The sequence below is a fragment of the Rattus norvegicus genome, chromosome 5 (assembly GCF_036323735.1).
Source record: "Rattus norvegicus strain BN/NHsdMcwi chromosome 5, GRCr8, whole genome shotgun sequence".
In the NCBI taxonomy this organism is placed as follows: Eukaryota; Metazoa; Chordata; class Mammalia; order Rodentia; family Muridae; genus Rattus; species Rattus norvegicus.
Genome location: NC_086023.1, coordinates 145,557,870 through 145,629,314, shown reverse-complemented (window position 1 = coordinate 145,629,314; position 71,445 = coordinate 145,557,870). Strand labels below are relative to the sequence as shown.

General features: G+C 49.0%; 2 protein-coding genes across 8 annotated transcripts in view; one reads left to right on the top strand and one right to left on the bottom strand.

Annotated features, from left to right (window-relative positions):
* Csmd2 (CUB and Sushi multiple domains 2) overlaps nucleotides 1-2,492 on the bottom strand; it is a 569,993-nt gene extending 567,501 nt beyond the window's left edge. For 3 of the 7 annotated variants that reach the window (XR_010066640.1, XR_010066641.1, XM_063288624.1), the window contains exon 1: nucleotides 2,070-2,488. Coding sequence is in view for 1 of the 7 variants with exons in the window: in XM_063288624.1 (XP_063144694.1) it covers nucleotides 2,070-2,271 (202 nt within the window). In the remaining 6 variants the exon portion in view is untranslated. Of the gene's footprint in view, nucleotides 1-2,069 lie in introns of all 7 variants that reach the window. The other 4 variants (XR_010066642.1, XR_010066643.1, XR_010066644.1 and 1 more) reach the window with 2 other exon arrangements.
* A 16,528-nt stretch (nucleotides 2,493-19,020) lies between these two features.
* C5h1orf94 (similar to human chromosome 1 open reading frame 94) lies at nucleotides 19,021-62,798 on the top strand. Its single transcript, NM_001134732.1, has 7 exons — nucleotides 19,021-19,481; nucleotides 39,134-39,822; nucleotides 44,126-44,386; nucleotides 45,626-45,798; nucleotides 50,832-50,909; nucleotides 54,981-55,177; nucleotides 62,368-62,798. Exons 1-7 carry the CDS (start codon nucleotides 19,168-19,170, stop codon nucleotides 62,441-62,443), a joined length of 1,788 nt encoding a protein of 595 aa, NP_001128204.1. The 5' UTR covers nucleotides 19,021-19,167; the 3' UTR covers nucleotides 62,444-62,798.
* Nucleotides 62,799-71,445: the final 8,647 nt, after the last annotated feature.

Below are 71,445 nucleotides of genomic sequence, written 5' to 3'. Positions count from 1 at the left end.
CACTAAACTCCATTTCCAAATGTCTGCTGCCTACCTACAAGTCCGGATAATACTCGGAAATGCACAGGAACGCTTTGGAAAGAAACGAGGTCTGAAAGTCAGAGCTGGGCCCTCCAGAGAGCAACTGCCCCTCCTGTAGACACACACACACACACACACACACACACACACACACACACACACACACACACACACACACTCCAGCTTACGTATCTACCCAAAAGACAACGACAAATGGATCTCAAAGAGGCAGCCTTCCAGCACTGCAGAACACTGTGCAGGCCCTGGTGAGTCGGCCTTTTTCTCTCCCCAGGGGCATGGCATACTATACAGGGGGCAGGGACAAACCTAGCAAGGAAAACAAATTTAGCAATCCCAAACAAGTTCCAGTTGGCCAAGGCAGAGGGGGCCTTTGCCCGGGCAAACATCCAATGGGCCCCACAGCAAGTAAGAACGGACCCCATAGCTCATGTGAGAAGTCTCGGTGACCAGAAGCTTTGGTGTGAGCAGAGCCTCCCGGTAGGTGTGGGTGTGCGAGAGGCCAAAGCTGAGAGGCACGCGCACCGCGGGCGCCCCTCTCTGGGTGTCAGTGGCTATGACTCCTTAGGATTACCTGAGAAAGTCCGGTCAAGTAGGGATAAACAGACAAGACTGTCTTGGGGAGCCCTCCCTGACAAGGAACCCCAACACCAAATGGCTATATGGTGAATGACAAGATCCGAGGGAACAGTGCACAAGATGCTGAAAGCTAGAGAGGGCCTGAGAGTTTTTACCACGCACTGGCCAACCACGGGAGGGGCGCACTTTCCAAGAAGCGATAGGGTTTGGGGATGGCCCAGGACAAGGCTTGAGAGGCTCAACCTGTGGTTTTAAAACACCAAGCAAACAAGCAACAAACCCGCTACTCTGTGCTGGGGTGTCCGGGCTCCAGGCCCAGGCATCAGGTGCTTAGGGTTTTCTTCCCCAGCGCGTGTCAGCATCTAGCGAAGTGAAAACCCAGCTTCAGGCATCCCTGTTTGGACCGGTCCCCACAGGAGCACACGGAACTTTCTAGGTTGTGGCTAAGCATCCGAAGGTGCCTTGGGTAGAGTAGGAGACCAGTTGAAACCAGCAACCTTTAGTGTGACTGGGCTCACTAAAATGTCCACATGTCTCTCCTCTCGAACTATAGCTGCAACCATGCATCCATCCTAAAGTCCCGGGACTCTCCACACCCTTCAGGTCTGTCCGGGCAGGCTTAACGAGATCGAGTCCGCCACCCGAGCCACGGATGCCGCAGCCCAGACGTTTGGCTGCAGCAGGGCGCGGGAAAGGGCACTTTGGCGCGGAGTGGGAACGGAGCAGAGGGGATGTGTCGGCGCGGACCCTGGCAGCGACATTCTCCCTCCTCCCTCCCTACCCGACACGACCTCAGCCTCCACCTCCAGTGGTTCAACCTCCTTCCAGCTCCCCACATGAGCCCTTCAAGAAAGATTTCACGGACCCCCGACCTGGGCGCGCGCCCACCTGCATTCCGCCTCCAGCCCAAGCACCGAGGGGGCGGAGGGCGTGTGAGGAGGTGGGTGGCGACCGCAGTCTCAGGGATGTTTGGGCGGGGGCAAAGGCTTTGGTCGGAGAAAATGGGCGGGGGCAGGGAAAGACAGACCCTGCAGACGCGGAGGGGGCGCGCCGAGCTTCTCCAACCCCCAGGACGGGTGTGCCAGGCGGAATAGGAAGAGATGGGGGAGTAGGGCTCTGGGAAAGTTTATCCCGGAAAAGCCTGGCATCTTGGGGGGCTGGGAGACTGGAAAAAACTGAAGCCACAGTCCAGGTGCCCCGCAACCCGCCGAGGGGGATGTCTGTCTCCCAGGCCCCCCATACCGGCCGGATCCGGCTAAGTTGCTACTGGGGTTGGGGACGTCCATGAGGGTAGAGGTGAGGATGTGGTCGAAGATCTGGACAGACAGAGAGAGGATGAGCAGCAGGGTGGGTAATCGGAAGGAGGAAGCCAAGCCGGGGTGGGGGAAGGGACTGGGACCGCGTCGAGGTTGGGTGGGCTCGGGTGGGGCGCGCGGCGCGGCCAGACTCACCCGCGGCAGCCGAGGCACTGAGCAGCCCCCAGCCCAGCAGCAGCAGCAGTGGTGGCGGCGGCGGCGGCGGCGGCGGTGGTGGAGGCGGGCGGCCCCAGCGACTACCGGTGCCCGGCACAAGCGCCCAAATCCCGATTTCGCCGCGAGCCCTCCCTGCCGGGCAGCCGCAACATCCTTGCTCCGGTCCCCGCGAGCGCGGCATAGCGCGGCCGGCAGCCCGAGGGAGAGGCTTCGCTCGCCGCGGAGGAGAAAGGAGGTCAGGAGAGCTCTGTAGCTTTTTTTTTTCTTCCTGCTCCGGGAGGGGGAAAAAAAATCCCGGTACGCGGGAGCCCTGAGCTTCTGCGGCTGGAATGAACCAAGTGTCCGCCCGGCCGGGGAGAGGCGCGCTGCGCTCTCGGAAATGACTCGCTCCAATCCCGCTTCGCGGGGTTCGCGCCGGGGGGCGGGGGGGTGAATTATCCCCGGATTAATCACTCCGGAGCCGCTTCTCCGCCGCTCCAAATGCTGGGGGTGGAGGCGCAGTTAAGGGAAGAAAAAAAAAGGGTGGGGGGGGTGTTCTTCAGCGCCACCTGCACCTCCTAATAAAACACAAATTACATCTAAAGGGTTGTTTATTTCTATTTGTTTTATAATTGACCAGTTTCTTTTAAGTTCAGTCGTCCGGCTTTCATTTATAAGATCACCATTAGTACACCCCCTCCCGTACACACACACACACACACACACACACACACACACACACACGCATAGAAACACACTCTCTTGCATACACAGGCACATACACGCCTCCTCCACGTTTGGAAATGGGAATACTGTCTGGGGAAAGGTAACCAAAGAAGATTGCAGTTCCCCGAGTCGTGGCTCTTAAGAGAAAATCTTGGGTACTGGCTTTGAACTTGTAGTCTTGGGTCTGGGGAGGACACTCTGGAGCTCAATTCACAGTAGCTCATCCCAAGAGATGGGTGCGCGGACATAGAAGAAGACAGGGTTAAGAATTGAAGGGTGAGTGAAACAGGGGGTGAATGGTCCCCTTCATTCAGTCCAGGGTATTCCTACCACTAGCCTAAGAAAAAACTGCAGGGATGTATACCGAGATTGGGGGCGGGAGGGGTATGGGATTGGTGAAAGGCTGTGTAAGAGTTCCTTGCACAATTTACCCTCTAATTTAAATGACTGGGCCCTGCTTGTCCCCCACACCGATCCAACCAGGGCCCAAAGCCAGACGAGTTTCTCCTAAGGAAGTGAGACCTTATCTTCCACAGTGGATAGCGGCTGCCTTCAGACCTACAAGGACTCAGCGTAGGTCCCACCCCCTACTCCGTCTCAGCAGCGGTCTCAGGCTGGTCTACCCTAGGCTGCTCTTCCAGTCACGAGGGCCCCTTCGTTGTCTACGCCAAACTCCTGCCTAGGGCTAAGAGACGCCTAGGGAGATGAGGGAGGCCGGAGGGGACCACGGGCGACAAGGCAGGAGGAGGAGGCTCCGCCTGGCGAGCGCAGCGTAAAAGCACCTGCCGGTATATATCCCACCCCCCTCTGCCAGAGTCACCCAGAGAGGCAGATCTTGCGTTTAGGCAGTCTGGCAATCAAGTGATTTGGCCAAGCTGGCGTCCTGACATCCTAGAGACTCAGAAGCCCGGGAACACTGATGGCGGGCGGCGAGACCCGGACATTTCCTGGGAAGGGCTAAGACCTAAGGGTTGGCAACTTGGGTTAGGGGGTTTCTGCAACCCAAGCTGTGGGCGAGCCTGGGAACTTTCCAGGAAAGGCATGCGACAAGGCTTCGGGGTTAGGTGTGGGGTTGGAGGGGAGAGGGATATGCCGGAGGAGGAGTGGACGCTAGTTCTTACTCCCACCCAAAACTTGCTCCACAGAACCACACTTTCTCAGAGCGCTTGGTACGAGTCTTTCTCTTCCCCCCACCCCAACCCTGGTGGTTCCGGTTTCCCTGCATGAGCTCATCCCACAGCTGGGGAACCAGCCTAGTGGCCCCCGGAGTGGGTATGGAGAATTCTGTGAATCGCGGGTCCCATTCCCCACCCCCATCACACTGGCCCATCCCGACACAGCCTCTCTGAGTGCCAAGAACCAACTGAAGCAGCCAGAAAGCCTCAGTGAAAGGCTTGCTTTATAAGCCTAGGGCAGCGAGGAGGGGGCTGTTCGTTTCTCATTGTCCAGACCCAGGCCCCGAAAGAGCTCAGCTAGCTGAGGTTGGCTGTGCCTTTCTACCAGTCTTGCAGAGTGGGGGAGGGTATGATGCTGTGGCCTTCGGGGAGGTTGCTGGTTGCCTGTGTCATGCCAAGGATTCACACTAGGCCCTTCCCTCCTAGGCAGAGTTCTCTTCCAGGGAAAAGGCACGCGATGGTGGCGAGACCTCTGCGGCCTCACAGCTGGGTCGTTCCATAATTCTGGGGCTCAAAGCCAATGGATTTTTCTCCTACCGAAGAAACCAGCTCTGACTGGAACTGACAGCTGAGGTTCACCCTTTATTCCTCCGGGAAAAGAAATGTTTGTCTCACCACTCTTCCTAGGGGCTGTGGAAGGCAGGGGCACACTTTTAATCCCTGAAAACGACCCACTTACGTCTTCCAGCTCTGGGGCTTACTCTGATCTATTTGGGTCTACACAAATTTACACAGCGCCTCCTGTGTTCAGGGGCCCTGCACTAGGCTGTACGGTGAGCCCTGTGGAGATGCTCAGTGTGTAGTCCTGGTTAGGGAGGAAACAGAGGTGGAAACCCACAGGTAACTGATACAGTCAGACAGCTATAATCACCACGGTTGGAGAAGGGGCATACTTCATAGAGTCACATGAGCACACTAAGTGGGCTTTGAACTTGATATATCAGAAGGCTAATTCAAGGAGGATCTGGGCTGGACCTTGAGGCAGGATAAAGACTTGAAGAGGATGAAGATCCATTTACTCTACAAATATTTATTGAGCAGTACGATGTGTCTGGGTGCCGTGAGAGATGGCTCAGTGGTTAAGAGCACTGACTGCTCTTCCAGAGGTCTTGGGTTCAAATCCCAGCAACCACATGGTGGCTCACAACCATCTGTAATGAGATCTGACGCCCTCTTCTGGTGGGTCTGAAGACAGCTATAGTGCACTTATATATAATAAATAAGTAAATCTTTAAAAGAAAGAGAGAGAGAAATATACAGGATGGTGCACGGCTCTTGACTCAGTGGAGCCATTTAAGCAACCATGTCTAAGGTTCCTGATGAAGGAAACATGAGCGAATATGGAGTAAGTGTCACAGGGTGTGTCTGAGAAGCCCTCTCTGACGTGGCCCTGAAAATGGCCCTAAAATTAATCAAGTTGCAAAGGGGTTTCTATAGAGAGGGAACAGGCAAGACCTTCCTTGTGGAAGCTCCAAGTGACAGAGGGTGTCTTAGTTACAGTTTCCATTGGAGTGCCCAAGGCAGCTCTTATAAAGAACAACATTTTAATGGGGGCTGGCTTATAGGTTCAGAGGTTCAGTCCTCTACCATCATGGTGGGGAGCATGGCAGAGTCCTGGCAGACATTGTCACAGGAGGAGCTGAGAGTTCTGCAGCTTAACAGGACTGCGGCCAGGAAAAACTCACTTCCATACAGCTAGGAACAGGGTCTCAAAGCCCACCCCCACGGTGGGCTTCCTCCAACAAGGCCTCACCTCCTCCAAAAGGGCCACACCTCCTCCAAAAGGGCCACACCTCCTCCAACAAGGCCACACCTCCTCCAACAAGGCCACACCTCCTCCAAAAGGGCCACACCTCCTAATAGTGCCACTCTTTGGGCCAAGCATATTCAGACCACTACAGAGGGTAAGGCTAAATTGAGATGAACAGAGATGCAGGATACCCGCCCCCCTCTCCCAAAAGCCAGGAGGCAGGTCACATAGATCTCCATGGCTGGTGAGGATTTGGACTTTATCCTTATGCAGTAGGAACGAGGTATATCTGTTTGCTTGGGCTGAGATAGCTGCTCATTGTGTGGTTTAATGATTTCCTCACAGCTATGGAGTCTCAAGATGCCCGGGGCTTGGTTTCTGGCTTGCTTCCTCTTGAGGTCTCCCTGGCTTGTTGGTACAAATGACTTCTCCCATCTTCCCTTGTTCCCCCATCTCCTCACACAGGAATCCAGACTTCCTCTTGTTTAGAAGGAGAGTTATCATTTGGGGTCAGTATCCCACCCTAACATCTCCTTTTTACTCCGATTACCCCCTTTAAAGACTAACTCCAAATCAGGTCACATAATAGAAATGGGAGAGCAGGGCATCAAGTTATGTTTGTTGTGAAGTGGGAGCACAGCTCAGTCCCTAAGACGTGGGAAGGACTTTTCTGGTGCAGGAGGAGCAGATGGATGGATGACAAAGGGTGTTTGGTAGGGATAAGGGTGGAGCTCGGTAGGGATAAGGGTGGAGCTCGGTGGTGGACTGTGGGTTGGCAGCGTGATCCCCAGCATGGAGGTGGGTGAAGGAGCAAAAGAGAGGGGGGTTTTGTTGTTCTTTGGGGTTGCTTTTTGCTTGTTTGTTTTTGGTTTTGTTTATTTGTTTGCTAGTATGTGAACATCACGGGGGGCTGTAGCAGGGTCTACTATAGAAGGTGGGTGAAGTACCGATTTAAGAGTATACTTTTATTTCTATGGGAACCAAGTGATACAACCCTTCATGTACTCTGGCTTCTCTTTGAGAAATGAAAACGAGAGGAAGACAGCAAAGGTTTGAGCCCTCCGGAGACCAGTGCAATGGTCTGAGCCTCAGATCTGACTATATGGGCAAAGGCAGGACAGGAGGAATGGGGGAATGGTGATAACTTTCAGAGGGGCTGAGAAGTAGGAATCAGAGCCCTTCCAAGCCCTCTTGCCTCAAGCCTGGGATAGTGTGGCTGTCAGCCCACCTCTTCCATTCCACAGAAAAGCAATAGGCAGCCCTAGGTCGAGGTCTCTTCATAATATCACATTTCAGGGAGAGAGAGAGAGAGAGAGAGAGAGAGAGAGAGAGAGAGAGAGAGAGAGAGAGAGAGAGAGAAGAGAGTCCAATGCGGTGTAGTGACTTGCCAAGATAAGCCTAATATCTAGATAAGATCGGAGTTTGTTTTAGAAGGAAAACAAAGCCTGATGCTTTGGAGAGCTCAGCATGATTCAAGTAAGGACTGTAGTCTGGGTGCTCTGAAATGTTCATTCTGACCCAAAGAGCCCTCTAAAGCTCAGGGAGAGGGAATGAGAAAGGGGAAGTTGGGAGGATGGGGGGCAGGTAGTGGGTGCTCCAGCCCTGTGAGGGCTAGGGTGGATATAGATGTCCAGCAATGAGGAGGGAATCTGCAGGGGGAGTTTAGAGCCAGGGCTGTGTATAGAAGGGAGGCTGGGGTCTGGCTGAGGATGGGGTTCTAATCCTCAGTATGATTAAAAAGATGGGAGGGTTTCTCAAGGGTGAGGCTGGTGCTGTGGTACCATTAGGACAGGTGACAGAGTCATGGGATGAATACCAGCCCAGGAAGAGCCACACCAAGCTTCCCAACACAGAGGGAGGAGTGAGCAGAGCTGGAGTCCATGCTACCCTCTGTGCTGCTGAGTACTGGGGCCACCAAACTTTCCTATTCTTCTGGGAAAATCTCTAATCCTGGAAGAAGGAAAGAAGCGAGGCTCATGTCAGGGGCAAGACAGATCACCTTTTCCCTTTGTGTATCAAATCATAATCCATAGAAACGGGAGACCTGCCCTAGGTTATCATAGCTACTTCACAATCCCCTTAACAGCAGTTTCTCTTCTTCACTCCACGTCCCCTGCCTGCAACATCATTTCCTCTCCTAACGACTGCTCAGCTCAAGTGCCACCTCCCCCAGGTAATCTCTTATGAGACAGGGTTTCTTTGTATGACAGCCTCGGCTGTACTGAAACTTGATATGCAGACCAGGCTGGCCTTGAACTCACAGAGATCCATCTGCCTCTGCCTCAGGAGTGTTGGGTTTAAAGAGGGCGGGCCATCACATCCAGCTTCCAAAATATTCTTAGCAGGGGGTAACTTCTTCCCCCAGGGGACATCCGACCATGTGTGCAGAAATTTTTTGTTATCACACTGACAGGTGCTGCTGGCACCTAGGAGACAGAGGCCAAGGCTGTGGCTAACTATCCTACCATGCCTGGAGAGACTCCTTCCAAACTCACTAAGGCTGAGTTGTCAGTGAAAAGTGAATGCTCAGGCAGGACTACATCTCCCAGCCACCTTTGCAGTTGGGTGTAATGTGAGACAAGGTTCTAGCCAAAGGAATGTAAGCAAGAGTGGGCTGGGTGTAGAATATTTGGGGGATGGCTAAACTACAGACAGATGAAGCCTGACTCTCTAAGTCACCTCGGGAAGGAAAATCACCTGCCCACCAGAAACAGCCATCTTGGGCCACCTTGTGTAAAATACTCTTTAACAGCAATAAGCCATTGAGTGACTGGGGGCTGTTATAGCTAGTGGAGCCCTGGAATAGCTTTCTTTGTTTTCTCTGTTTTCCTAGGCAGTCCATTCATTTACTCATCCATTCATTCACTCGTCCATTCATGTCACAAGTATTCCTTTATGCGCTGGGGTCTGTGCTAGGGCCCAAGGAAGCACTCATAAAGAAAGAGACATCCCCCACGGTTCCTGCCCTTACTTAGGTGATGGTTAATTAAGAAGAGTTAAACAATAAAGCACAGTTAATTATGCTAGTAGAGGGATGGGATGTTGTGGAAACAAGAAGAGCTCCACATTCAGCCAAGTTGGGTTCCCTGGGCAAGAAGTAGCATTTTCTAGAAAAAGAGCCCAGAGTGGCTAGTGCAGGGAGGCAAAATACAATAGAAAGACCCCTCACTAGGCTGTAGCTGGAGAAAAGTCAGTCACTCTGTGACTCCAGGCTCTGTCACGGTTAGCTTCCCATCTGTATCGCTCATGCTGACTGGAAGTCAAGGATGGCACAAACTTCATCTTGGCTCCTGAGTTCTCAGTGCTTGTGCTGTGCCTGAAATTCTTTCCTCTTCCAATGACCCAGGAGACTTTCCCGACCAGCCTGCTCAGACGGAACTCATTTCTAATTTCTCTTCAGTCGTGCTTTTCAGGAAACATTGTCCACACACCCATAGACCTTGCAGAACCAGAAGCCTGGAGGGTCACCGTGGACCCTCTCAGCTGGCGCGCATGTCTTCTAAAGTCAGCCTCCTTCACACCTCGAGGATCCCAACCAAGACTCCATTATCTGCCCTTTGGTTTATGCCCAACCATGAAGTCACAGGCGCCCGGCCTCTGCTCTTGCCCTAGCCAATCTTACACTTTGCTGCTGTCAGTTACTTTTTTTCAAATGCCCTCCCTGCACGTTCTGTGAGCCTTCAGGGTGAAGTCCAACTTTCTGCTAAGCCCCCCCCTGCAAGACAAACACCGGTTTCCAGTTTCTGTGTTCTTGAACACCCTGCTCCCTCTCACTCCTACTGGGAACCTTCCTTCAGGGTCCTGCTGTGTGCATTTACCTGGGATGCCCCTCTCATGTCCTGCATATCTCTCTCTCTCTCTCTCTCTCTCTCTCTCTCTCTCTCTCTCTCCCTCCCTCCCTCCCTCTTTCTTTTTCTCTCTCTCCTCCCCCCCCCGCGCCCCCATAAAAATGGAGCTGTCTTCAGACACACTAGAAGAGAGGATTGGTTCCCATTACAGATGGCTGTGAGCCAACCATCCTGTGGTTGCTGGGAATTGAACTCAGGACCTCTGGAAGAGCAGTGAGTGCTCTTAACCGCTGAGCCATCTCCCCAGCCCCCACCTGGCTTTCTCTTACTCACCCTTCAAAACTTAGTGCAGACTTGAGAGCTTACAAGCAACCTTCACCAGTGCCTATCAGGGGCCTTGGTGGGGCTTGAAAGTGAAATATCTCACACAGGTTCACATGCTGGAACTCCTGGTCTCGGGCTAAGAAGGCCGTGGAAGCATTAGGAAGTGGCTCCTTGCCAGAGGAAGTGTGTCACTTGGGGCAGGCATTGGGGTTTTATAGCATGACCTAACTTCCTTTTTAGGCTCTTCCTGAGCCTGGATAATCCTTCCTCCTTAAGTTGCCGTCACTGGGGTATTTTAGCACAGGAACAAAAACCTAACTTAGACAGTGGGCATTCAGTGTAGGCCAGTTGACAGAGGTTAGATAGATGGACTCCTGGCTGGATAGGGAGATGGGCCACTAACTGGGTGCATGAATGAACAGGGGCAGATTCTTAAGAAGGTTCTCGGTAGGTAGTATTTGTGAAATTGACTCACTGCACTCTCCTAGACTTCATTGACCGGATTTCTTAAAGAAATGCCTTCCCTGAATTATGATTTCATGCTACACTCTGTCTTCAGAGAACCCTGACATGAGAAACTGACCAGCTTAACAGCATTTCTGTCCTCTATGAAAGCAGAATTGAATATATTGCCCACTATGTCACTCAGTGTCCTTTATACAAGGACTCATGATAAATTCATGCTTGGGGTTATTTCCAGGAAAGACTTTGTCTCTGCAGATGAAGATGTGTGCTTTTCTGCTGTCGGGAAATGAAATAAATAAATAAATAAAATGAAAAATCTGTTTCTCTTCTTGGGCTCACAAGCAGGGGTACCTAGTTTTGTCTCATTACCTCCACACAGGCAGACAGTTCAGGGGCTCAAAAGCAGCAGCCTTCCTACCTTCTTCCAAAGGAGGAAGTTTGGGCTTTACTCTGCAGTACCAAAGTTGGTAGTGTAAATCTGAAAGCTGCCTTAGAGCAGCTCAGCGGTAGAGGTTTGGAAGGAATGCCTATTGGTGACCGATGTCCCTGTGCAGATGTTGAGAAAGGAGAATTAAAGCACGAAGTTCCTAGCTGATGTCTTTTGTAGCGTTTCTACTGCTGATAAAACACCGTGACCCAAAACAACTTGTGAAGATAGCGGTTTTATTTCATCCAACACTTCCGGTCACTCCCCAGTACTAAGGGAAGTCAGGACAGGAATTCTAACACAGGAAGAGCTGATGCAGAGATCTTGGAAGAGTGTTTCTTCCTGGCCCACTCCCCAGGGCTTGCTCAGACTGCTTTCTTCTAACACCCTGGACCAGCAGCCAAGGAGTAGCACCACCCGCAATGAACTGGGCCCTCCCCCATCAATCATCGATCAAAAATACGCCTCATGGGCCAATCCGGTGGGTGTGGGCGTTTTCTTAACTGAGGATTCCTCTTCCCTCACAAACTAGTCACAACCCAGCCAACTCAGCAGGGGTCTTGTCTAGAGTAACCCTAGAACTGGCCTGGTGCTTAGTATAACTGGGGGAGTGGAGGTGCAGAGCTAGCTTGATTCTGGCTTTGTTGTCTCATTGAGCCACTTGCAGTCACTTCTGCCAACTGTTAGGTTTCAAACCCAGGCCAAACTGCTAAGGTGCCTATTAACATATCAAAGGGATGCTGGCCACCTGGCTCTCCCATATCCTGCAGCCCCTACTTGTTAAACAGCCCTCCTGGCAAGCATACCCTAAACTTCTCTAGTCCAGGGGCTGAGCTACTTTCCCCAGCTGTCCAACATTCTCCCCTATAAAATCCAACCATTTTGGTTACCTGATCTTTTCATTTACTCCCTTTGGGTCCCCAGGCTGCTGCAACCTGCTTCCTCTCCCTCTCTTCGCCCCTGTCCTCACATGACTCAAGGGTCATGTGCACTCTATACTCTCCCAGATATCTGCAACTGACCATGCTCTCCCACATACCTATAATAAACTTTCACCTCCACCATACCCAAGAGAAGTCATGTCCTTCCCTTTTTATCTATTTGTTCCATTCACCAACCATGACCTCTCTTTATCCCAACTTTAAGTGCAGTTCTCATAGACTGCCATTTTTACAAAATGGTTCATAAAATTTGCTGATAATAATGATTGATTTAATTGTACTAGGAGGCAGATCTCATACTGGGAATAGCATATGCATCTTGCACCAGTTCTTTTTTGTTTGTTGGTTGTTGTCAGTTGGCCAGTTAGTTGTTTTTAGTGCTGAGAATCAAACCTAGGGCCTCACTCATGCAAGGCAAGAGCTCTACCACTGAGCTAAAATATCCCCAGCCTGTATTTCTCTATTCCAAAGCCCCTTAACTGCTTGTAGATTTGTGTCCCTTTGCAATCCCAAAAGCACAGAGCAAATAGCAGAGCAGGCATTTTAGCTCAAAGGCTTCAGTTGCTACCTTCCAAGCTCCTACCTACCTCCTCACCTGTGGGCAAAAGGGAGGCAGTTAGGAGAAACAATCCCCCACCACAGGACCAGTAGTAAAGAATTACCAGTGATGTTGCCTAGAGACAGATGACGCCGAGTCATCCAGCCTTGCTTCCCAAACACTGTGTGTTCTTTTCCAGAGCCCTGGAAATGGCCGGCTATTCTACGGCCTTCTTCCTCCCGTAGCTGAGACAACATGGCATCAACTTCCTTCTTCTCATTCTTTGTACCTCAAGAAATTCGAAGTCCTCAGATGTCCCAGACCCACCTCTGGGCAGTTTGACTCTTTTAGATACGAAGGAAATAGCAATGGGGGAGGGGGGGGCGCAGGGTGTGTGGTCTTCATAGGTTTGTAAGGACTGCCAAAAGAATTTGAGGCTTGGAAATTTTATTAGCCTCACAATAAAAAGGAGAAAATGGCAACATGGGAATCAGTAAATATTTAATTAAATGCAAAGTGTAACATTATGTCAACTTCATTAACTGTCGAATTTGGTAGGCATAAAGATTTAATTACATTTGATAAGGATTTATAGGTTAGAGTTTTTCCTCTCTGCGCAAGATTTCCTGAGTAGGCACCAAGATTGGGGAGAAACTGCAGTTGACCATAAATTAAATAAATTACCCCTGGCCAAAAAAAAATTTCAAAAGCAAAGAGGCAAAAGAGCTTTGCAATGTTCTTTTATACTTGAAGAGTATGTGAGGAGGAGGTAGGCTTAGTAGCATGCCAGAGGAGGAAAAGGGTGGGTGTGGCTTGGCTTTCTGGTTGTTTATTTTTATTGATTTTGTTCGTTCGTTTGTTTGTTTGTTTGAGCTAGGGTTACTAGTAACTCTGGCTGGCCTGGAACTCACTTTGTAAACTAAGTTGTCTTCGAACTTGGAGAGATCCTTCTGCCTCAGCCTCCTGGCAGCTGCCTCTCTGGATTTCTTTTTTCCCTTTATGTGTGCTAGGGTAAGCATTTTGAGCTGTCGACTGCACGGTCCGTTAAGGTTTTAAAAGAGGCCACACCCACTTTTCTGAGTTTTGTAACCTAGTCATACTTGTGTCCGACATGGAAGGGGCTTTGACTGGAGGGTGTTAGAAATGATGCCTTCCTCTGGGAGTTTTCTGATTCCAAATCAAAAACGTGGGGCTGGAGAGAGTTGGTACATTTGGCAGGGGTGCTTGCCCACCAATCACCGAACCTTGGATTCTGTTTCCAGCATCTCGGAAGCCAGGTATGGCACTGCATGCCTGTAAACCCAGAAAATCTTTGGGAAGTCGGGCCCAAAGGATCAGAAGCTTGTCCTTGGGCTACACAGGACCATGTTTTTTGCTTTTGTTTTGCTAGAAGTAGGAGATGGGTGGGAAGGGGGAAGAAAACAGAAACCCTCCCCAATGACTGTGAACAGTCCCCGGGAATGCTGTGTTCACCCTGCTAACTTCTGAGCTCTATATGTTGTCTCACCTGGCACCGAACACGTCTCTTAGGCCGGTGTTTTTATTACATCAGTTTGTAGAGAAGCCAACCGAAGCACAGAGGGGTGAAATCAAACTGCCTAGAGTCATAGTCAAAGTAGCAGAGAACTGAAGAACCTTTTCAAGTTAAAATAATTCATAAATGCAATGGTGTCTATGACGATTAATGCCAGGTTTCAAGTCCTAAAAAAAAAAAAGCATCAGAAGCCAAGCCTGTCTTGTTCAGCACACTGTCTTCCATGCTTCCACCAGCCCTGGGTTCTGAAGGCACAGAACGCTGGGATTAGCCTAGGTTGTGCCATCACGCTCTATGTCACCATGCACTGATAAAATGCTTTGCTCCTTCCTGAGGCCAAAATCTGTCCAGGGTATAGGATTTCCCTAATCCTTGGGCCTTGCCCTATGGGGGCTCATGACTGGTGTTCGGAAGTGCAGCCAGCGGGGGAGGTGGTACAGTGCATAAAATGCTTGCTGCACAAGCAAGGAGAAAGAGTTCATCTACCCGGCATTCACATAACAAACCAAGTGGCTGCGGTAACCTTCTCATAGTCCCAGCATTTGGGAGGTAGAGAGAGATTTCCCTAGGCAAGATAGCTAGCTAAACTAAACCACGAGAAATGCTCTTGGTTGGGAGAGAGACCATGCCCCAGTAAACAAGGTGGAGAGGTCGCAAGGAAGACACCTGAAGTCAATCTCTGGCCTCCACAGGAACACACACATACAGCACTCTCTCTCTCTCTCTCTCTCTCTCTCTCTCTCTCTCTCTCTCTCTCTCTCACACACACACACACACACACACACACACACGGAGGTGTCCATACATATGCAACATGCACACACACACAGAGGTATCCATACATATGCACCATGCACAGACAGACAGACAGACAGACACACACACACACACAGAGGTGTTCATACATATGCAACACGCATACATACACACACACACACCAAACACACACACATACCAAACACACACACACACACCAAACACACACACATACCAAACACACACACACACACACCCCAAACACACTCACACACACGCATGTGCAAAAATAATTACAGCCTGGAGAGGTTCATATGATGATTTCCCCAGTACAGTTAAAATTCTCCCTCACTACACTTAGCCCAGAAGCTGTGGCTCGGAAACTTCAATATCGTACGTTTCAATGTAATCAAAAAGCAAACCAGCGTACGTTGCTTTGGTAGGACTCTTCTGTGCCGCGTGCTGTTCTAGCAATGACTGTGTGTTAGGCAATCACTTCGCAATAGAGCATCTAGACCACTGCCGTGCTATCCAGCCTCAAAGAGTCGATTCTCTCCGCCTCCCCAACACTGAGATTACAGGCTAGCTAGAACCCCTGTGTCCAGCTTTCTCGCTTGGAGGCTGAGGGTCAAAGCCAGTCCCAGTGCGTGCATGACTCTTTACCAGTTGAGCCATCTCCCCAGCCCCTTAGAGGGAGTTTGAGACAGTCATGCACAGAGAGCACAAGACAAGGGAGAAGATGCCTCTAAATTTAGGGGTGAGAGATCCTGTGTTAGTTTCTTAACAGTTGCTGGGATAAAACACACAGACAAAAGCCACTTAAGGGAGATAGAATGTATTTTGCTCACAACTGCAGGTGATAATCCATTACCTAGGGGTTATGGATGCCAAGGAAGCAGCAACCGGAAGCAGCTAGTCGCATTACATCCAAGGTCAAGAGTTGGAAGCAGTGACTTCCTTCACACAGCTAACAGTCTCCACTCTTATTCTATTCAGGATCCCATAGAGGGAATGGCCCCGCCCACAGTGGGTGGATCTTCCCACCTCAATTAACGTAATCTACATTGATTATCTTATCCCTCACAGTCTTGCCCACAAGACTCCCTTCCCAAGTGGTTCTAGATTATGTCAAGTTGGTAATTAACATTGATTCTCAAACTTCCCACAGCCACTGATGCCTCTATCGTGAACTTCTAGCCTGCAGAACTATCGGGAGGCAAAGTTCTATGTTATAGGCATAGAGTGTGAGGACCTTAACAAACCAACAGGCCAAAGGACATAGCAGTTGAGCTGAGTTTCTGGTGATGGACAACTCAAAGCCTAATGGAACCTTCATGTGAACCCAAGTAATTTGACTCTAGAGTCCATGTGTCTTGTAGGATGTTCTGTGTCATCCAACATGGTAACCCCAGACACAGGTGGCTCATGAGCACCGGAGAGGTGCCTAGAGCAGGTAAAGAACCATTTTTTCTAATTTTATTTTATTTAAATAGGTGTGTGCATGCACGTGTGCATGGATGCTCCTATGTGTGTATATGCATGTGTGGAGGACAAAGGTCAACACGTTGGGTTCCTTCCTCTACTCTTCTGTAGTTTTCAGACAGGGTCTTTTGTGGACCCTGGAGCTTACTGATTCCAGACTGGCTGGCCAGCTGCCCCCAGTGTCTCAAGGTTTCTATTGCTGGGACAAAAACGCCATAACTAAAAGCAAGAAAGGTTTATTTCAGTTTAGCGGTCCATATCACAGTCTATTATCAAAGGAAGTCAGGGCACGAACTCAAGGCAGGAGTTTGGAGACAGGAGCTGATGTAGAGGGGTAGTGCTGCTTCCTGGCTCATTCCTGCTGGCTTGCTCAGTTTGGTTTCTGATATACTCCAGGACCTACAGTGGGATGGACCCTCCACACCAACCACTAATTAAGAAAATGCCCCACAGATTTATACACGGGCCTATACGGAGGTACTTTCTCCATTATGATTCCCTCTTCTCAGACAACTCTAACTTATATGGAGCTAAGAGCAAACTATCCAGGGCATCCTCCTGTCTCCACCCCCCCCCCCCCCCCAGTGCTGGGGATGCAGGTGTGCGGGGCTGCTTGGCTTCTTTTGCACTTTTGGGGGTATCTAAACCCAGGACCTCCTGCTTATAGGGCAAGTCCTTTATCTATTGAGCCATCTTCTTTCCAGCCCAAGAACTGAATTTTTAAACGTATGTTAAAATACAATTAAAATTTCAATAACCCCGTGCGGCTGGTGGCGTTCAGATCCGTTGTAGCTTTATGCAGTTTTAAAGACAGCACTTAAGGGTCTTCAGCATCTTTTCCAAAGCCTGTGTGCTCTGAGAAAGCCACCTCTCTTTGTTCACTATACCTGCTTGGCGACCCTCTTTTCCATCCTTTCTGATTTAGTCCCCCTAGTGCCTGCCTGGTCCCCTGTTCAGGGGAAGAGAAAGCAGAGGAGAGGGTGAGCCAGCTGGCTTTCCTGAATCCTGTGGCCTGGGCAGTGCAAGGTCTTGGCACTCTGCTCTAAGCATGGGTGTTAGCCAACCAAATGCCAAGCGGCACAAACACTGAGTGACATTTTCAGAACTATTAATATTTCATCAGAAGTGATCACTTCTCCTTTAAATACACTATCTTAAAAGGTTTTCTACATTCTTAACTATAATTTTATTCAGTCTAGGTCCTCGGAATTTTCCCCAAAGGAGCACATCTTCAATTTCATAAATGAAAACCAAAAAGGAATGAAGCTCGGCTTGCAAAACTCAGAGTCAACATTTCCAGGAACTGGGCCCCTCAGTAAAGAGCAAAGCTACATAGTGGGCACCTACAGCATGCTAGGCGCTTTATATACAGCGTACCGTTCGTTTTTCCAACGTGAGTTTCACCGGTGCCTACCGTGTGTCAGGAATGTGCTGTGCTGGAACTCACTATGTAGCTCAGGCTAGCCTGGAACTTGAGATCCTCCTGCCTCAGCCTCCTGAGTGCTGAGTGCCACCACACCCAGCTCAGAAATTCGAGCTGCCTAATCAGTATGAGCAGTGTACCTGGTACAGGAGGAGAGTCCATGGATTCTGGAGGAATGGAAAGAAGCTCCAGTCACACAACAAAGAAATACAGTGATGATCAGATCACTGTGACTGGCTTCTCCAGGCCAAGGCTATCTGCCTCAACTGTTTCTTCCTCCACCTCCTACTGGTTCTTCCCTGGGTGGACCCTTGGAGGAGTAACCACTGTTTTCGGGGACCAGGGAATGCTCGTCAAGTTCACGCTTTTTCAAAGGTGAAGCTTCTATGTGGAGGGGCTTAGGGGCGACGATCGCAGTCCGCACCGATATCAAAGGGTGCGACTTTTTCTCCCACCTCCGCCTGCCTCCCTGTCTCAGTGTTGGGGTTAGCTTGGGAGCCAAGGGCATTAGATCATGTCGAGTCCGAGCTTTGAATTCTAGCCTTGCTTCTTGAACTCAGGACACAACCATTTGCAACTTAGAGATTCAGCTTCCTTCCATCGTGTCCGCCGAATAAAAAGTAGTACAAACTAATGAGGGTGAACAGGATCAGGTTTAAAGTTAGCTCTTGGCATTCGGTGCTCCTGTGGGATGGCAGTTAGGATTAAAGCCAGTGGGGAAAGGGGACAGGTCCCCCACCTCTAGGCAACCTCTGAAGTTTGTATGTAGTGGTGGGATGGGAACAGTGTTTCACTTTGACTTACTTCTAAGAGGAAGCTCCCTGGGGTCTTTCCAGTCCCACCCCGCCCCCATTCCACCTGCGAGTCTCAGGGACGAACGCCCGGCCCGTGCCCCACCCCCGCGCACCCAGCCGTTGCGCTTGAACCCACTGAAAGAATCCCAGCTCTCGACGGCAGGGGTGTGGGAGCTACTGACACGCAAATCCGCTGACCCCGCCCGGGCCTGCCCTGCCCAATCGGCGGCCTTTTAAGGGTTGGGATCCTCTGCGGTGCGGGTCGCAGCTCTGCGCGGGGGACGCGACAAGTGTCCGCTGAGGACCTGGGCCAGGCCGACTACCGGCACAATACCGCATTGGACATTTCTTTTTTAGGGAGGCAGAGCAGCTGCAGCAGAGAGAGAAGGGGAAGCAGAAGGGGGCGACCGGGAGAGCTAAAGCCAGGACCTGCAGTAGGCGGGTGGGGGGCCCTCTGTGTACGCGGGATCCTTTGGGAAGGTGGGAGGAGACAGTCCCATGGCCGGCACCCACCCAGTCTAGTACAGTGCTCGGCCTTTACCCTGCCCTTCTGGTGACTTGGCAGGAGAGAATGGGCTGAGTCCCAGACCCTGAAAAGTCTCACAGGGGTGTCGTAACGGGGGAGTGCCGGGTCCTGTGGGGAGAGCCAGTCCTCCCCTCTAGTCGTTCCCAGATGTCATTCTGCCCGCCCAGGCGCTTGGTTCCTGAGTTCCGGGGCATTCCACGGTTACTAAGTTACTGGTTTTTGTTGACTTTTAAATATTTTCTTCTACGGGAGAGGGGGAGGGGGGCAAAAGCCAGGAAAGAGCAAATAAAAAGAAGTCAACATAAGCCCCCCCTCCCCAAAAGAAAGTTGCCCTCTACTCCTCATCCTCACCCAAACCGAAGGCCTCTGAAACCCATCCCTTGGCTGGAGCAACAGCCAGCCAGAACTGACTACTTCCCAGGTCCAGTCTTCAGCTCCCTTTCTGGTGAATGAGGGCTGGTGGAGGACAGTCCCTTTGTCTCCCAGCCCTGGGCGGACAAAGGGGCTTCCGAAAAGAGAGAAAGAGGATGGCCAGTGGAAATGGGCTCCCTCCATCCTCAGCCCTGGTGGCCAAGCGTCCCTCCGCCCTGGGGCCATTCCCCAGATATGTCTGGATCCACCAGGACACACCCCAGGATAGCCTAGACAAGATTTGCCATGACATCTGGAAGAGAGTTCAGGGCTTGCCTGAGTCCCTGCAGCCCAGGACCTCTCTGGAGAAGCTCTCTGCCCCGGTGACAGCCGCTGTCAGCTTCCAAGACGAGTGAGTAATCCCCTATTTGGTTGATTATCAAAGGCGGGGGGAATGAAGTCTGACTTTAGGTCGAAATGCTCTGGGCCAGTGTTAAGTCCTACACACATCTCTCCCCCAAGCCTCAACCCTCAACCCCGTTTCTGTAATCTGAAAAATCTTTCGGTTGGAGGAGCTGGCCAAGGTCCTGAAGTCCCAGATGCAAGGAAAGAAGCCATTTCTGGCAGCTTCTTTTCCAGTGACTAAGGAGAAGTTTCTTATTTTAAAGACATAGGTGGCTATGATGTAGATCTGGGGTCCCTGAAGATCTAAGGGTTAGGTGACTCATGACTGTCCCCAGAAGCAACTAGATGATCTTTTCCCCTATCCCAAGAAAAGTCCAGGCATTGGCACAGATGATTCTGGTGGTTGGAAACCACATCTGGAATCCCCTAATACAGAGAGCAGCTGTCCCATTCAGCATCCACAGAGCTACTGCAAGAGCGCACATCAAAATATTTACTGGGAAGGCATTGACATATTCAGAGGACATAATAGAAAATTAAAGTGTGGGAAGATGGCTGTAAATAGCCGGTTTCCCGGATGGGAAATCCCCTGTCGGGGAAGCACAGAGCTAAGTGTTTCAGTGCTAGGGAAAAGTTGAGGGGATAGCGTTGGGGCTGGCTATTGGAAAGAAGAGGAAGGAGCAGAGAGGAAGACAGGGATCTCATTAGGAAAAGGACTGCATCAGCTGTGGTGATTAATGCCACTGCAGAGTACTCTTTCAGGGTTCTGCATCTCCAAAGTGGGCTGCTCGCATTAATTAATCCTCCCGGCATCCCTATGAAACAGGTATTAGTGTCCCCATTTTACAGATGGATTAAGTGTTAATAATTAAGTGCTAATTAAAGCCTAAGTGATAATTAAATGTTGTCTGCCCCCAACACATGCTCCAACTCAGTTCATAGATGCTCCGGAGTGTGTGTGTAGGGGGCGGGGTGCATCCCGGCATTCATCAGCCGCCTCTGGTTTCAGGGCTCTCTAAGCATAGCTGAGGTGAAAAGCAATGTAGTGCTGCAGTCCCTATGCAAGCTCCTTTGCTTGCTGGAGATGAAGGCGGGAGGCATGCTGGCTGCTTCTACCTCCCCTGCCCTGTGCTCAGCAGGACCAGGCTCCGATGCAAACGGCCTTGCTCCATCCAGAATCCTGTGGCGAGTCCGTTCAGTGGCTCTGAGCTCCTTTGCCTCACCCATTGCCATCTGCTCCAGGACAAGCACCTTGGCACGGGGAACCTTGGGGCTGCACTCAGCTCTCTCAGTGGCCAAGTAGCTGATTGTCCACTTTCGGGATCAAAGGTCAGCAGCAATTTCCAGTAGATAGCCCCTTCCCTGCCAGGTCACACTGAATTCGTGGAGACAGACTCTACTTCCAGTCTGCAGTTGGCCGGAAATTGAACCGGCCTACCTTTGGCTCATTACTTCACTCCATTTGGCCTTGATTTCCTCATCTGCAAATTAAGGACGACGTGCCCTGCCTTGTCCACCTCAGAGTCGATAACGAGGGTCCAATGTGATGGGAAACTAAGAAAATGAAAGATGCATTATACAAACAAGGCCGCCTTAATATGTAGCTCGTCGAGTTTGGGGGAGGGGAGGCTTCACAGCTCCATGATCCAAGGAGCCTTCAGACAGCCATCCTGGAGTCAAGTGGGCTCCTACACACACACTCTACACACATACACACACCACACACACACTACCCACACACACTACACACACATACACACTACACACACATACACACTACACACACATACACACTACACACACATACACACTACACACACACTACACACACATACACACACTACACACACACCACACACACACACTTCAGCCTGAGCTCTTCAGGTGTTGGTCCGCTTTACTCACTGGAGTTCTGAGTACAGTTGCGATTGAAGGAGTTCTGAGGCTGAGAGGAGACCTGGGAATCTGCTGACTTAGATGAATAAGCCTCATCCTAACTGTATAGCTGTCCGCCCAGCAGAACACAATGAGCGAGGCAGCGAGCGCCGGAGTTGGATAACCAGGTTCGGCAGTGTGTGTGCCTCTGTAGAACCTGTGACTGCGAGGCTGATCTGAGCTTTGGTTTCCTCACTGCCATGGGGGAGTGACGGTAGGGGTCGCTGGAGGTGACAAATCAGGACTATTCAATGGTCCTGCTGGTAATTAGGATTGATAAACTCGTTCTAAGGACAGCAGTTATAATTTCTGTAAACCCTGCAGTCTTTGCATGAGGCAGTGAAGGTCCAAGTGTGTGTAGATGTAAATTTCCATAATTATCAAACTGTGCTGTTCTGGTTTAAATTGCTCCTCTCCCCCCCCACCCCTTTAAATGAAATCCAATCTCGTTTGTTTGTTTGTTTTCTTGAGACAGGGTCTCACAATGCAGCCCAGACTGTCCTGGAACTCATTAGACATCCCAGGATGAGCTCAAACTCCCAGCCTCCCAGATGTTAAAATACTTTATCAGAGAGGAATAGGCTGAGGCTTGAAGAAGTTCCACAGCCTAGGGTCTGGGCTTCTATTCTTAAGATAGGGTAGAGTTTCAGAACTGTAGTACTGGACCGTCTTGCTGTGATCAGTGTGGCCATTTTCCCCTAAAACGTGAGGCATCTCTGTGCAGTAGTTTGTCTAGGAACCCCATGTTCTGATTGATCCCAGAGAGACTTTAAAACCAGAGGGCACACCACAATGGCCTGTGTGTTCAGGCCATGAGACACCTGTCTACCGTCTTCTGTCTTTTCTGTAGAGCAGGGTTCAGTGACCTCTGTCTTCAGGATAGCTAAGCAAGTTCTTGCATCTTGTTACTCACGAATTTTAAAGATTTTAAGAACATTTATGTGTCTCTCTGTGCACCACATGTGTGCCTAGTGCCCACAGAGGCCAGAAGGGGGCATAGGATCTTCTCAATCTGGAGTTACATCCAGTTAGGAGCTGTCCCGTGGGTACTGGGAATTGAAGCCAGGTCCTCTGAAAGAGCACCCAGTACTCTTAGCCACTTCTTCCCCAGTCCCCAGAAAAGTTTTTCTTGACCCTGTCTCTGTATGTCACAGAAACCTGGATGTTAGGTCTTGGAGGCCATCCTGTATCACCTCAGTCACTCCCTTGTTCTCTTTGCCAAGTGGCCATTCCCATCCTCTCCCGGATGAAGAAATGCATATCTGAGGCCGTGGACTCTCTCAAAGGGGCTCGCTTTCCCTACAGCTGAAGTCTTTTCCAATCATCAATGATCTGCATTATTTCCTTGAGGCTCCAGAATTAGTGTTTCCCTTTCTGTGGTGCTTTAGACGGCAAAAGACAGCAGCAGATCTTTCTCAGGATATTTTTTTTTTTGGTCTTGCACTCTTTTCTTTTATGCTTCAACTGTCTCATTTGCTGGATTCCTCTTTATATTTCTGGTGCTCGTTCATGGAAGTGGGGTCCCCCAGAACCAAGTACAGATATACGGGTGGGACCGGTGCCTGCTGAGCGGGCTCCTCTCTGCATTATACATTCCTGTTAGTGATGCTCGACACCACAGTCACGCTCCCTTTCATGCCGAGTCGGCTCTACGGGCACAAAGGAGTTCATTTATCCAATCAAAAAGTATTGATCAAGAAGTGACTTTGTGCCTGGCTCAGTGCTCAGCGATGGGAGATAACTTTTTTTTTTAACCAAATAAAATAACAGAGAGAAGTTAAACTTTTTTATTTTTATTTATTTATTTATTTTTTAACAAATCTATAGTAACTGCAGAAGGTGAGAGCATCCGCACTGGAGGAGACCAATGGTGTGCACAGGCCGTAGGGTCATTTCAGATCGCAACAAGTGGGGCGACAGAAACAACGTCCAACGAAGTAACAGCAGGAGACCTGTTAGGTTCAAGTGTAGGGTCCTTTGAGCTGAGTCTCAGATGCCAGCAAGCAGCTGACAATCCTAGAAACCCCATCTAGGTGGAGGACAGGGAGTCACAAAGCGCAAAGACCCCGAGAGTTTGATATGAGTTTTGGGAAAGATGGTGTGGCTAGAGGGCCTCAATAAATGGGGACATAGCACCAGTGGACACCCAAATCAGGCCGGTGAGGTCTTACGAGATCTCAAAGTGTTGCTGGATAGAGTCTAGATGTACTGCGTGCGTGCCAGCTCACTTTGGGAGCATTTCAGAGATCCCTTTAGTTTCTGCACGGGGATGGCTTACGGTGGGAGACAAGTCAGACATCTCTGCTACAGTAGGCGAGATGAGGCCCACATGGGATACTATCCGAACCACAGAGACTGTATTACGGGTGGAAGGAATGGAATCCGGGACTCCGTATGCAGCCTGAGGGAGCCAGGGACTCTGCTGACAGCTTGGGTACACAGAGACACAGTGGTGGAATGCGGGGTTTCTAGCTTGGGTTGAGCAATGGTGCCATTTAAAGGAGTGGGGAAGAGGTGGGGAGAAATGGGCTTTGGCAAGAAATCAATAGCTGTGCCTAGAGTCAGTTAAACTTCAGAATCTTGCTCCGTTATCTTTTAATTAGTCTTAAATGTGGGCTTAGAGGAGGGTGGCAAGCCACTTACTGACTCATATTTGAGAACTACATCTTCATTCATTCTCCTCAGTATCACTAATAAAATCCCTCGGCCTCGGAATGGGGGCTTTGGGTTTTCTGCCTACTCCATTGCTCTGACTGCCAAACACTACTCATCCGTTGGTTTTTGTTTCGATTCTTCCAATGAATACTTTCCATGGTTTCACGCAGGACCGGCGCAGTGCTCAGGGGCACAGGGCTAAGAAGGGCAAACCTCCTTCCCTCGAATGGCTGCCAGTCCAGTGAGCAGGATGGAATACAGACTCATCCCACAGCAGCAACACTTAGAAACACTTCATGTGCACTTACTGCGTTTCAAGATCAATTTGTTTTGGTAAAAATATTATCTTGTGATGGAAAGAGGAGACAGGGCCTGACATCTTTCACTGAACCTTGGTGTCTTGCAAAGAACAAAGAGTGACATATGACAATAAGCATGCTAATGAAGAGGGACCTGACGGAGACTTGGGGAAGGTTTTCAGGATAGATTGGGTGCCCTTGCAGTATGAGTGTAGCAGGAGATGTGGGCACCGTTCCCTGGCTGGAGATGGTGCCACCATTAACAGTAGCTTCACTGTCAAGGTTTTCCAAATTAAATGTGTTCCCTGGTCTTGAGGAGGAGAGGGTAGAGCTTGTGGAAAGAGTCCAGCAAGTCTGGGGAAGGATAGAAACTTCCTAAGGTTGGAATGCACCATGAGAGATGAAGGGGGTGGGAAGGTCATCCTGGGCTGGCTTGCCATGCTCAGGTTCCCAAGCATCTTCCAGGCCCTTCCTAGGCACCTGAGCTCATCAAATCAGGTAGAAACTGGTTTGCAGAGTTCAAAGACTTTGGCCGAGTCGTGCCAGAGTCCACCAGGAAGATTAAGTCTGCAGGGGTGTCCTGTATTAATAAGGTCTGTATGGGATAAGGTGTGTATTAAATGTTCAAAATCCAAACAAAACAGAAAGCAAAGTCAGGAATGAGCCCATCAGCCTGGGGCTTCGCACAGATGCTCACTCGCTCCAGTAGGACCCTCGCTCGAGCACAGGGCAAGCCGGAGAGACTCTGAAAGCCAATGCACTGCCTTGTTTGAACGACTCTCCCAACAGGGCAATTCTTTCTACTATTGTTATTAAGCAATTGAGTGGATTTACTTTGCTAGAAAAATCGCTTCAGACATACACTGTCTTTTACTATTATCTTGAAAGCTTGGAGCCTGGCAATGAGATTGGAAGTAACCAGAGCCACACATGGAGAGCCAGCCTGATGCTCCATTCCAGGGGCCAGTTCTGGGTATCTTTGTGGTCTAAAGTGATGGTCTATGCTTTCTATGAACTATGATCTATGACCTGCGGGAGTCAAAACCTCCTCGAGAGGCCATAGAAGGTAGTTGCGCACCCTGCAGCTGCTCAGACATATTTCCACATCTCTCAGAAGTTACAAAATGATGGTAGAAACCCTATGGGTGCAGGCTGGGACCCATAAACATGCGTGTCTCTCTCCTGAGCTTCCCAGTCTGGGTCTTAGCATCTGTCCTGTTGACGCTGTTATACCCCATCCTCGCTTGTCCCATGAGCTAGTATGAACTAGTATATGACATTTATAATTCAAAGAAAACAAAATCAGGAATGAGCCCGGCAGGCCCAGTGCTTTGTGACGGAGTTCACTTGTTCCCTTAGATACTTAACTTATTCCAATCTTCCACACAGGGAATGACAGAGAGACGTGGGAAACCAAGGTGCTGTCTGGTTTGAAGGACTCTTCCAGCAGGGCAATTCTTGATATTGAGTGGTTAAGTGAACAGAGGAAACAGAGGCCCAGGAGCTCTTGGCCTTTCTCCTTTGGTTCCTCCCATCATGGCCTTTAAGACATCAGGTCCTCGTTTGTGTTGTTTCTGCCTCATTCTTTCATGCTCTGGTGCATTTGGTCCCTCTCCCTGCAGGAGGTCCTCTGCCCATCACCAATGGCATCCTCTCTTGCCAACAGCTCTGCACAAACATCTCCCACAGGCCACTGCTCTTTTGGCTATGCCTTCAGCATCTCTAGACATACATCTGGCTGTTTTCCTCCAGCCTTCTGTGATCTAAGGTGAGCAGCATCAGGCATACATGGCCTTGCGTCCACTGAGGGGCTCAACTCTCAGGAGAGCCTTTCTCCTGTTTATCTGTTGAATTCATGCCTGCTCTTCAAAGCAGGGCCTACGTATGCTGTCTTCTGTTCCACCTCACCCGCGCTCTCTCTCCGATAGTGAGGATTGAACTGGGGACCTGGCTTCCTCCCCTGAGGTTTTCTCCTTACTTCAGCAACTTAAACAAACATTGTCTTCCACTTCTTTCTTAAGTGTTTCCTGTAAGTCCACATAACAGAAAGTAGACAGGAGGGTCAGAATCATTGCCCTAAACTGAAACCAAGTTACTTAGGATGTGTCCGTTGTTATCCTCATCGGAAAAATAGAGAAATGTTAGAGCAATCATCCTGTAGGGTTGCGTTGGTGGAGTAGTGATGAATGTGATGCCTCCATGTTGCCTGGAATAAGATGAGAGCTCTGTTCCTCATTGCTGTCACTATTACTGCCATCACCATTGTCACAACACCATCACCATCACTGCCGTCCTCATCACCAATCATTCATCACCAATCATTCATCATCATTCACCATTCACCACCATCATCATCCTCATCATCACTATCACCACCAGCATCACCATCATAATCACACTGCCATCATCATCACCATCATCATCCACCACCATCATCACCACCATCATCACCATCATCATCACCACCATCACCATCATCATCACCACCACCACCATCATCATCACTATCACCACCAGCATCACCATCATAATCACACTGTCATCATCACCACCATCATCATCACCACCATCATCACCACCACCACCATCATCATCATCATCACTATCACCACCAGCATCACCATCACTAATCACACTGTCATCATTATCACCATCATCATCACCATCATCATCACCACCATCACCATCATCATCCTCATCATCACTATCACCACCAGCATCACCATCATAATCACACTGTCATCATCACCACCATCATCATCACCACCATCATCATCACCACCACCACCATCATCATCATCATCACCACCAGCATCACCATCACTAATCACACTGTCATCATTATCACCATCATCATCACCACCATCACCATCATCATCCTCATCATCACTATCACCACCAGCATCACCATCACTAATCACACTGTCATCATTGTCACCATCATCATCACCACCATCACCATCATCATCATCATCACCACCATCATCACCACCACCACCATCATCATCACTATCACCACCACCATCATCATCATCATCACTATCACCACTACCATCACCATCATAATCACACCGCCATCATCATCACCGTCATCATCACCACCATCATCATCACCACCATCATCATCACCACCACCATCATCATCATCACTATCACCACCACCATCACCATCATAATCACACTGCCATCATCATCACCATCATCATCACCACCATCACCATCATCATCAACACCACCATCATCATCACTATCACCACCAGCATCACCATCACTAATCACACTGTCATCATTATCACCATCAACATCACCACCACCATCACCACCACTATCATCATCATCATCACTATCACCATCACCATCATCATCCTCATCACTATCACCACCACCATCACCATCATAATCACACTGTCATCATCATCACCATCATCATCACCACCATCACCATCATCATCACCACCATCATCATCATTATCACTATCACCATCACCATCACCATCACTAATCACGCTGTCATCATCATCACCATCATCACAGTTATTGTTGACATCTTCACGACGATCACAATCGTCACACCCTCATCACTGTTGCTGTGGCAACCAACCGTCGTCATCACCATTGCCGTCACTATCCACGTCCCCTTCATCTCTATCATCACCTTCACCATGAGAGAGGAAAGGACAGAGAAGGATGCAGTGGTGGAGAGGAGGGTTTACGTCTCATGGATCAAGTAAAGGAAACCAACTCAAGCAAGGAAAAGAGATTCTAGGGAGCCATGGCAAAACAAACAAACAAACACCCAAAGCCAGTGTTCTCATTGCCTGTTAGCCAGAGGCAGGCCTATCCGCTCCTCCCTAGTGTGGGCGTCTTGGTGTTCTGATGAGGTGACAGTCACCTGATGCGTATTGTACCCTGGCTTGTGGCAGCAGCCCCCCTCCAGCACTGCACTGCAGGGTTCCTTAAGGACAGGGATTGTGTCTTACTCATCTTTTGTCTCTCCAGTGTCCAGCCAAGTTCCTGGCTCTCTGTGATGATGCAGTATGTATGGGTGAGGGAGGGAATGATTGATGGATGAGCCATTAAAAGGCCACCTTGAGGAGAGTGAGGCCGAGAGGTGGCTAGGATCCAAGCGGAGGGTCACAGCCATCAGAGGGAGCACTGAGGCATATAGGGAGAGAGGACCAGGCGAGCCAAGATGCAGTGGGTTGTGTCCTTTCGTCTAAGGCTGCATGAAAGGGAGCTAGCACATTTGCAGCCGCTTGTCTGTGTGAGGCTCCGTACATCAATTTCCTATCTCCTTTCCCCAGCAACTTTCTTCCCATGGAGATGGTCACTATTACTCTCATTTTGTGAATGGGGCCAATGAGGCCCAGAGAGGTTAGGCAACTCGACCAGCAGGCAGGGAGCTGGGGAAAGATAGAAATCCATCCAGAGGAGCTTTAATGCCTGAGCTCTCCGGACAGCAGGCGCCCTTCCGGGCAGCCTTCCATGCCTGCTTAGCACCCGGAGCCATGAGTAGGGAAGGAGGACGGATCATGATTAACGTCCCGCTTCCCGTGTCCCCCTTTGTAATTTAATTTTATGGTTTCAGGAGCTGTGTCGCAGGTTGTGGGAGCCTGCAGAGATGGGCCACCAGTGGTTTGGTTTAATCCCCTTTTTAATATCTTTGTTGCAACGTTCTTTCCAATTCAGCTCCCAAGTCACATTAAAAAAAATACCTCTTCCTTGGGGTAAGCCTTCCCTTATTAAACAGATTCAAATGAAAAGTTTTAAAGATAATTTGAACAATAAGAATCACTCGGTAGCTCCCAGCCGAAGCTCCTTTATTGCTGTATTTATTCCCAGTATTTCCTGCCTCACTCCCCAGCTCAGTGAGTCTTTCATCGCTCACACCCAGCTCTCCCAGGCCTTGCCCACCCCCACCCCCAGCCCGCTCAACATTGGCTCTCCTCAGGGAGATTCAAGGAAGGGGCGTGGTGTGGAGGGGGCGTGCCCCACCTCCACTTGCCAATGACTGATAGTCCCAGGCTGCTGTATGGAATCCAGAGGGAGAGTTACACATCCAGGGCGTCTCTAAGGACAGCATACAAGAAAACCAGAAGGGGAGCTGGGCAAGGAGGACCCACTCGAAGTGTTCGTACTCACGACCAATTCCACACACCCCAGTGCTCCGGAACCCACAACAGAAACCAAGTACTCCATCTCTCTTAGACTCTTAGACTCTGGCTTACTCTAGGGGTCAAAGGTGAAAAATCCCAGGCTGAATGTCGAGAAGGAAGAGTTTCAGAGAAAAGCGCGTCAGGCAGGAAGGAGACTGCTCTTTACGGAGGTCCTTCGTGAATTGTTGGGACGTTTAAAGAAATGGACTCCACTGTGCGTGAAGACCTTTGCTGAGAAATGTGATAAACAAGCTCAGCGTCGTGGGAGCAGAACGATTTGACAGTGTTGCTAACTTTGACCCGGAATGGTTTCACCGTCCTGTCCCCACTTAGCTTCTGAAGAAAGGAGGTCTCCATGATTTTACACCTTGGTCAGCACTGGTGGCGTGGGGCTCAGGCTACGTATGGCCCTGCCCTGGGGTACTCCAGAGCACACCACAGCACCAGGTCTGGCTCTCCCGCTCACCTTGTTGCCTCCCAGTCAGAACCGCTAACATTTGCATAGTGCTCCTTACAATTTACTGAGCGATTTCACATTCATCATCTTACTTAATCCTGCTGAGGCCAGAGAGGAGAGGAGGGCTGGGGGGCAGGGAGGCCAAAGCTTTTCCAAGACTCTCCTTATACCCTCTACTCCCTACCAGAAAAGTAATAGCAGGCAGATTGGCAGGGTTCCAGGTACCTTTGGGACATTGGGGGCTGTCAAGACTCCTGAACCCCACCTCTAAACTGTGAGACGTGGTCAGGGCCTCTAGGTGACCAGAGAGGTGGACTCAACCTTCACTTGTAAGCTAGAAGGCAATGGTGTATGTGCAGTTATGTTGTATATGTGGCTTTAAATGTATGTGTACATGGCTGTTGTGTGTGCATATGTGTAGGTGCATGGCTGTAGTGTGTGTATGTGTCAGTGGTGTATTGTATGGTTTTCACTATGGTGTGTATACATACATGGTTGTGTGTGTGTACATGTCTCTGAGGTATACATCTATGAACATGGGTATGTGTGTAACTGATGTGTGGGCAGACATGGCTGTAGGATGTATGAAGAGAGGAGACCGGGTGAGTACTGGACCTGAGCAGAGGGAAGATAGAGGAAGACAGGCAGCTTTGATGAGCTAGCTGTCCCCCTTCCCTCCACACTGGTCCCAGGCCACCCCGAGTGGTGTGATGTATGTCATTGGAATAGCATGTTGGCTCTGAACCTATGTAAGTTACAGACCAGAAACACCAGCATCCTTGACCCTAGGCAGAATGGGTCTCCCTTGGGGAAAATTCAGGCTGGGGAAAGATTCTCTGTCTCCCCAGGGAAGACCCTCCTTGTCTGGAGACCTTGGGTACTGAGGTCTACGTTGGCTCTTTAAAACTTGTAGTACATTGCTCCAGGCTCCTCCAGATTTTAAGGTTTCCATTAAGAAATCAGATGTTATTCTGATGGGTTGTCCTTTATATGACGTGTGTGTGTGTGTGTGTGTGTGTGTGTGTGTGTGTGTTTTCTTTTGCGTCTTTCAGTATCCATAATTTGTTGTGAATATTTAGTGTTTTAACTGTGAGATGACATGAGTTTTTTGCTTTTCTGGTCTTATCTGGTGTTGTGCATTCCTTGTATCTATATGGGTGTAGCTTTCTTTAATGTGGGAATGTTGTCCTCTATGGACCTGTTCTAGGTCTAGGTCAGTGACCAGCATCTAGATGATTTTGGTCTTTTTAGGCTGTCCCACAATCCCTGCATACTTTTTAAAATTTCTTCATCTTTGTCTTCCTCCCCTCCTCTCCCTTCTCTTCCTCTTGTTTTTCTTCTTTTTCTCTTCCTCCTCCTCCTCCCCTTCCTCCTCCCCCTCCTCTTTCTCCTCCTCCTCCCCTTTCTCCCCCTCCTCCCCTCCCCTCCCTCCCCCTCCCCCTCCTCTCCCTCCTCTTTCTCCTCCTCCTCCCTCTCCTCTTTCTCCTCCTCCTCCCCCCCTCCACCCTCCTCTTTCTCCTCCTCCTCCTCCCTCTCCTCTTCCCCCTCCCCCTCCTCCTCCCCCTCCTCCCCCTCCCCTCCCTCCCCCTCCCCCTCCCCCTCTTCCTCCTCCCCCTCCCCCTCCTCCCCCTCCCTCTCCCCCTCATTTGCTTGTGTGGTCTAACGCTACTTTAACCTCAAGCCTGATATTCCATCTTCTACTTGACTTCTGGCTCTGTTCTACTTGTAAGGAATGAAGGAGTGGGGTTCTCTATGTAGTTTGAGAAAGTCAGAGACATGGAGGCAGAACCTAGAGTTTTGGCTTGGTTGAACAATGATGACATTTAAGGAGGCAGGCAAGAAGTAGGCAGATTTTTTTTTTTTTTGCAAGAAAATAATCATTTTGTCTGGAGTCAGTTGAACTCCACAATCTTGTCATATAATTCACCTTAAATTTGGACTTCGAGAATGGTGACTTACTGACTTATATGAGGGGATTATATCTCAATTCACCTGCCACATCACTAAAATTTCTCCATCTCAGAACAGGGGGCTTTGGGTTTTCTGTTGACTCCATTGACCTGATATTCATTCCTTTTTTTCTTTATTTCTTCAACAAATGCTCTCCATGGCTACCGGCAGGCCAAACCCTGAGGTTTTAAAATCGGGCCATTGAGTTTTTCAATTCCTCTTCATTTCAGCTTGAGTTTTGCTCTCGACTGGATTCAGTTCCCCCATCTTGAATCCTCTTTGACATTTCTCTCTGCCATATGTTTGTGTTTTCTTGGATCTTGCTCAAGCGTTTACTGCTTGCTCTCCTCATTAAGCTCATCGAGCTGGTTTGTTGCCTCTTCTTTAAACTCCTTGGATCCTTTGATGAGGTCTATAGATTGCTCTTTTAAGTTCTGTGTCCTTCTTATTGGAGAACACCTTTATAGGACGAGTGGACTTCATGGCCTTGCATATTGTTTTTCTTTGTGATGAGACCTGAGTGTGCCGATTTCTTTATTTCATTGGTCGTGTGTCTGTGAGTCTGAGGCTAGACCTGAGGGTTGGCGCTAGTATGGGCAAGCAAGGTTTCCAGGACATACCAAGTTGACCTGGGTCCCACACGAGCATCTCAGTCTGTAGATTAGGGTAGACTTACCAGGCTGGGATGGTACACAGGATATGTATCTAGGACCAAGCCTGGAGGTTGGGATCAGTTTACTCAGGACTCACCAGACTGAACCTGGACGTATATGTACAACTCAAGATAGGTCTAGAGATTGGGGGAGGTGCCAATAGATAGGGTCAGATGGAATTACCTGGCCAGACCACACAGGATAGGTAGGCTTGGTGATTCGATCTCAATTAGCTTATCAAAGTCAGCCAACCACCCAAAGCTCGGTGGTTTGCAACTACCACCATATACCTAGCCCCCACTTCCCTGGCTAAACAATGTGTGCTGAGCTCAGCTGGTTCTTCGGCAAGGACTGGACTTCACTGAACTTAGCCACTTCCATGGCTGGCACATGTGCCTTCATCAGGGCCCAACTGACTGTGGGCTGAGGCTCCTTGGAGGTTTCCTCCATTGGATGTGTCATCCTGTAGCAGGTTAGTCTGGGCTCGTCTGCAGCAGCAGGGTGTGGTGGGGTTACCAGTCTCAAGAGAATCAACAGGCTAAGACCAAACCCTAAGCACATTTTAAGCCTTCGCTTCTCACCTAATCCCGAAGTGAAGCAGCTATCAAAGGAGTCAATAAAAGCATGGCGAGGAAGAAATGTCTCACTGGATGGTCGCCCTACCTCACTGGGGCTGTGGTGGACAGTGCTGAGAGACGCGTCACAGACTAAATGCTAACACTCGTTGTCAGTTTTCATAAATAGGACCTGTGGCTTCCATATGAGGCCATTGTAAAAGATCTGGCCTCTGCTAAACAGTAGGCAGTTTTGTCTAGTTTCTGCCTCCCTCCCTAAACTCACCTCTTAACAATTCTACCATGCTGTCCCGCACCATGTAGACCCAGAACCTTGAGGTCAGGGGTCAGTTTGCCGATGGACCATAGTTCAAGCCTGAGTCTGTGTGTGACGCCAAAGCCTTCACCTTGCTTCTCTTTCTAGTCAGCCATATGGCCAGGGCATCTGGCCTGGGTGATGTTTGCCTTCGGCCTAAGATGCTACGGCTGGAAGAAAATATTTGTCTCGGTGTCCTCCTTTGGCGCTTACAACTTCCTGCTTGCATTTTTCTGTTTTTTGGCTCAGCCGAGTAGCAGTTTTCATCTTTGCTCTGTGTTATCATGTACACAGAGCTGCTGCTGGGGGAGCTAAGAACATGCTTGCTTAGTCATTATGCTGGGAAGGGGTGCCAGCCAGTCAGTAGCCCTTATTTTCACACGATTCTGTACATTGCAAATGCAGAGATAACACAGATCTTGAGTCGCGGGCACACAATCGCCATTTTCATGGGTCACCGAAGCAGAGGGGCAAGCATGGACCTCGGGTCCCAGAGCCTTGGCATGGGTTCTGACTTGATTCCTTTATCTGAAGCCCAGGAATTAGGTTGCCTTCCTGGAATGAGTCACTAGATAGAGTCTAGTAGATTTTATGATGTTTATCAACCCAGAGGAAAAAGCAAACATCACTGGGGCGGGCGGGGGGGGGGGATGCCAGGTTTAGCAAAGCTCAGGGAAAGGGCTTAGGGGGTGGTGAGATAGCTCAGTGGATAGTGCTCTCTGGAAGCATGAGGACCTCCCAAGTTCAAATTCCTGGCACTCAAATAAATGCTGGCAGTGCACAGCTGTAATCGCAGTGCTCGGGAATGGGGTGGGGACGGACAGATTTCTCCAAGCTCACTGGCCAGTCAGTCTAACCCAGTTGACGAGCTCCGGGTTCAGTGAAAGACCCTGCCTCAAAAAATAAAGTGGAACGTGTCAGGGAAACTCTCTGACACAGACCTCTGCAGGCATCGATGATGAGCACAGAGGTGCACGTGCCTACATAGCCGAAAGAATACCACGTGCCTCTTCCTGGATACCAGGAAACACTTGCTCACCTTTGAACTTAGTAAACTTAGGTGCTGCTTGGGAAATGTTCCATGAAGCTCCAGGTGATTGCAGAGAGTCATCGCAAGCTCTCTGAGGGTCTGCACATCCCAGTGTGGTCGTCCGATGACAGACCTCCCCACCTGTGTCTAACAGGAAGTTCTTGGGATCTAGACTAAGCAAGAGGGTTGAGGGGCTGGGCTTCTGACCAGCCCGAGGGGATGTCAGACAGATTGCAACAAGTCAGAGAAGCTGGTGTGGTTTTTGGCCAGGAGAGGGGAAGGAATCGTTCCTCCATTCATTTAGCCAACGAATCCTTTCTGAGCTGGAGCTTTGTGACGGGTGCTGTTTTAGGTTCCACCGGCTCTGGGATGACCGAGATAGAGCCCCTGCCTCCATGGAGTGCATACACTGGGGAAGTGACATCTTTTAAATAAAAACCCACTATGATAGAGGCAACATGAAGGAGAGAGACTGATTGAGATCCCCACAGAGCGGGCCTAGCAAGCGAAGGAGGGAGCAATTCTTTAAAAATCAGATAGGAAAGGCCACTTGGGGACTATGGCATCTGAATAGAAACCTGAGTGTTCCAGAGATGCCAGGTAAGGGGCGATCCAGCAGGTACACAGAGCATTCATCCCACAGGAAACGCAAGGGCCTTTGGTGGCAGGGATGAGCTTGGCATTTTAAGTCATAGATAAAAGATCAACGTGCTGGAAGGAGCGGGAGATGGGCCAATTTGTGTAGTGTCCCGGGGATCATCAAGGAGTTTGGATTTTATCCTATGAGTAATGAGATTCCACAAGATGGTTTTAAGCAAGGCAATTGCTTGATCTGGGTTCTGAGAATGTCCCTGCTCTGTGGCCATGCGGGTTTTCTAAAACAAACAAGAACAAGCCAATCTTATTTTCCTGGGGATAGAGGGGGCTGAGCAGGCAGGGAAGACATAGGATTAAGGACTTCTGGGTATGTGACGAATCCTGATCACAGCCGGGTGTTTGATAAAGGATCTCATGGAGGCATGGAGATGGGATGATGAGGGGTTGCTTCATTTTCCCCCGTGAGCCGATACCGGGTTACTGTGGAGCTGCAAGTGGGGTCTTTGTCTGTGTCCACAAGGCCCTGCCCTGGACTCCTCTCTAGTTAGACATTTCTAACTGGAAGTTGGCAGAAGACTCAGAGGACAAGCTCAGGAGACACGCAGCAGTCATGTAGCTGTCAGGGAGAGCTGGGGCTGTGGATGACAGGCTCAAGATCCACTTCGATGACCCTCCAAGGGTTGGCATTATGGAATGAAAGTGACAATATCTCTGATTGCGTTTAGATTGGGGAACAAAGCCCAGGCAACAGCTGGGGCACTGTGAGGGAGGAACGCTCCAGAAAGGAGGCTGGCTGAGACTGGATGAGTACAGGAAGTGGATCAGCTGTGTTCCCCCACCTCAAGTCTCCACCCTTACATGGTGCCGAGGTCCTTGGTCTTTCAGGGCTCCTGTCTGTGAAGTGCAAATGACACTGTCAGATGTCCAGGGATGTGGAGGGGTATCACATGTGTGCACCAATGTCAAGACCTGCCTTGTGGTAATTTATTGGAAATGAGGCCTCTGGTGGTCTTGGTAGGAGGTACCTGGAGAGTTCACCAGCCAGGCCGTGCATTTCTATTTTGGACACAATGCTTACCTCTAGCCTTCAAACAACCCCATTGACCTTGGCAGAGTATCCAGAGGGGAATGAGAGGAATGAGTCAGGTTTGAATTGTTTCAGGCAACCACAGCAGTCTGGTGGTGGCGGCGGCAGGCTGTGCAGAAGGGGTTGGGGTGCCTTTTATGGACAAAACCATTAATATGAATGCTGGTTCTCTGGCTTGCTATACACCAGAATTGTGTTAAGTCTTTGCCTAACTTACCTATCTCAAAAACATCTCTACAGTCTAACCTTGAGAAGAGCTTGCTTGCTTGACAGATGGAGAAAACTAGGGTTAGACAGGAACTGAGGGGCACAATAATTCTCATCCAGCACCCGCCGCGCACTATTGCTTGGTCCCCCATGCTGTGAGTGATGGGAGTGTCAGTTTCCTGTCAAGTGGAAACCAAGCCTGGGGTGTTTTGAAACAGGGACCTCAAGGTCTTTTAAAAGGTGGGGCTTTTTTGTTTTTTGTTTTGTTTTGGTTTTTGGTTTTTGGTTTTGGTTTTTGGTTTTGGGGGAGGGCTTAGTGGATGGCTCAGTCATTCAAGTACTAGCCGTGCAAGATCAAGGATCTAAATTCAATTTCCAGAAGCCACATTAAAAATGGTGTGTTGGTATGTACTTCTAAGACCATCCCTAGGGAGGTTGAGACAGGGGGATTCTAGAGGCTTACTGGTCAACCAATCTGAACTGACTAACGAACTCTAGGCCAATGAGAGACTCAGCTCCCAAGAAAGACACCTGAAGTTGACCTCAGGTTTCAACATGTACATAAGCATACGGTAAATCCCCACCCCCGGCACCCGTTCACACATAGGAGCACACACTCGTGCGCATGCACACAAGCACACAAAGAGACACTGCTTCCCTGCCACTTGGTTCTTTTGAAGATTCCGTGGTGACTCTTGCGAGTGAATGTGTAACCCAGAAACCAAATATAGATGCCGGTAGACTGACTAACGTGATGGCCCCAGGTGTCTGCCTCCAGCTTTCCTCGTGATTGACAGCCTAGGCAGGATCTTATCTGTTGTGCCCTCTTCCTCCCTCAGCTGGATTAGTCTTAAAGGAAACCCCAGACATAATTGATCTATACATATTTAACGTGTAGCTCTGAGAGATAAAGGCTGCTTTTGTTGTTTAAGTGTGACCACAATGCCATGCTCACCTTGTTAGAAAATAAGTATCCTTGGGTGAGGCTAATTCAGAGAAGCGATTGGCAGGCAGCTGACTTTGCAAGGCAGTGGAGTGGGGGTGGAGTGGGGGTAGAGGGCGGAGGTAGGGAAAAACAAAATCTGGTCCTGCAAGTGACTGGTTCCTGGGACTTGAGACTCACCTGATCCTTGGAAGGGAGGAGAAGGATCTGAAACTTGGGGCATCAGTCCTCCTTACTCTGATTATTCTTGGGGCACAGCAGTGAGAGTAGAGCCTATTTATAGCCCTAAGTCTAGACATGGGAAGGAGGCAAAAGCAAGGGAATATTCAAGAGGGCCAGGGAGAGGGAAAGAAGAGTATGAGGGAAAGAGAAATTGAGGGTAGGAAGCAGGCCTACCTCTGTGGACTGTTAAGGGCAGGCTCTACTCCTCTCTGAGTGAGCTGTGTGTCTGCCTGTTTCCTCACAGATCTGTGTGCACCAAGAAATGTGAGCGCATGGGTGTGTCTGCGTGCATGCATGCATGTGTGTGTGTGCGTCCTCAGAAGCAAACAACATCAGGAGGAAAGTAGGGGCTCGCTATGCACACTGGTTCTGGGTATTTCTTCTGCCTCCTTAGCTGCTAGGAGATCGTCAAACAGACCATGTCTTGGTTTAGCCACAGTGAAGCTGCAGCCACTGAGCCCCCATGGTATTCCTTTTATTTTATTTTGTCCCTTCTGCCTCTTAACCGTCTTCCCTCTTTGTGGTCCCTGAGTGTCAGCAGAGCATGTTTCCATTTTCCAGCCATTGGTAACTGTATTCGCCCTTCCTTGGAACCCTTTAAGTATGCATCGCCAATGCTTCTAAGCTGAGGCATTTTGGTTGCCCTGGGAATGCAGTGAAGGGAGGGGTTCCTCAGCAGGGTTGCTGGTGAGTAGCCAAGATGTCTGGCTCACCATCTTCTCCCTCACCCGAGGAGAACCAATAACCAGGAGCTGGGAGTTCATTGGCCCATCAAGGGCCATCAGATTGTTGGAATCCAGATCTAAGATGGAGAGGAGGGACAGGAGCACAGGGAGAGCCTTGTGAACTGGTTCAGGGTTCGGGCAAGGGGTACTGTTATCCACAACTGAAACAAAAACAAGAAACAATTCAGATGTCATTTCCCTGTCAGAGGCCATGCCAGCAAGGGTGTATATAGGAATCCAGATAGTCACACTGTGGAACTCAGGATTCAGGGTCTGCTCAGACTGTGAACCTGAACCGAGCAGATATGATAGTTGACAGGCACATGAACCTTGTGGTAGAATGTCTGCACTGTTCAAGCACCCCTCCGTGACATTGCTGGGAATCACACAGATATCAGAGTAACGTAGCTGAGATGCTGAAGAACTTGCTAGGACCACCCACATGAGACGTGATAGAGCCAGATGAGGGACTTTCTGGACACTTCACCATCCTGCAAGAGGAAGGGGACTTCTCCTTCAGGCTCCACATCTCAGTCTGGGAAATGCTTACTCACAGTTAGCCCTTTTGCTGCTGGGAAAATTTCTCCCAGTGAACTACCTCTCTGGTGTTTGTTCCTGAAGAAGGAGGGACAGATATTCTCAGCACAATGGTGGCCTAGTGGGTGATGTTGAGCCCTACTCGGGGTTGACTTTGTGACCCCTCACCCCCCACCCATTTTCCTTCTGGAGAAAGCAACAGGTTTTCTCACTGGGAAACTTGTTCCCAACAGGTTGTGAGTCCACCTTCCTCCCCTGAGCACCTCCCCTGCCCCCAGCCCTACTGCTGACAGAGGCGTTCACACCAATTCTACTGTGTCTCTGATCCTTTTGCAGAGCTTTGGAACTGAGCGGTGGCAAGGATGAGATCTCCCTGCTGGTGGAGCAAGAGTTCTTGAGCCTCACTAAAGAACATCTCATCTTGGTCCAAGAGGGCTCTGGGGAGCTGGCAACACCTATTGTTACTCCCCAGGGGACCCGGGAGCTGGCTCCCTGCTTTCTTGTGCCTCCTCTTGGGGCAGACAGCACCGAGTATGCAGGATCCTCCATAATGGCTGGTGACAAACTTCGGGAGCAGAAGCTGTCCATGCCCATCATCGGCAGCAGGCAGGACTCTGATTCTGCCATGTCTACAGTCACCGGCATCCTGCGAGCGGCCAAGGTCAAGAGTGTGAAGGGGACTAAAGACAAAAGTCATAGCCTGGGTGCCTCTAATTCAGAGATCAGCAAGCTCCTGGCTCAGTTCCCACTGAAGTCAACTGAAATGTCCAAGGCCCCAGACAACAAGATGGTGCTGGAAGAGACCAAGGTCATTAAGGACTTCCTGCAGAATAGCATGTTCAATGGCTCCGGACCCCGGGAGTCCATGGGGCTGGGCCCATTCCTGCTGCTGCCACCCCCACCTCCTCCCGCAGTCCCCGACAAACTCCCCGAGTTCTCTCCTCCGAAGAGGCAGCTCCCAGTGTTTGCCAAGATCTGCTCCAAGACTGAGGCTGACCCAGCTCTTGAGGGCCACCACTGGATTGGTGAGTGGGGCTGAGAACAGGAAAGTGAGGGGGTTTTCAAGGAAGAGAGCCTTGATCAGGAAGCTGATCAAGGCCATGGTGTGTCTTTGTGCAAAGCAAAAACAATGCAGCCTCTCTGGTTGTGTGTGTATGTGTGTGCGCCTAAGTGGTATATGGATGTTCATGTGTGGATAGATACACACACGTATATGTCTAGAGGCCAGAAGTAATGTCAGGTGACTTCCTCTGCACCTCTCCATATTCTTCACACACACACACACACACACACACACACACACATTTCTGTCTTCAGACATATCAGAAGAGGAAGTCAAATCCCATTACAGATAGTTGAGCCACCATGTGGTTGCTGGGAATTGAACTCAGGACCTCTGGAAGAGCAGTCAGTGCTCTTAACCACTGAGCCATTTCTCCAGCCCCCCTCCGTCTTATTTCTTAAGATAGGTAGGGTCTTATACTCACCAAACATGAAGCCCACCAATTCAGCCAGAGTGGCTGGCTCGGCAACTCCAGGGATGCTGACTCTGTCCCCAGCACTAGGATTACACACATGTGTTTCCGCACCCAGCTTTGTATACAGATGTGGGAAATCCAAACTCAGGTTCTCAGGCTGGTGTGAGAAGCATTTCACTAAGTCAGCCATCTTTCCACACCCTGCAAGACACATAATTTCTGATTTCATTAGGTACCCAGAGCATACTGGAGGATTTATTTACCTTATCAGGAAAGAGCCCAGCCTTGAGTCTAGGCTTGGAGAGAAAATTGATTGGCATATGGGGGTCACTTACCTTTTTATGGAGACACCCATCCTGGTCATCAGGACTGCTCCACCCTCCGTAGGGCATAAGTTCAAACTGTTGGTCCTGGGATTTGTTCTCTGAAGCTCTAGAACCTTAGAGAAGCATATTTTTAGCTCTTGAATAGGAACTCTGGTCATCCCAAGGAACTCATCCCCCTCTGGTGCTCCCTGCCCATCTCTGGGACTCCACATTGTGCATGTTCAGACTGGATTGCAGAGCCATCTGCCCACAGTCGCCAGTCTCTAGAAGAATAGATTATACTTGCGCCAACCAAGAGAAAGGTCACCCCCAGGCTGTAGTGTGATGCTTAACTGACAGTGCCTGTCTAGGGAGGGCTCACAGCCCTGAGAAACAGGAACAAGGTCACCTTCCCAAGTATTCTATATTCTGGAGCAGTGGAGGGACCCCGGGAAATCAGAGCTGAGGTGACAAGCTGGACATAGTACTCAGCAAACCTGGAGGAGTCACAAGGCTTTGGGATGATGGCAAAGGATGGAGGAGGCTTGAGCCCTCCCCGAGAGGGAGAGAAACACTTGCCCTCTCCTTCCAGAGGGGAACCTTCATGTTCCTCGATGAAGGGACTGCAGAACAGAGGTATCTTCTCCACTTGCCCTCCCCACACTCAGAGAGTGCCTTGTGTACAAACCCGCGGGCTAGGTGTGCCAGAGAAATCTTTGTTCAGGGTGAGCATACTCATTAGAGAAAGCACAGGGTGTAGAGCTGAGGGTGCCTGTGTGTGTGTGTGTGTGTGTGTGTGTGTGTGTGTGTGTGTGTGTGTGTGTGTTGGTAAGTGTGCTTGTCCTGAGTATGTCTGTATAGTTATGAGGCAAAGGGAAGACAGACAAATGAGGAGAGAGAGAGGTGGGGATGGGAGAGGGGGAAGAGAGGGGAGAGGGGGAGGAGAGAGAGGGGGAGAAAGAGAGAAAGGGGAGAGAGAGGGGAGAGGGGGGAGAGAGGAGAGAGGGGAGAGAGGGGAAATAGAGGGGAGAGAGGGGAGAGAGGGGGGAGAAAGAGAGAAAGGAGAGAGAGAAAGGGGAGAGAGAGGGGAGAGAGGGGAGAGAGGGGGAGAAAGAGAGAAAGGGGAGAGAGAGAGGGGAGAGAGGGGAGAGAGGGGAGAGAGAGAGGAGAGAGGGGAGAGAGGGGGGAGAGAAAGAGGGGAGAGAAGAGAGGGGGGAGAGAAAGAGGAGAGAAAGGGGAGGGGGGGACAGGGAGGCCGAGAGGCCAAGAGGCTGAGAGAGAGGCAGAGGCAGAGGTAGACAGAAAGACAGAGGGAGAGGGAAAGGGACAGAGAGTTCCCAGATGCCAGAGGGGTCTTGCAGATGTTGTAGCTGTGTGAGTGGCTGCAAATATGCTGGTCTCTGGGGAAAATGACTATTATTAGTGGCTATATTACTTCAGCGCTCTAGCTGGGGGCTAAACTCAGCAACCAGAGGAACTGCTGGAAGAGACTCTGGGGACATGCTCTGCTAAAAATGTCCCTGGCTGGAGCAGTGCTTCCCCTTTTTTGGGGGGGGGCAGGGAAGGTAGGGCCCAGGCCCATGCAGAGGCCCCGAGGGCTTGCTGGGTTGGGCTGGGCTATAGAGGAATTCATGATATGGTGGAATCACGTCCATTACCATCGGTAACGCTGAAGCACAGGCCCTCCCGATCTGACTGTTACTAGAGTTCCCAGGTGCTTCCACTGTGTCCAGAGCAGCTCATAGCCATCCACCTGCAGGCAGACTTCTCAGCCAAGCTCTGTCGAGGTGTTCAGAGACAGCCAGTCTGAGGAAGGAGTGAGGGGGTAGAGAGGCCAAAGTCCACTTTCTGCTTCTAACAGATAAATGCCTTAATAGTAATTATGTAACACTTGCGAGTACATGTATATAACATACAATTTATGTGTACACACATTTATCAAGCTGTCTCTATTTCTTGGTTCCAGGAACCCCTCAAATACCCATTCAAAGATGCTCAAGAGCCTTATACACAGTAGCACACAGCTCCCTCCCTCCCTCCTACACTCTGTACATAATCTATGGATCACCACTGGTGCCTAATCCAATGTAAATGCTGTGTAAACAGTGGTTACACCATTGGTTAGGGAACAATGACAAGTAACTCCGTATGCGTTCAGTGAGGGCACAATTCTGCCTTGAGTGTTTCGCATCCATTGTCCCACACACGGAGACACTCCAGTTTTGAAGAAAGGCTGCAACACTGAAGGGAAATATCTCTGCTGACATGTCAGGTGTATTTGCAATAAGACCTGAGTCTGGCACCCACTGAGTCCTTCCGTTGGGTGACTCCAGTCACTTAGGATGAGTCACCTTGTTCCTTTGATGCTCCTGCCATTTGTTTGTGATTGTCCAGGCCAGTGACATCTTTCTGATAGCCCCCAATGAGAGTCTTGCTAAGCCTTCCTTCCTTCTAGGTTAAAGGACCCACTCAGACAGACAAGATCCCAGTCAGTATCTCCTTCCATTTTGCCTCTTTGTCACCTCACAGTGACCATCTGCCTTGTCCTGGAGCTATTTCTGGGCACACCTTCCTCTTCCTTGGGTGAGCTCCTGCAGGGCGGTCTGGCTCTGACTCATGGCTGTGTCTCCAGTACTCAGGGCAAAGCCTGGCACTGATGAGAGAGCTGAATGGCCTGTGAGAATCACAGCAGAGGTGACATTTATGATGAGGGACTCAGCAGCATGGCTCGGACTATGTAGTCTGTAGGGATGTGTGTCTCCTTAACTAAGCAATGTGCAACTTCATCCAACCTTCGCTCATCTCCTTAGCTTGGACACTATGGATGGAAAGAAGGAAGGAAGAGAGAGGGAGGGAAAGGCAGTGGAAGAAGGAAGAAAAGCAAGGAGGGGGGAAGGGAAGAATGAAAACCAAATAACCAGGCATGGTGCACACATCTCAGCTCTCAGGAGGGAGAGACAAGCATACCTCTGTGACCTTGATGTCAGCCCGGTCTACACAGTAAGTTTGAGGCCAACCAGGGCCACACAGTGAGGCCCTATCTAAGAGAAAAAGAAAAGGGTGTGGGTATATGGATAAACGGATGGATAGTAGATGGATAATTAAATGGAGAGATGATAGATGAATGATGGATGATGGATGGATGGATGGATGGATGGATGGATGGATGGATGGATGGATGTGATGGATGAACAAATATATAGTTAGGTGAATAAATAGATAAGTGGCTGGCTGGATAAACCACTGAACAGATGGGTGGACAGATGAGTGGCTGGAAAGATGGGTGGCTAAGGATAAATGGATGGGTGGTTAGGAGGGTGAATGGATTGGTGGATGGATGGATGAGTAGACAGGTGCATGGAGAGACAGGTGTATAAGACAGGAATATGAGAATGAGAAGCAATCAGACCCTGAGGATACACTTGACAGAGACACAGTCCCTAGTGTGGCCTGGACCTCAGTATACGCTGTGTCCTCCAAGAAAGAAAACCCACAAGAAGTTCTTGCTTTCCAGAGGCTTTGACTCAGTTTCTCTCCTTCTGCAGAACGAAGTCCTGGCACAAAAGAGTTTACCAAAAGTCGAGAGAGCCTCTTTCTCAACCAGTGGCCCCAGAACCGGAAGGACACCTGCGGTGAGGAGGGTCACAGTGACCCAATGGGTACCATCTCCATGACTCTGCCAACCAAGAAGCCCGTGTGGCCAGCAGAGAAAAACCTGCTCTATGAGTTCTTTGGGGCCACCAAGAATCCCACTGGGCAGCTGAGGCTTCGAACCAAAGTGGATATGGACGGACTGGATCTGAAATGTAAGTGAACTTTACCTGGAAACCCTGATAGGTCCAGATAGGGGTATCTCATCTTGTCCATGGGCAAGTTACTGGTTTTCCCTTGGGCGTCAGGATTTTTAACTCCATAAAATGGAGGAGATTATTTTTCTCCCAGCATCCCCTAAGGGAATCCAACTGCTAGAGGAATGTAATTGGTTTTCAGAGATTCCCACAGGCACAAACAACTGATGTGGTACATGGCTACAACCAGGGATGTATTATAGCCTCTCAGTTTGCCCAGGCCACAGAGAAAAGCATGTTTTGTATTACTTCCACACTGAGATCATTCGTGACCTGGCCTGGCTTCCTCTCCTTTGTCCTCCTACGACGGGATCAGTCATAAAGTCAAAACCCATTTCCAAACACAAAGAAATTAACAAAAAGGGATGCTGCAAGGGGGGTATTTCTGATTCCATAGCTCATGGATGTCTCCGTAGAGGAAGAAAATCCAGTGTTCATGAACAATAACAATTCAGCTTGATCTCATGTTTTAAAACTCAGTATTAAGTTAACCCCCAGTGAACTAGTTCATGTTTTTAAATACTCAGCTTTAAGAGCTAGAGAGATGGCTCAATGGTGCTTATGTACTTCCAGAGGACTGGAGATTGGTCCCCAGCACCCCTGTTTTGTGTCTCAGAAGCACCCGTAACACCAGCTCCAAGGGTCTGAAAACTACCCTCTTTACAAATACATGAGACACATGCGTGCACATACACGCACATACGTATAAAGGAAAGTAATATTAACTTTAAAATATTTAGAAAACCATTCCCCATATAGCGACAACAACCTGCGCAAAGTTTCTGCCTTTGCTGAATATCCATCCTTGGTCAGGTGGATTTAGTCATTAGAAGGAGACCCTTTGCAACAGCTTTGCCCTTGTGTGTATGAAGCTGGAATTCTGTTTTGCAAGTAGGTGAAATATAGCCTTAGCAACATGGCTTACTGAATACCTTGCCCACGCGCCTTATTTATCAGTTAGTGGTGGAGAGAGAAGCCAGCCCTTCCAAATGAGCAAACTCTACACTAATGATGGTTTCCCAGAGTTAGAAGTCTCCCTAACTTGAAAGGACCCCTCTTGGAGCTTACGGGACCCGACCGGGACCCGACCGGGACCCGACCCCTGAGAACATGTATCCCCGGGTAGTTACGGTATAGAAGGTGTGGCCTCTCCCTGCTGCCGGCACTGAGATGCTCTTCCTCTGCTGTGATTTGCAGTTAACTCCCCTACAACGGTGCCTGAAAAGAACATTAAGTATGCCGGGAATGTTTTCGCCCCTCGCTTCACCACAGCCTTGACCTCGACCACCCTGAACCAGCCTCTCTGGCTCAATCTGAACTGTCCACCTCCACCGGTGTTTTCCAGCCACTCTACCTTCCCGCAGTATCAGGTAGGCAAGTGGCTCTGGCTCCCCCCCACCCAGGAGTCTGATGCACCAGGAACCTTAGGACACCCCTTGAACGCCATCCCTAACCATTGGTCATATAGGGTGAGAATAGACACTACTATTTTCATTGTGATCATACAGAGTCACCATGCACGTACGCGCCCACGCACTCACACATGTACATGCATGCACCCGTGTGTACTTATGTATTCACACACATGCATACCGTGCATGCACACAGGACCTTGGGAACCTAGCTGGAATGGAATGAGAAGTCCCACACAAAGAGATAGTGAAGAATTTGTAGCAGGGTTTGAAATTTTACTCACGAAGCTTATTTATGCAGAGAAAATGTAGTTTCTTCATTTTGTCCATTTAACTTAATATCCCTTAAGAGCCACGGCCCACTTGGTAGAAGGAAGAAAGAATCAAATAAATGTCCACTCCAGTTTAAGCCTTTGTCCGATCCAATAACTTAACAGTTCCCTTAGGTAGTGCTCTGTGTTTTCAGGAGAGGCGCTCAACATCAGAGATTTCCCCAACCTTGTGTTCCTCCTCCTCGCTCGTCTCCGTCAATGTCACATGGTTCCTCCAGGAAGTTCAGGGTCTCAGACCTGTGCATTGGTCATTTGGCTGGCCTTGCCCAGCTCAGCCAGGTCTGGAAACGGGAAAGTGGAAAAGAAATTAGCGTCACACTCAAAGGACCTGTCTCTGTTGTGTTTTCAACTTTGTTTCGGAAAGAATGTACCCTTGGCAGGTAGAAAATGCCTCGTGGTTCACGATGAGGTGGAGATCATCTAGAGGAAATGGCAAGGCATCATCTTCACATTAGTAGTAACATCTTCACACAGTTGCCAGAGGACCAACCGGGTCATTAATTCACCGCTTCCTTCACCGGTGTTCTCAGACCCTTGCAATTTGGGGCTTTTCTAATCCCCGTTCATTTATTCACCTCCTCATTGACCGGCTCATTTTTTATGTATTTATTCATTTTCTTAAGTAACTTTAAAGACCTCTGCTCTGTGCTTACTGTAGCCTGTGCACTGTGCTGGGGGGAGGCCACTCAGAGGTGAGGAAGAGGCTTGGAGTCCAGTGTGAGTTCAGGAGTAAGACCAGTGGGGTACACTAAGACCCCAGGCCCGGAAACAACTGCACAAGTTTCCATGCTTAGAAGTCACTGTGGTGCTTCGCTGACTTGGCTTTTTTGAGTGAATAAGGTATGGCCATGTTTTCAGAGCATAAAGACTGTCCTATGTCTTCAGAGACCCTTCAAATCGTAGGGCTGAATGCAGAAGGAGGGAAACTGAGTCAGACCCTCTGGATGCCAAATTTCTAGAGGTAGAGAATGCTTTCTTATAGATCAAATGTAGTTTTTTTTTTAACTCACAGTAGATATTCAGCTCAGCCTATTGCCTCAAACAGGTATAGCCACACACTCATTTTGAAACATGCTCTTGAGTGCTGCTTATCCTGGACTTTCTGCTGTATGTATATATCTCTCTGTCCACTTGACTACTGACTCATCCATATTTATCTACTAATTTATCCTTATCTATCCATCCACCCATCCATCCATTCACCCATCCATCCATCCACCCATGCACCCATGCATCCATGTATCCATCCATTCATCCTTCTATCCACCTACCCACCCATCCACCTACTCATCCATCCATCTACTCATTCACCCACCTATCCATGCATCCATCTACCTACCTACCCATCCACCTACCCATCCATCCATCCATCCATCCATCCATCCATCCATCCATCCATCCATCCATCCATCAGTTTGTGCAAAGAAGTGGTGCCCTGGCCTGCCCAGGAGGACCTACTAACTTCTGTGAATTCAGGCAGTAAATGGCCTAGTTGAAGCTGGCCATGAAGGAGCGGACTGACCCCCCTGCCCCCGAGGGGATGGCTAAAGACAGTGTTTCTATCTTCTCATGGCATCTCAGAATCTCTCAGTGCTCACTGTGAGAGACAACTGACCAGGAGGTCTGATACAGTAGAGAGAAGGCAGATCTGGAAACCGGAAGAACGGTGAAAGGGCTCTGCAGCATCTGCACTGTGTGGCCTTGGGCAAGTTCCTTAACTGTCCCAGTTTGTCTGAAGAAGAGGTGGGCTTATCATAATTACAGCAGCAGCAGAAACTGATTGTGTTGTAAGGATTAATTGAGCCCACATACGGGGAAGGACTCTTAAAATCCCCAGTGTAACACAGATGTTCATTTCATTAATATTCAGTTATAGCCCTCTAAGAAAAGGGGGTCAGGGAGTTCAGTAGACCTTGAGGGGGCAAAGAGATCAGGGGACTAGTCTTTCATGGTCTCTTCCACACACGGCCTAAGGAATGAAGATGAGGTCCCAAATCTAATTTACTCAGAGCTCCATGGTAGAGAGACTCAGAGATAGGAAGAGAAGATTCTCCACACAGAACTTGAGCATCTCCAGATGAAAAAGGAGAAGCTGTATGGGGAAAGGCCATAACCTCAAGCAAAGAGGAGTGACTACTTATTCACTCATGATTTTACAAAGCTGCAATTCTAACCACTGCAAACATCCCTAGACTCAGGCTGCCTTTCTCATACTAATGAATGCAGGAACATCTCTTACAGTGATGGGGCAGGGCTGGCCAGCTGTATGCCCTCCATCAGCCCCAGTGTGGCCCACAGAACAGGTGGTGTTGGTGGAGGGCTGCCTGGTGTTTGCAGCCCTGGAAGAGGTAGCAAGTTAATGTAGTTGGAAGGAAGCAGCAGTAGACAGGGAGGGAAAGGGGGAGCTTAGCAAGCTGCCTGGAGATCTCAAAGCTCATTGAGGGCCTGGAATGAGCAAGGTCATCCTTTTGGCAGGTTCACTCCGGTGTGAACCTGGCTGGATTATGGTGGTGAGTGAGGCTGCCCTGGTCACAGAACTTTAAGCAATAGGGCTTAAGGGGTGGTGGAGGGACTGCTGAGAGTGAGAGGGGCCAAGATAGGAAGGTCTCCAGTGTCACTGCTTAGTAACAGAGAATGGTCAGGACTCTCAGTCAGGATGTGTGATTCTCAGAGTTGGAAGCTGGAACAGGAAGGGAAGCTGGGAGACTTCTCGGGTGACTCTGCATCAGAGATCCTAGAGCCCTTCATGAGGAGCTAGGGACATCATCGAGAACATAGTGTCCACTGTTACCCTTTCGGTGATTGACACAAACCAAGCCTAGAATGGAGGCAGCATTTTGGGATGAAGAACCTTCTTGAAAGATGCCCTGGAGCGCTTGCCTAGTGAGCGAAAGGCCCTGGGTTCGGTCCCCAACTCCGAAAAAAAAAAAAAAAAAGAAAGAAAGATGCCCTGGGCTGAGAGGGGTTTCAAGCTCTGAGCATCATCCTAGGTGTAGTGTCCAGGTTTTTGGCTCCTCGGGGCTACAGTGGATGAAGAATTGTCTAGACCCACACATAAAATCTACGCGTATACAACACATGACCCATGGGCTGCAAGAACAGATTTGTTTACTCACTGACAAGACGCTGTCATCTATGATGTCCGTGTCCTAGATCATGCTATCATCAGGTTACCAAATAGTTGTAAAACAATCTAGCAATAATGTTTTCAGTAAGCTTACAATTTTATGTTAGCCTGCAATTCATAGCTATCCTAGTCCCTATGTGGGCTGCAGGACTAGGGCTGGGTACCCTTGTGATGTATGTAGGTCATGACTGGGTGGACATTTGGAGGGGTCATGAGTTGGCCCACTCTGTAACATTTCTGCAAGGCGTGTGTGTGTCTTGTGTCTGGATGGACATAAGGATATTCCCAGGCCCCACCCTTAATCAGAGCTGTGAATAAAATTTCCATTCCCTCGGGCTGAGCTGCCAGAGATTCTGGAAGGAGGGGCCAGTGGGGGATGATGGACAGACCTAACATTTACAGAGTCCTCACTATGTGTCCAGGTGCTTTCTCAGCTCTTTCCTTGCATTCCTTTATTTATCCCCCTGCTTACCTTCACCACGAGCTACAGATACACATGGTCCCCGAGCAGCAGAAACCCAAGTGAGCAAGCACACACACACACACACACACACACACACACACGACGAGCGCAGTTACACATTTGTACACAGAATCCCAGCTGGCTAGAGCCACGTCCCTACACATGCAGGCATACTTGAATACAGATTTATCAACATGGTACACAAATGTGTAGAACCCCTCACATGTTAGCTAAGAATGGGCTTAGGGAAAGGTAGGAGAGGCTCGTGATGGCAGAGGAGACAGCTCGGTCCATAAAGTACATTCCTTGAGGACCTGGGTCTGACCAATCAAAATTCAAATGAATTGGTAGCTGTGCATGGCTAGGCAGAGTTGTAGTTCTGGGGAGGCAGAGACAGGAGGATCTTTGGAGTTTACTGGCCAGCTAACACAGTAAGCCTCAAGCCACTTGGTAAGCCTCAACCCAGTGAGAGACCTTATCTTTTTCTAAAGATTTGTTTACTTATATATCTATTTTATGTCTAGGGTCACTCTGTTTTCATGCACACCAGAGGAGGGCATCAGATCTTATTATAGATGGTTGTGAGCCACCATATGGGTGCTTGGCATTGAACTTGGGACCTCTGGAAGAGAAGCCACCGTTCCTAACACTGAGCCATCTCTCCAGCTGAGAGATCTTATCTTAAGAAAACAAAGGGGTCAGCACCTGAGAAATGACACAGGAGGCTCCCCTCTGCATCTACACGTGTGTATGGAGAGCAACAGCGATAACTTTCAGAGAGGTGGAATAACTTTCTCAGGAGCACATCAGCCTCTGAAAGGTGGTCAGTCTCTCACGCTCCTTCCTACATACTCGGGAAAGAAGATTTGGAGTCTGTTAAAAGGGGCTTCCCATGTGACCTGAGCTGAGCCAGCTCTAGGCAACATCATGGAGTTGGGTCAATGGGGGGGATGGGAGGTCAGTCTGGGATGTAGATCTAGGCCTGTGAGTGGGATGTGGAGGCATACAGTTTCCGTGCTCAGACTGGGGACCCTCACCCAGCATCAGGAACTACTCTCTTTCTCCTTAGGGCCTGTACCCACAGCGGTCAACAAGGATGCCCTACCAGCAGCCCATACACCCACCACTGGGGTGCTACTCCAGACAGGTGAGTGCGTGACTTCCCCTCCTATGCCCTGCTCCATCAACGTCTTTAGGTCAGAAAGCTCTCTGCTACTTTATCCTTGCCAGGCAGTCACCACCATTGCTTTCTGGCCCATCACTGACTTAAGGGGACAAGCACAGATGTTGAGCATTGTATCAGAGATGAAGGTTGCCACACGATGATATGAGATGTCACTTAACAGAGTCCTTCCTGCATGATAATACCAGGCCTTTTCCCAAAGACTTCTCCTACACCAATCCAGCCTTCTCAACCACCTTATGACGTATGGTATTGATGGGGAAACTGAGGCCTAAAGAGTTTAGACCATAACATTAACATATACGTTTGGGTCTGCTGTGACAAGTAGCTTCCCTGACTAGGGACTTTCAAGGAGTCTTTAGTTCCTGCTCATGAGTCCCTGGGTCAGCTGAACTGGGTTGTGGATCAGGGTCAGGTCTGTTCTCCTGGCCCTTTTAGGGTCTGATCTGAAGGTGCAGGAGCCTTTGTTCCTCTTTCACTGGGTGTCAGAAGCACATAAAGAGGCCACACACAGTCTTCCAGAGCCTCAGCTCTGTGCATGTTGAGGTCTGCACACTTTCAGTCGGCCAAAACCAACCCCACAGCTCTGCCCAGCATGTGTGGGCCAAAGAATCATCTGCATGTTATGTGGGCTGGCTAGTTCCCGTAGAAGACACCCAGTTTGATTTGAATCTCAAATTTAAACATTGCACAAGAAATATTTATGTTAAAAATATACTCACTGGTTATTTCCAGTTTGGATAAAACTGGTGTCCTGTAGTTTGATTTGCCAAATGTGACAGTATGAGTTACCCAGGTACTTCAGCTACAAATGCCTCTGAGATGTTAACTCAGAAGCGAATGAAGGCCTGTCCCTGGCGACCTCGTGCTCTTGGCCACCGGGATGGACATCTCTCGTAGATAAATGCACAAAAGTACCATATCAGAATAAAGCAGCAGAGATAGTAACAGATCTCCATAGAGAGAAGCAAAGAGAAAGAGTGGGCTGAGCGATGTCTTACTGGATTAAAGCGCTTGCTTTCCAAGAACGAGGAATGGAGTTTGGACTTCTAGAACCCATGTGAAGCCAGATGCAGTAGCATGCATCTGTAATCCCAATGTGCTTATTACAAGATGAGAGATGGAGACAAGGCCACGGACCAGCTAGTCTGGCATCTACAGCAGTGAACAGCAAGAGACACTGCTTTAAAGCAAGGTGAAAGGTGAGGACCGACACCTAAACCTCCATATGTATACTGTAGTGTAAATACCAGCACACACACACACACGCACACACACACGCACACACAGACATTCACACTAACACACACACTCATTCACACTAACACACACACTCATTCACACTAACACACACACTCATTCACACTAACACACACATTCACACACACATTCACATTAACACACACACGCACACACACACATTCACACTAACACACACATTCACACTAACACACACATACACATTCATACAACACACACACACACACACACACACACACACATTACATGTAGTTACATGCTTCCAAGCTGGCCTGCATGCTCATCCATACTCCGACAGATATGGAAACAGGCTCAGAGGTACTGAGTCTCGGAGCAGAGATGGGGTATGAGAAAAGTCACTTAAGACTGGGGACGGAGACAGGGCTGAAGGCAAGCATTCCACATCCGCAAATAGACTTGCCTCTCTCACACAGGTCCACGGACTGTCCACACCCTTTCTCTGTAAACCTCGCCTCTGAGCTGGCATAGGCTAGTGTGTTTCTGGAGGTTAGCAATAACTACCATGGTCAGAACTGCTTCATCAGGAATAAGAGCCTCCCTCATCCTGTTAGGAGAGAGCCTGTCTCAGGAATCCCAGTGCCATTATCTCTACCTACAAACACTAACAGCTCCTCCTGGCTCAAAGAGTCTTTTTAGGCAATTATGAGTGTGTATATATTTGAATAATGCAGTATAAAACATGATAAGAATTTTAAAGACCGAGGCTACTGCTGTTTATTGGTCTCTCTCACATCCTTCTAGGGACACCTATTTATATAAGATTTCCTGAACGAGGCCATCATTCTCGGCACACTGTTCTGTAGGTGGTTTCCAGAGCAGCAGACAGTGCTGCACATGATGGCTTTGATTGGCCCCATGGAATCTTGGGAATATCCCTGGATAAGGCTGGCGTGAGTTCTGGGACTCATCCCTAACTAGTCTCTGCCAGGGCCAACTACTTCCCATTGCGGAGAATGGGGACATTTCCTGTATTGGCCACCACAGAGTCTGTCCTGTAAGGAGTTTCCAGTCCCACGTGTGGTGTCACGGGGCCCTGCAACCTCTCTTTGAGCAGCAGGCCAACAATTGGGGGATGAGTTCAGCTCTCAGAGAGTGCACAGCAGAGGAAGGCTGGAGCAGAACCCATGCTCTGGGCTCTCTCTGGGCTTCTGGCTGCAACTCAGGCCTGGAGATGCTTACTAAGCTGAGCCTCCATTCTGTTGTCTCCCAAATGGGAGTAACGATGGCCTGTGTTAGTTATTTTTCCTCACTATGATGATAAAAGAGCCGACGGAGGCAACTTGAAGTTTTCGTTTCATTGTTGTTTGCTTTGTCTTCTGTTTTCTCGCCCAGTTTGAGAGTAGAGCCCATCACCTAGAGTGAGGCCACTGGTCACATCTTACCCACAGTTAGGAAGCAGTGAGAGATGAAGGCTGGTATTCAAGTGGTTTCTCTTGTCCCCTTTCTATTCAGTCTAAAACCCCAAGCCCCGGGAATGAAGCTGCCCACTTTTGGGGTGGGCCTTCCATCCTTGGTTACAATTCTCTGAAAATACACCCTAGGTGATTCTAAATCCCATGAGCCTGACCATCAGGACAAGGTCATGTGATCATGTGTCATAGGGTTTGTAGGTATAGTGACAGAGGCCAGGTGAAGAGTCCCCCGCAGCCTGCAGGTTCCAAGTGGGTTTGTATTAGACATGGACATGAGGGGGGCAAGGGGCACTTGAGGACTCTAGGCGTCTATGGTTTGGGTGGAAATTCAGAAGCTTTTCCGGCTTTGAGAGAAGCTCCCCTCAGCACACAGGAAAACCCACAAGAGGAAAGGTCTTCTGGTGTTTGAGCTGTCAGGAGTGGGACCTGTTGCTGGCTCTCCATCACCTTAGCAAATGCTTAGAGCTCCCGGGTCTTCCCATCCCCTCCCTGGCCCCTCCCACTGTATTCACTTCCTGACTAGGACAGTGGTGAAGAGATGGAAAGTGCCCTTGCTTGTTGGGGACAGGAAAGTAAGAGCCACTATCCCCAGGGGGTATTTGCCCAGGTATTGGCAGAAACCCCACTGACTTCCCATCCCCCCCTCCGCCCACCCCTGCAGGTTCACTCTTTCTCCCATTACCTGATACTGTATCCATTAGCCACGTGTGGGTTTTTTTCTGGGAATTCCAAAGCCGCAGCATCCAGACTTTAGCTCCCCGTTCATTCTAGCTCTGCGGTTCTCAACCCCGTGGGTCACGATCCCTTTGGGGCGGGGGCGGGGGCGGGGGAGCTTCAAAGAGCCTTTCACAGACGTCGCCCATGACGACCCCAAAACACAAATGTTTACACTGCTATTCATAATGGTAGCAAAATTACAGTTATAAAGTAGCAATGAAAATAATTGTACGGTTGGGGGTCACCACAACACGAGGGACTGTATTAAAGGGCTGCAGCATTAGAAAGGTTGAGAACCACTGCTCTAGCTGGATTTCCAAGCGCTAGATAATTACAGCTGGTGGTTATGCAGCGATCTTTATGGCACAGACCTGTTCTTTGCTGGGTGGAGTTGTCTGGTGCTCACAGGCTGTTGAGGTCCTAATGTAGACACCAGTGGTGTGAAACAGAGCGGTCAGACCCTCCCCACACAGAGTAGACACTACTTCTCCATTTTACCGATTAGGAGTTTGAGGCTCAGGTACATAAGGCAGGTAAAGGCTACATGGATTGATAAGGTAGCAGCTGGGGTTAGGGTCAGGACTGGGGGATCATTAGCTTGTCCCTCTCTTTCTCTGTCCTGCAGGTGACACCGTACAACCCACAGCAGATGGGACAGCAGATTTTCCGCTCTTCCTACACCCCCCTGATGAGCTACATCCCCTTCGTCCAGCCCAACTATCCATATCCTCAGAGGACCCCCCAGAAGCTGCCTGCCAATCCCAGAGACCCTCCCCCGATGGCAGGAGATGGGCCTCCGTACCTCTTCCCCCAGGGATATGGGTGAGTTCTCAGCGGTGGTGGAGGTGGGGAGCTGACCTGCATCTAGATGGCTGTCAGAGAGGGCAGGTGAACGGGATGGGCTTCATAGAGGCTTTGTTGGTATATGTACCCCGTAGCTGTAGCGGGAGTCGGGGGTGGGGTGGGCATATCTTTGTACCTGTGCCCAAAGTCTCTGAGGACTTGGAGGGAGCAGATGTGGAGGTGAGCCTGGGCTGGGGTCTAGGACGAGCCTTTCGAAGGTCCTATGCAGGCTGCCACCTACAGGCTGGATGTAGAACTGCAGCTGCCCAATCAGAAGCAAGTGGCCACTCTACACACCAAATGGCTCCTGCAAGTGGCTCACGGTGGCTTGTTATCAATTGTTGATTTGCAAAAAATATGGTTAACCAATCCATCCCCTCCCTGCATGCATCTGAAGTCCTCGCCAGGCTAATCTTTCAAGCATCCCCTGGACTTCCTAAGAGGTCCCTGTGAAGGGTCTTCCACAGCTTACCCACCGAAGTATCCCAAACCCCAAACAGTAGAAAAGTCTGCTATTTCCGGGCTTGTCTGATGGGCTCGTCAGCAGAGCACTAACACAAACCGGGCAGTTAAATGGAGATTCCTCTTGGACTGTACGTGCTGTGGAGTAACAAAGTTGCGTTTGCTTAACAAAATTAACAAGTCGCCACTCACTCCAGCAAGCCAGATCCTCAGCTAATCCTGGTGACCCAAGTCAGGAGCCATCATGCTACTCCTGCGGACCTCAGAATCTTAGGCAGATCATGGGGCCTGCGTGCCCCACTTGGAGAAACTCGGGTTCTAGGTTAGGATCAAACTCTCAAGGGTGATATCGAATCCTGCCCTCCCCGGTCCACACTGTGCCCAGCAGACAGACTCTTCCCACCTGACCCACTGCACGACCCCAGACCCTCACTCGTTGACTCTCCCATCTCCCTGATATCTTGTGAAAAGGAATCAATGTTTCAAAGAGGTTTCGACAGTCAGATCTGTTCGGGGGGGGGGGGGGGGGCAACTTTTGAGAAACAAAAGCAAGCCGATTTCCTAACGGTTGGAACTCTCAGATCATTTCATTGCCTGGGGTGCTCAGAGAATATTCAAGAAAGTGGTCGATGGTGGTGTTTGAGTATGATGCCCATGTTTTCTTTTTATGTCTTTCCTTCCTTCTCTGCTCCCTCCTCTTCACTTTACAGAGCTCCACGGGTCACCCACCACCACCATCATCATCATCATTCTCTCTTTCTCTCTCTCCCTCCCCCATCTCTCTCTCTCTCTCTCTCTCTCTCTCTCTCTCTCTCTCTCTCTCTCTATCTCACACACACACACACACACACACACACACACACACACACACACACACGCATAAAAAGAGGAGGCGGAGCTGACAGGACTGAATGACACATGCTTTGGTAACATGATGAGCAAGGCCAGAGCCAGAAAGGGTGGGGGTTCCCAGTGAATGGGTAGAGGAGGAAGTCTGAACTGAAGGAGTCAGGCCCTTAAGTGGGATGGGGCAAGGAGACCATGCAAATGCACCCCCTAAGCTCTTGATTTTGAGGTGCCTGGAATTGAACCCAGGTCCTCCCTCATGCTAGGCAAACGACTTACTGATGAATTATCCCTCCCCAGCCCGGAAGGTGCAAGGAAAACAGGAGGCCTGGGGACAGAGCCGAGGATAGTTGAAGTATTCGATTTATCCCTGGAAAAGGTGGAAAATAGGATTGGAAAGGGAGGTTGGGATTGGATTATTAAAGGCTATTTTGACTGGTAGGCCAGGGGATGTAATAAAGGCCTGCGCACATCAGAGCGAACACACATATAGGAGAGAATAGGAGTCGAGGTATAGTCTGGAAGGAATTACCTTCCTAGAGGTGAGAATGAGTGAGGCTTCTGAGGGACACAGAGAACCATCCCTCAACTGGCAGCCACCCCTGTGTTACAGCCTATGATTATTCAGGGCACAGAATGGAATGCTGGCTGTCCAGGGAACAAGGGGACTTTACACACAAAGGGTGGGGTCCTGGTCTCTGTGTGTCCTTGGGGACATGGGGATCAAGAGGAGAAGGGACAGGAAGGGGTAGCCCAAGAAGAAAGCACATGACCGAGAAGAGCAGGAGACAGTGGAAATGAAGAGAGATGAGTAAGGGAAGGTGGAGGATAGTTAGCAGAGGATAATGACGTCCCCAGAAGCTGGGAAACCATGATGGGGACAGAAACAGGTGCCAGCTTATATCCCCAAAAGAGGAAGATTTGTTCATTAAAAAAAGCTGATTGAGGAAGCTGGGAGCTGGGAGCTTAATTGGTAAAACCTTGGACCTGATGCTGATGCCCAGAATTTGCATGGATAACAAGGCATGGTGCCACACACTTGTAGTCCCAGTGCTGTGGACACAGAGACAGGCAGGTCCCTCGAGCTCCCTGGCCGGCCAGCTTAGTCTAATTGGTGATCTTCAGTCCCAGTAAGAGAATCTCAAAAAACAATGTGGATGGTTCCTGAAGATTTGCAAAGCTTTCGTGTGTGTGTGTGTGTGTGTGTGTGTGTGTGTGTGTGTGTGTGTTTGTGTGTGTGTGTATAACATACATATGCATACATACAAATCTGATTGACCTCTGGGCTTGTGGCATATGTCTGCAATCCCAACCCTTGGGAAATGAATTAGGGAGATCTTGAATTTGAGGCCAGCCTGGATTTCATGGTGAGATGTGTCTCAAACAAAATGAACTGACTTGAGCAACTCCTGTGCCTGGCACTGTCCATGGCACTGTGAACTGGGGGGAACCAGACATACAAAGTGCTTCCTTCTCTCACAAACTTCACAGTCTGGAGTGTACAGGACACTGCCATAAGACACAGATGTGTGTCATCAGAGGCAAGACCTAAAGGAGGAAGAGACTCCTCCTCATCCTCCTCCCCCTTCAAACAAGGACTCAGTGTGCTTCCTAGAACTGGCCTTGAATTCCCAGCCATCCTCCTGTGTCAACACTCTGTGTGCTGGGAGTAAAGGCAAGAACGACTACATCTGGCAAGGAAGAAGGCTTTCTGAGCCATGGTTATTCCTGTGTGAGAGAGACAAGCACTCCACATGCAAAGGACCCAGTGTGCTGAAGTATAAGGGGATGGCAAGAGAAATCAGAGATGCGGCCAGGGCTTAGCAGGTTGGGACTCATCAGCATGTCAGAATTTTAGGAGCAGCGGGATGTCATGGAGACCTTTAGCATGCTCTCATTTCCTGTCTGGAGCAGATCACGTTGGCCAAGGAAGCATAGGCTATGGCAGCGAGGGCTTGGTGCAAGGGTCAGGGCCAGGGTCTTCAATTCTGCCCATGAAACAGATGCTGATGGTGTAGAGGAGGGTGGTTTCTGTGAGAAAAGACAAGTGAACTGAGGTAGGCTGTTCACTTCCTTGGCAGAGTCAGTCAAGCTTGATCACGGCTGCATGTGGCATGAGGACCAGGGCACACGTCTTAGGCTTCTGATCTGTGCACTGGATGAGTGATGGTGGAAAAAGTCCGGGAAGCCATGACTAGAACAAGGCTGTTTATTAAGTCCCAAGTGCTGAACTCATTGGACAGTGTAACTCTCTCACTGTGGCAAAACATCATGGCCAGAAGTAGTTTATAGAAGGAAAAAGTTATTTGGGCTTACAACTGTAAGTCTTAGTTTAGATTTTATTGCTGTGAAGAGACACCATGACCAAGGCAACTCTTATAAAGGACAACGTTTAATTAGGGCTGGCTTACAGTTTCAGAGGTTCAGTCCATTATCGTCATGGCAGGAAGCATGGCAGAGTGTAGGCCGTAGGGTGCTGGAGAAGGAGCTGAGGGTTCTACATCTTGATCTGAAGTCAGCAGAAGGGCTGTGTGTCACACTGGCTGGAGCCCGAGCATGAGAGACCTCAAAACCCACCCCCACAGTGACGCACTTTCAGTAAGGCCACACCTCCTAATAATGCCACTCCCTATGGACCAGGCATTCAAACACATGAGTCTATCGGGGCTATTCAAATTTATTCAAACCACCACATGGTTCGGGGGGGGGGGTATGAGTCCATCTTGGAGTGCAGGTATGGAGGCAGGAACAGGAAGTTGAGTGTTTACATCATGAACCACAGTGAGTGAGAGAGAGAGCAAACTGGACACCAGGAGAAACCTTACGTTCTCAAAGCCTCCCCTCAATAGTACAATTCCTTCTTTTAGAAGGCAGCACCTCTTAAACTTCCCCAAACAGTGGCACCAACTGGGGACTACTATTCAAATGCCTGACCATGGGGGGGCATTTCTCATTCAAATCATCACAGTAAGATGGGTGGAATTATTGATAGACAGGGGGATACAGGATCCTGGAGCTGGGAGAGGGGCAAGGTTGGAGCTGGCAATGAATTTGGTGGTTGTTAGAGCACAGATGATAGATAAATTAAGGCATGGGACAGGGTGAGTTACCAAGGAGTGGGCATGTGTAGAAGAGACAGATGCAAGGATATAGCCCTGGGGCCTCCAGTAGGTGGGGGGGGCCTGGAAGGGGTAAAGGGACCAGGAAAAGAACTAGGAAGCAGCTTCTAGTGGTGTCCGTGTGTAAACATGTTGTGTGTTTTGTGTGCGTGTATGATGGGACAGTCAGGAAAAGAATGGAAGCCACTTGCAGGCAACGATTCTGTAGCAGACCACATGGGAGCCAGGGTCAGAGTAGAGAAACGAGAGCTTGGTACTTTGGGAGCCAACACAGGGAACTCTGGGTAATACGGTTGTTGAGAAACTTACGAAGCCGAGGATTGGACAAGACCCACCGAGGCTGGATTGGTCAAGGGAAGGTGAATGCATGGACCTAGGTGGACAGCATGGTTTGGAAGACAGGCAGGAGGGTCTTCAGAAGCAGAGGAAGCGAGAGGAGAGAGGGGATGAAGTGAGAGAGGAAGCAATCCCCATATCTCGGTCTCAGAGGAGGAGGGAAGGCCTTCAGTGCCTCTGCCAGGCTGATTTACCTTCCTTATCAGGGGTGACTGCTACACAGTTCATCCTCCAAGCAATAAAATAATAAGTGTGAGCATTTACTGGGGCATGAGTAATACTTGTCCTGGAAACAGTATTATGTCAGCTGTCTTGGGTAAGCCAGGATGCATGGCTCCCTGTGCTCTAGGACAGCGTTCTCAACCTGGGGGTCACGACTCCTCTGACCCTTTCCCAGGGGCCGATTAAGACCATTGGAAAACACACATTTGCATTATGATTCATAACAGTAGCAAAATTGCATTTATAACGTAGTAGTGAAAATAATTTTATGTCTGGGGGCAGGGGTCACTGCAACATCAGGAGCTGTGTCACAGGGTCAGCATTAGGAAGGTTGAGAACCACTGCTGAGGAACTGGTGTGCCTCTCCTCCTTCCTCGTCTGCCATTTTCTCTAGCAAGTATTCCTTGGTAGTTCTAGTCCATACATACCCTTTCTCCCCATGGCCCTGTGTTCATGAGGTCTGAACCATAACCTTGGCAGTTGACCTGATTCTGTGATCAACCCAGAGAAGCTAGGGACCCAGGGTGAAGTGATCAGATACGAGAGACAAGGCGCTTAACTGGTTACTGATAACCATTGTTACTGTCTCAGCTTTTATTTTATAAATCAGACCAAGCACCCAGAGTTTCTTATAACAACATCACTCTTTTCTGCCAGGGATGGGGATTCAACCTGGGGCCTCACGTATCAGACAACCACTCTACCACAGACACACACCTCAGACCTTGCTTTTACTAGACAGGGTCTACGGAGACTGACCTGGCCTCAAATTTGTGACCTCCAGGGATCCACCTCCCACGTTCTGGGATAACAGGCACGTAGTATGCCAACGTCACTTTCAATCACTTACAACTCAGCACGCTTTTTCTTGAATTTCATGCATCTGTGTTTCACCTGCATGTATGACTGTATACCGTGTGTGTGACGCCCAGCGAAGTCGGAAGAGGCAATCAGATCCCCTGGGACCGGAGTTTGAGATGGCGGTGAGCCATCTTGCTGGTGTTGGGGATCAAACCTGGGTCCCCAGAAGAGATGCTCTTAACTGCTGAGCCACTTCTCCAGCCCTTCCAGCATGGTTTTTTAAAGGAGAAACAGAGATGTTTCCTATTAGGGATGTTGCTGGCCGGCCCTGGGTCGGATGCCAAACAGTCAGGTCCTATCTCTGCTGTCCTAGAACTTATTTTAGTTAGAAGAGAATGAAATATTACCCAAACCTTAGCTGATCTATGGACTGTCGCCACTAGAGAGCCACAGATGGTACGAACAGCTAAGGCCATTGACACACTCACCTTATCGCTCTGTCCCTCCCCTCCCCCCTTGTTGTTTCTTCATTTTATGGGAGAGCACCTTGAAGGTGACTCTCTTTTATAATATGCATCTGCCCAGCGGAAAAGTGGCTGCGAATGCTGGGATTAGACTAAATCTAGCCGTTTGCTCCACGGCAGTTTGTATTAAGCTCCGGTTCCATCTGGAGTCTGATAGGAGATAGGTGAAGAAATTGCAGTCAGATCCCAGAAGTCTGTGTTAGCTGCTGGGTCTGAAGAGGTCAGAGGAAGCTTCTCGGAGGAGGAGATGGCCTCTGAACTCCGTTTCGAAGGCGTCAGAGAAGTGTGTGGACTTCTTTTCGAAGTGCACATCTTTGCTCGTTCTTCCCTGAGGGGTCATGCAACACAGCAGGCACTCACTCAGTGGTGTCGCAAGGCTACTTCTCTGAGGAGTGTTAAAATAAAGGGTGTGATTTAGCAGGGCCGAGTCAGGAATCTAGCTGAGCAGGGGAGACCCTCAGGTATTGGCTGAACTCAGACTAGCTGCCAGGACAGGTCCTTTTCTGCGATGCTGTGAACTTCCCTAACGTCCTCTGACACAGATAGATGCTCACAGGCCTATGGGTGGGTGCTCAGATCCAGGTAACTTCCTTCTCTGTGGCCCCTAACTGAGGACAGCATGGAACTCTGAATGACATCCTTACATGCTCCCTAAAGCTCCCTGAACCAATGTAGTAGGGGACACAGCTCTTGCCCAGAGCCAAAGACTCTGTAAGATGCTAAAGCTTTCAGACTTCAAACCTGTCCTGCTTCCTAACCTTTAATAACCTCCACAAAAACAAATCAATGGATTCTTTTTTCCAGTCTCTCTGGAACCATCAGAGACTTCATCACAGTACCCGTCGTCCCTCTCTTCCAGGTTCAACTCTGCGCCCAGCGGCCCCCTGATGAACAGCGCCTATTTTTCCTCCAGTGGGAATGGTATACGCTTTTAGACTTCTCTCTCTCTCTCTCCCCTCCACCTCTCTTTGCCCTTGGATCAGGGCTAAAGGTTCTGGAATTCTGGATTCTGCAACAGCTTGGTGTGAAGTTTGGAAAGCCAAGGTTCCAACCAGGTGGCCGACAGAAAACAGCAAGACCAGATTCCTCTACTGGCCAACACTCACCTGCATAGCGCCCCCCTCACATGTAGTGCACACCACAGACGCACCCCCCATTTGTAAGACCACACAGGCACCTGTATTTAGCTAACATGACTGGTTTTTGTTTTTGTTGTTGTTGGTAAGATAGAAAGTAAGACACTTAATTTAGAACGTTTGTATGTTATGGTAAAACTATGAGCTGCTTGAACATGCGTGTGCCTGTTCATTTATTTTGCTGTGCGTTATGTAATCTCAACTGTTCATTTCCTCCCATGAGTCCCGGTGTTTCTTCAGACACAGACCAGGGTCTTGGGAGTGATCTTATCTACATGAGGGACCTCAGAGGTCAAAAGCGTAAGCACTTATCTCTTCTCTCCTGTGGTTCACTTATTCCCCAACACCCCATATTCCGCATTACTATTATTGGCATTATACAAAAACCACTCTCCTTGTGGTCTATCCCAGGTTACAGCTTTCTAAAAAGTGTCCAGGACACAGTACTGGCATAGAACATAATTTACAAATGAATCTTAAGGGCTGGTAAGATGGCTCAACTACTCAAGCTTCATGGCGTGAGTTCTATCTCTGGGACCCAGTTAGTGAAAGGAGAGAACTGATTCTTGATAGCCATGCATGTACACACACACACACACACACACACACACACACACACACACACTCACAAATGGAACAAAAATTAATCTAAAATGTGACAAACTATTCAATGATGGCACACTGGTGCCAAGCTCGAGGTCAGTCTCAACACTGCATCTAATGTCACTGTCCTTGGCTGTGTCTGGTCCAATCCTGACCAATGACTTGAATGACAAAGCAGGGAGATGCCTGGAAACATTTACTCAGGATGCACTATGGAAACCGGAGACAGTGTGAATTGCTTCTCCAGTTTTACACCCATGGGTAGCAGGCATCACTAATCAATGGTAGGATTTTACTCCCTGGAGGCTGGCCGGAGCTGAAGAACCATTTTTCCGATGGTGCTGCAAGCAGCTATTATCAAGCAGAGTTGGTCTGTGAGGTGAAATCCATGTGCTGTGTTTTTAATGCGTGTTACCAGGATGAAGTTAAGCAGAGCTTGTTCATGGCAGGATACACTCGTTGGTCCATGCACATAGATGGACCACCACTCAAATCGCCTCTCTAATGCTCTTATTGACCATGCTGGGTGCCGGGAAGCTGAACTCTACAGTGAGAGCCGGGTCTGAAGAACATTGGACACTATATGCAGCACCCCCCCAAGCAATGACAGGCAGAGCGTCTGAAAGGTATCAGTGTCTCGAGATGCTTAAGTCACAAAAGTATTTTTCTTGACCTCATAGTAGGATGCCACTAGACTCACTGACCTTTCCCTTTGAACTCTGGAAAAGTAAGTTCTCCCCTCAGTTTCCCTTAAGACCAATACCTCATCTTTCTCCATAGTCTAAATTTTGGGGTTCCTGTTACTCCTTGGACCTTCACTTGGTATATTGTTCCTTCTTGATTTGTTTGGCTAACAAGATGCCTTATGTTAATTTTCATACCAGTTTCTGAAACAAAACATCCAGCCAAAAGAATTCAAGGAAGGAAGGAACATTTATCTCCATTTACAGTTCAAGGAGAAATTCATCGTGATGGGCAAGGCCTGGCTGCAGGAGCTTGGGGCTGCTGGTTCCATTGCGTCTGCCAGGAAGCTGAGAATGACTGATGCTATAGTCAGGCAGCTTTCTCCTTTGTAAGCGCTCTGTAATCCCAGCCCATGAAATGTTGGTCCCCTGTCCAGTGCCCTTAATCTAGAAAATTCTTTCAAGATGCCTGGAGAGTTATTTCCAAGGCAAGTTGAGTTCATGTCCACTTGACGATGTAGACTATCACAGTCCCTAAGGGTGCCTTACTTCTAGCTCAGCGTGCAGAGAGAAAGAGAGAGAGAGAGAGAGAGAGAGAGAGAGAGAGAGAGAGAGAGAGAACGAATGTGGGTTCACCAGGGATCCTGATCAGTTTCTTAGAAACTTTCCAACTTTGACATTGACAGAGAGTATGCCCCTCTGCATCTGAGTTCTATTAACGGTAATGGCAAGAATTGTGAGGGTTAAAAGATGGCGTAGATTTGAGACAGACTTACTATCTACTCAACAGAGGCCATGGTTTAAGATGGGACAATAAAGACATATCTGTCCTACTTCTGAAACTTTCTTCCAAATAACAATAAAAAAAAGAACCTCCGTAGTTAATAAAAGTTGGGGAAGTTATAACCCTTACTGCCCTAGTTTTATTCTGGTACTGTGATAAAATACCATGACCAAAAGCAACATAGGGAAAGAATTTTTTTCTGTTTTCAATTCCAAGTGATAATCCATTATTGTAGGGCAGTCAAGGCAGGGACATAAAGCCTCACAGTCGATATCGGAGAGAAAGGAATGCATCCTTGGTATCTGCTTGCTTCTATATTTCTTCACGGTTACTGGTCAGAGCGCCCTCTCTGTAGAGAATGGCATTGTCCACGATGGGCTGGGTCTTCCCACTTCAACACCACGAAACCCTCCCTACAGGTCAACTTGATGCAGATGATTCCTGTGAAGATTCTCAAGCCCACAGTTAAAACTAACCAGGACATTTACTCTGTACGTAAGTGCCTTGGGAGGATGCATGGTCCAGGAGTGTCAAAGGAGCGATGACAAGCAGCAGACCACACTTCCTCGCAGAGTTAGTTCCAAAGACGGGAGCTTGAGTTTCCACGCGCTGAACACTGAGGAACATGGGGCCCGAGGCTGATGAAAGCCAGGAGTTGATACCGTAAGAAGCCCTTGTACTAGCCTCACAAACTCCACAGGAATTCTGTGGAAGACATGAGACATTGTCTCTGGGGAGACTTGGGGGCCATATGTTAAGGTTGTGGGATTGAGGTCCTAGATAGGAAACTGGGAGAGAAATACACACACATACCCTGAGGGCAGCAGCTAGGCTATGATGGAGAAATGGGGTTTTACAGGGTCTAAAGAACTGCTTAGAGGTCTTTGGAAATCAGCCCCCATGAATGTTCTTTGGTAAACAGCTAATCAACATTAGGACCTGATGGTTAATCAGAATAGATATTTCCTAATAAGAATCAAGATGAAGGTTTAAAAAAATGAACTAAAGAGAGATCAAAAATTTCTAAAGGAGGTAATAGAAATCAGTTCATTCATTCATTCATTCATTCATACTTTAAGTGACTAGAACAAGGAAGAAAATGATCTTTATAGAGTCTTGTTTTTATTCCTAGTTATTCAAGATTTTTTTTTCTTGTGATCCAGTTAGAAGGTTAATATCAGATCTCAAGAAAAGAAGAATAAGAAAGAAAATAGTGATAAAACATAAAACATAAGACAAAGTGAGGCTAAGTCCAGAGCCTTGGATATCTGGGTGGCTGGAGCTCTGGGCTGCAGAATGAAAACAGAGAGGTGGATCCTGAGACACTCCCCAAAATGGAGTGACCCAAACTCTAAGAGGTGACCAGAGGAGACAAACTCAGGCACAGCCTTATCAAATTTTGGAATATCAGGGACAAAGGTAAGATTCTAAAACTTCCAGAAAGACCTTGAACATGCAACATACATCGACACACAGTTCTTGACTATAACACCAGAGCCTAGAGTATACATCAACAAAGTCCTAACTTTGACTGGAAATGGTCTTCAATCTGGAATTCCAAACCCAGTTACTAATGGATGAAGGTGAAGTGAAGATGTTTTCACATGCACAAAGTACCCAGTAGTTTATCTCCCTGTGTATTTGCCCGGAGGTAAGGGGAAGGACGGTTGGTCCTCTGAGACAAGGGAACCAACCAAGAAAGAAGAGATGGTGTTAAGGAAACTGAATCAGGGTAAGGAGGATGCTCAGGGCACTTCCAGGGTGAGAAGACTGAATGTTCTTGGCTCAAGAACCACAAAGCGGAGCCCCTTCTAGAGCCACCAACATCCGAAGTTCAGACTGGGATAGAAGTCGATAACCTCTACAAAGGTTTGTCAATAGGGGCATGGAAGAGGTTGGGGAATAGGAAGGTGGTAGATTAATTATCAGGAAAGTTGTATTGACAGCTATTTCATGACTTTGGTGGGAGTGAGAAATTTTAGCTAGAACATCAAACAACAACAACAACAACAACAAAACAATTAACAGCGAATGACATTATGTGATCTTAATATGGAATTAAGCAAAAAAATTCTGATCTAACCATAGTAGGAAGACAGCTATAAGAAGTGAAAAAGGCAATTATTATGATGGGAAGGCATGAGGTCATACACGAAATAGATTATTTTGGGGACACTGGAATGCACAGAACCATCTAGAAGTCTGGCTATAAACACCAGGATAAAGGACCAAGGGGTTTCAAGGGCTCCCTGCAGGAAGTGTGATGGGTTTATAGAGGATGGGGTGGGGACTGCTGTCTCAACAGTGAGATTTTTTTTAACGTGTGTATGTGTGTGTGTGTGTGTGTGTGTGTGTGTGTGTGTGTGTGTGTGCATGTTTCAAGGAAAACCAAATGTTTAAAGAAAGACAGAGAAATTGCATGCGTAACATGCTCTAGTGGTGCCCAGTACAGGTTGGTGTCAAAAATGGCCTTGGAATTATGCTGAGTTGCCTCCTGACCCACCAGTACCTGATGCCTGAGGCTTCATCACAGGCTGAGAGTCAGATCTTCTGAAGCCATTGTGATCCTGTTTTCTTAAGATATTCTTGAAAGAAAACTTAATTGAGGGAGGGCCTGGCACCAGTACCCAGTGTCTTTCCAATGTTACAACATTACACTCTGTGGCTCCTCCGATCACCTCCCAAGGGACCTCAGAAACAGATGGGCAGTCATAGAAAGAGGCGTCCTTAGAACTTCTCCTGGTTCAAACAAAGTGACTAACATTCAAAGTAACCATCCCCTATCCAGGGAACCTGACCCCTTACTCACTGAAAGCAAGAAGGACACAGTGTCCTTCCCATTCATATTGCACCCTGTGCACACACGTGTGTATGTATCTATGTCCATATGTCCATCTGTGTGCACATAGAAACCAGAGGAGAGCATTAGTCACATTTATTAGTCTCCTGTCTATTCCTTTGAGACAGGGTCTCTCACTGAATCTAAAACGCTCCCTCTTTATGCTATACAGGTGGCCAGCAAACATCTAGTGACTCTCCTGTCCCCACCCCTTCCCCAGCCACACTTACAACGTACAGTAAAGCCCAACTCTTTTGGACTTTGGCCCAAACTCAGGTCCTCATGCTTGCTCACACCTACCCAGCCATCACCCAGCCCTGACTTCTTAAAAATAGTCATTAGATTATAGCCCTTACTAAGATGATGAGATTATTATAGGGGCATCAAGGGATCAATGAGGACACAGATGCTCAAACTTAGTTTAGGAGTTCCACAAGTAATATCTGATTACGTATGTATATACACATACACATACACATACATGCACACACACACACACACACACACACACACACACACACACACACACATTCCTGGCAAAGACAACTTAGAGGAGAGAGGGTATACTTTGGCTCAAACCATTGTGGAGGGAAATGTGAGACAAAGGAGAGCTCTTCACTTCACAGTTGACCATAAATCTGAGTGAATGACAGGAAGGGACCAGGAACAATGAACCCCAGAGCCCCTGCTGCCCCCAATGACTGCTTCTTCTAACTCGTTTCCACACCTCAAAGTTTCCAGAACATCTCAAAAATAGTGCTCTCTGCTCACAGTCCTACTCTGACTTCCGAACTCTGAGTCAGGAAAAGCTCCCAGGGTGCCTCTTCCCATGGCTATTTCTGGGGCCCCTGAGGGGTGAGCTGCACCAGGGAGTGTGAGGTATTTGGAAGTTGGGCATTTCTGCCAGGTCCTTCCTTAGCTACATTTCCCTCCCAACAATTCCTTAAGGGGAAACAAGATCTTAAAGGCTTTACAGAACCCTAGTCTCAGATAACTTCTCATTCCATGAGCCTTTTGGGAAGACACTTCATGTCCAAACTAGAATACTTGGTGTCTGGAACAAACCTTCATTCAGTCAGTTTTCAACTCATCCATCCTGCCCCACCAACCCCTTGCCAATCCCTTTCCTCAGGACAATGTTATTTTCAAATCTCAAAACTAATGGCAGCTCACGTGTAGTTCAGCAACAGAGCAGAAGAATAACATGTTTTCATGGGTTCCAGAAATTCTTTCATGAAATTATAGCAGCTGCTTAGTGCCTTTCAATGGGGCAATCACGTGCTACACACATGTCCTTTGTCACCTGACATCACACTAATCCCATGAGATACTTGTTTATTGCATGTGCAGGAGGTAAAGTCTAGAGAGATACTTGGTGAATCACTGGAACACGTTACTTTCACCTGGTTTCCTTTTAGTAACACAATCCAGAGTGGACGAACTGTGTTATAACTTATACCACCCGTTCCATTGTTATTCACATTTTGGATTGCTAAGCCTTCTATGTGACTTTCCAGTGTTAAGACACTGTCATAAGACATGGGGCTGTGAGGACGGACACTTGGAGGGGATTGGCAGTAGACCCTCACACTGGACAAGGTTGGCCAAGAAGGCAGCTGCGTAACGCAGGGAGGCTGACTCTCAACTTTTGAGCTCCTCCACCAGGACTCCAGGTCCTCTTCCTAGCATCTTTCTTGATGCCAGGGCACCCCCAATTCTCAGTTATTTGCTGTTCGTACAGATTACACCTTTGCAGCTTCCCGTTAGGTATAGAACCTCACTTGCAGATGGGCCCTTCACTACCTAGTGTGGGTGACCTGGTTTTGGCCAGATGGGAAGCAAGCATGATCTCTGGAGGTGGAGGATGCTCTGGGAGGCTGACAGCACAGGAGGGAAGGGGCTGAGCTCTTAGCATCGTTTTGGCCTCAGAGCAGCCCCGCCAGTTCTGGAGTGCATGAGCTTTGCTTATCTGAGAAGAATGCAAACTCTAGTTAAAACCAAATGTGATTTTGAATTTCTTCCACCTATAGCCATTTCCAGTTCTGTCAGATTAAAAAATGAAGTAATGATGTTTATTCTTCTTACTAGTAAATGTTCTTGAGCTCAGATAATATACATACATGCATGCATACACACACACATACACACACATACATACATGCACATACATACATTCATACATATATACAACAGCTATCTTTTGTGATAGTTTAAGTATGCTGGCCCAAGGGAAATAGCACTATTAGGAAGCATGACCTTGTTGGAGTAGGTGTGGCCTTGTTGGAGTGGGTGTGGCCTTGTTGGAGTGGGTGTGGCCTTGTTGGAGTGGGTGTGGCCTTGTTGGAGTAGGTGTGGCATTGTGGGGTTGGGCTTTGAGACCTCCTAGCTGCCTGAAGACAGTCTTCTCCTGTTTGACTTCCAAATAAGATGTAGAACTCTCAGCTCCTCCTGCACCATGCCTGACTGGGTGCTGCCATGCTCTCACCTTGATGATAAAGGAATGAACCTCTGAACCTGTAAGCCAGCCCCAATTAAATGTCCTTTATTAAGAGTTGTTTTGGTCGTGGTGTGTCTTCACAGCAATAAAACCCAAATTAAGGCACCATCCATCTATCGGTCTTGCTTGCTTAGCAGACATTTTGCGCGGAGTTCTGTCCAAGTCATTTATGACACACCTACTTTGTGTCAGACATGGGGCTAGATGCTAGTTACCCATACTATCATAAATTTGCTTTAATAGAGCTAACTGGCTGAAAGAAGAAAGCCTCTTCAATCGGGGAGGTTTTCCTTGCCACAACATACTACCCAGACATTGCCCAAGAGAGGCAGAAAACTTCCTTAGTGGGGTCAGACTCGTAAGTGAAACACATTTGCCATTTGCCTTTCTTTAAAAGGGAAGAAGTCCCGGGGGATCCAAAGGCCCATCTGTATCCCAGGATGGCATCGTTCTGTCAAAGGAGGCCAGGATCCAGTTATGAGTCAGGGACAAGGCAAGATGCAATTGACTTCAGTTCTTTCAACAGACAGAATTTAATAGAAATGCTTGTTAGTTAGCCCTGCGTTGAAAAACTGAAAAGGCGTGAAAAAGATTCTGTGAGTAACCCAAAAAGCAGGAACTGCAGGGAGTGGCTGCCACTCAACAGAAGGGGATGGGTCATTGAAATTCAAAAGCCTTAAAAGTAGTGGAGAGCTGGAATTCCTGCCTGCATCCGGAGAGGGGTGGGACTATGTGTCTGGAGTTGGTGTCTCAGGGCTGAGAGGAGGTCACTCATGGGTGATGTTTTTCATTTCCAAGAAGGAGGGGGAAGAGGGAGAGGAGGAGAAGGAGGAAGAGGAAGAGGACTAGGAGGGGGAGGAGGAGGAGGAATGAGAGGAAGGTGGGGAAGGAGGGGGAGGAGGAGGAGCCAGCTTCCTGCTGTTGGTATTGTAAGAAGCCAAAATGGGGTTGTTTTTTGCCAAGTGTTTGGAATTTTATAAACGGGCTGTAACGACCGCTACTTGGGGCCAGGGGTGGGTGGGGTGCAGGGGCATGAGTGCCACTGTTGGATGATGCTGACTAGAGCAAGAACCGAAGCTGTGTAGGAAACTGTCCTTCCCCCTCCAGCTTTGGGTCTCCATCCAGTGCCCCATATTGGCACAGCCTAGGAAGGAAGCCGTAGGCAGAGTAGAAACGGTCTGGACCATTGGGAGTAGGGTTGGAGCCAAAGATCAGATCTGGAACCCAGCACGTCCTCCGTTCCAGGCTGGATGCTTATGCCCTCCCACAGGGAAGATGTGGGAGTTCGAGTCTCTCTGTGATGAGATAAAACTCTTTGGAGATGAACTTTGGGGAACTGACCAGGGCTGGGTGAGATGTTGAGAGTGAAGCTGTCATTATGGGGTTAGGGTCTTA

Coding starts and splice junctions, on each gene's coding strand:
- C5h1orf94 (NM_001134732.1), top strand. CDS start 19,168: ATGAGGGCTGGTGGAGGACAGTCCCTTTGTCTCCCAGCCCTGGGCGGA. Junction 19,482..39,133: donor GCTGTCAGCTTCCAAGACGA/GTGAGTAATCCC, acceptor ATCCTTTTGCAG/AGCTTTGGAACTGAGCGGTG. Junction 55,178..62,367: donor CTCTTCCCCCAGGGATATGG/GTGAGTTCTCAG, acceptor CCTCTCTTCCAG/GTTCAACTCTGCGCCCAGCG.